At 36.4% G+C, this 72089-nt stretch overlaps 6 protein-coding genes across 6 annotated transcripts; 2 read left to right on the top strand and 4 right to left on the bottom strand.

Moving 5' to 3' along the window:
• Positions 1-2876: 2876 nt before the first annotated feature.
• On the bottom strand, positions 2877-11742 carry ATERDJ3A (DNAJ heat shock N-terminal domain-containing protein). The gene is made up of 7 exons (XM_082891238.1): positions 11445-11742; positions 6986-7041; positions 6166-6239; positions 5372-5880; positions 4942-5283; positions 4190-4543; positions 2877-3613 (listed from the first exon to the last, which is right to left on the bottom strand). The coding sequence occupies exons 1-7, from the start codon at positions 11529-11531 to the stop codon at positions 3326-3328; spliced, it is 1710 nt and encodes a 569-aa protein (XP_082747364.1). The 5' UTR covers positions 11532-11742; the 3' UTR covers positions 2877-3325.
• Positions 11743-14018: 2276 nt separating this feature from the next.
• On the top strand, positions 14019-17270 carry LOC145800299 (uncharacterized). The gene is made up of 6 exons (XM_082889954.1): positions 14019-14054; positions 15421-16186; positions 16400-16486; positions 16585-16888; positions 16984-17068; positions 17157-17270. The coding sequence occupies exons 1-6, from the start codon at positions 14019-14021 to the stop codon at positions 17268-17270; spliced, it is 1392 nt and encodes a 463-aa protein (XP_082746080.1).
• Positions 17271-19239: 1969 nt separating this feature from the next.
• LOC145801058 (uncharacterized) lies at positions 19240-21454 on the bottom strand. The gene is made up of 2 exons (XM_082891239.1): positions 20813-21454; positions 19240-20412 (listed from the first exon to the last, which is right to left on the bottom strand). The coding sequence occupies exons 1-2, from the start codon at positions 21330-21332 to the stop codon at positions 20291-20293; spliced, it is 642 nt and encodes a 213-aa protein (XP_082747365.1). The 5' UTR covers positions 21333-21454; the 3' UTR covers positions 19240-20290.
• A 4575-nt stretch (positions 21455-26029) lies between these two features.
• Positions 26030-33481, bottom strand: LOC114318529 (ERBB-3 BINDING PROTEIN 1). Its single transcript, XM_028265447.2, has 10 exons — positions 33247-33481; positions 32993-33110; positions 32709-32793; positions 32453-32602; positions 32157-32310; positions 27605-27820; positions 27380-27516; positions 27205-27296; positions 26498-26677; positions 26030-26337 (listed from the first exon to the last, which is right to left on the bottom strand). The coding sequence occupies exons 2-10, from the start codon at positions 33081-33083 to the stop codon at positions 26258-26260; spliced, it is 1185 nt and encodes a 394-aa protein (XP_028121248.1). The 5' UTR covers positions 33084-33110; positions 33247-33481; the 3' UTR covers positions 26030-26257.
• Positions 33482-45092: 11611 nt separating this feature from the next.
• Positions 45093-45830, top strand: LOC114317731 (protein FAR1-RELATED SEQUENCE 5-like). The gene has a single exon (XM_082889955.1). The coding sequence runs from the start codon at positions 45093-45095 to the stop codon at positions 45828-45830; it is 738 nt and encodes a 245-aa protein (XP_082746081.1).
• A 2765-nt stretch (positions 45831-48595) lies between these two features.
• On the bottom strand, positions 48596-53827 carry MSFC1 (Mitochondrial substrate carrier family protein). Its single transcript, XM_028265446.2, has 2 exons — positions 53283-53827; positions 48596-49389 (listed from the first exon to the last, which is right to left on the bottom strand). The coding sequence occupies exons 1-2, from the start codon at positions 53673-53675 to the stop codon at positions 48853-48855; spliced, it is 930 nt and encodes a 309-aa protein (XP_028121247.2). The 5' UTR covers positions 53676-53827; the 3' UTR covers positions 48596-48852.
• Between the last annotated feature and the right edge of the window lie 18262 nt (positions 53828-72089).

Consider the following 72089-nt stretch of genomic DNA (forward strand, 5'->3'; position numbering starts at 1 on the left):
TCATCCTCTCTTTCTGGTTTTGGCTTCTCCTATCAGTTTTCTCTCTCTCTCTCTCTCTCTCTCTATATATATATATATATATATATTTATGTGTGTGTGTGTGCGCGCGCACGCATGTGTATGTATCTCTGCATTTCATCTTTACATTGCTCAATAATTACTAATAAAGTCAGTTTGCATCTCTACTCACTCAAAGTTGTTTGATTATGGACAATTGTAATTCAATTAGTTATCCATCATCAAGATATAACCTTCAACAATTTGGACAGGCTCCTAAGCACAATTTTTTATTTATTTTTTACTTTAGCGAGGGCAGAGATTGCACACCGACGCCGACGCGGGCAGAATGTCCGCTCCTCCGAAGAAGGCGAACTCTTGGTCGATGTTGAGGATCGTTGCCGGTTCCACACTGCGGAGCACGATCGTGTCATCGTCTTGGAGATCGAGTGTCACTTCAACAAACTCCTCCTTCGCCGGCGACGGCGTCGCTGCAGATCCAGAGTCAGTTCCTGGCGAAGATCTCCGGTGCCGGACTGTGACAACAACGACTGTTCCTACGTAATCGATCACCTTCGACTCTCTCTATTCAAATCAAGCTTACTCACCGCCTCTGTATGTATGTATGTACATGTATGTCTGTGTGTGTGCGTGAGAGTAGGCAAAAGGAAGGGGGCTAAATTTCTCTGTGATAGATGGGAGGACTTTAGACATCAAAAAATAATTTTGTAGATCTCTTCCATTATGAAAAGTGGGAGAGGGACCCTAGACCAATTTTCCCAAATTTAAAAACTCAAAACTCAAAATATAACTCAAAACTTTTTTCAAAATTCAAGAATTATTTTCAAAACACTTTTCAAAACTCATAACCAAACAAATTTTCTCTTTTCAAAACTCAACTCACAATTCCACACTTAAATCACAACTCCACACTCAAATTATAATTCCAAAACTAAACCAAACAATGTTCCTATTTTTTTTCTTTTTATCCCTTACTTTTTTGAATTCCTATCATCAAAATTGCTTGCTTTCTTATTTTTCTTTGGACCTTTTTTGTAATTCCAAATATATCCTTTGAACTCTCATCTCATCTCAATACTTTTCAACCGGCAATCTCTCCCCGCTTCCGGCAATCCCTTTTCTTTGCCGACAACCCTCCTGCAACCCTTCTCCTCCACTAGAGACAATCATTCAACCCCTTTCTCTCACCGGTTACTTTTCTTTTTCGACGGCTCACCTCTTCAGCTTTATCTTCCTTTCCCTTCTTTCACTGGCAATTCTCTACTTCGTTTCTTTCACCCAAATCTCGCATTCCACGAATCTTAGTCATTTGTCATCGATGCCACCCATATAACTACCTTAGAGCCCTCTCTTATATACCCGTGTTCGATTTTTCTTCATTTGAAATCATCTCGCTTGGTTCGAAAAACCAGTACCGAACAAACGGTGGAAGTTCGATGTAAACTATTGAACAAATGGTGGTAGTTCAGTTGACCACCGAACAAATAATGGTGATTCAACCCTGAACTACCGAGCGAAATCTAGAAAAATTGCAAACAGACAATCGTGACAATCATGCAAAAAATGTAGATTTGCCACTATCACTGATCTTCTATGATCGCGATTACGATCTGCCGAAAGATAGATAGATAGAGATAAAAGAAAGAGAAAGAGAGTCTATGAGTGGTGTGGGTAGTGGCATTGTTGGTGGTTGGTGAGTAAAGGTGGGGGTGTTAATGGCTAGAGGTGATGTCGGTGAGATGGTTGGTGGATTAGAGTTAGGTTTGAAAAATTAGGGTTAGAAAGTTAGGGATGGGAATACAAATGGAATTTTATGTTTGGCAAAATTGAAATTAAAAAAAATAAATAAAGGATGCGGGAGTCTTAAGAAAAAGGCTAAAGGTAAATAGCACTACTCATTTATGATACTGAGCATAATTTGCTCAAATTTAAAAGATTGTTCTACTAATTTTATGTGTTTCAATCTTACAATGATAAATTGCAGACCCATATATAGACGAAGATAAAAATTCATTCTATCAACACTGCGTGCTTCAACTATGTAATGATAAGTTGTGGACTCACACATAAATAGGAATTTGAACCCACACTCCCATATAATGTCAAGTCATAAATTCACACATAGGTGGAGATTTAAACTCACACTTTTAACATTAGATATAATTGTCCAAACTTAAAAAAATATGTCTTATCAATCTTGCAAGTTGAACACGAAAATTTGAGTGTAACACCTAGTATCTTTTTACTCAACCAAACTCCTTGGATTTGTAAATGCTAGGCGCCTAAAAAACAATTACATAATACTATTGCTCATCTAATTAGAATATGTTTCGAGAATGTGAATATATATAGTTGAAATTAAATTAATATATTGTAAAATTCATGAATATAATAGATCTTGAACCAATATTGATGATATGCATTTTTTCGTTTTGTGTTTGAGATTTGAGGTTTGTCTTTTATGGATCCCATTGATGTGCTCCCTCCCCAAAGGAGCTCAAAGTTCAAACCTTCTATGTTAGAATAATGTTATATAAGCTAACAAAATTTTAGAATTTTTTTCCTGATATAGGACAGGTATTATTGTTATGCAACACACATTTACTAGTAAATTTTTTTATAAAATTTGTTAACTTATATAAGCATTTTCATTTGTTGTCTACCAGTGAATCACAACACACACAAAAATGCTTATACAAAAAAAAAAAAAAAAAACTGGTGTGCTTCATAATTGTTAAAGAAATATATATATATATATATATATATTAGTTACAAAATAGACTTGTACATTTTTATCTCAGACAAAATAGAAAATAATATGGACAATAAGATACAAGAAAAAAGAAAAAGAAAAGCAATGATGAAATTAAAGACTACATAAATGCTGATAATTACTGTTAAATTACACTAACAAGTTCTTAATCCATTTGAATTACAGAGTCAATTAACTGATTATGAGTTCGGATATACTATTGTTATAAAAAGCTCTTTATAAAAGCTCTTTATAAAAAGCTCTTTATGAGTTCGGATATACTATTGTTCAGAGGCAACAAAAAGCTCTTCCAACAGGGTCAAGCATCTTTAACCCACCCCCTATTGTTGCAAAAATCTCATCAAAATGCTTTTCTTGAAGATAGAAGGCACTCCCATCCATTCTGTGCAGATTAACCGATGAAACATGTCGGCTCATCTCTCACTGGATACCAATAAGCGATAACCAAATTAAACAATCATCGACTCTTTTCATTATTTGCAGTAAATTCAGAACCTGAACAGTCTGATTTCAGTACAATTAGCTCTCTCTTTCTCATTTGAGTGTGGGTTTTTGCCTTGTCTTGGCAAACTTTACATCCCCATTAAGGACTGAACCAATAAACCACTCCACTTCCTCTGTTGAGAACTCCCCAACAAAGGCTGTAAACTTCCCCTTTCGGGGTTTGTAGGCCACCACGAGCTTGTCTAGTGATTTGAATCCAGATTTGTCTAATGAATTCAAAAATGATGGATGCTTGGAAGCATCTAAAAGAGCAAAGCCGATGGCATCCCCAGAACTGGAGGCCAAACTCCGTCGTCTTAATAATGATTTCTGTGAGACCTAGAAGCACAAATCATGCAGCAAAGAAGAAATTAATCAAATGTAATATACAGTTTTCTTCCAAGTTGATGAAGATATTTTGTTTTTTGAAAGGTGAAAACATATCGTTGTAATTACTTGAGAGTATTTGCGTTCATAGCACGATATCATTTCTAAGACTTCCTAAAATTATAATCCTTTAAATAACTACCTTTATAATTTAAATGCTGACTGATTTTTAGAGATCAAATTGGCTCCTTTTCCAGACTGAGGTTAGTGGGAACTAATTGATTTAGTATTTTTATTACTGGTTTATGAAAGCATAATATCACGACAATTACACTTTCATATGATTGGGAAACTAGTGCTGATGCATTTTTCTCTACAAATTTTCTACTTCAATGAGTTGTATTGCTCTCGCAACTACCCTATGTTTTTTCATTAGATACTTTCTTTCATTTGTAATAAACATACAATACATAGTCGCAATATCCAATTTCAAGGAATATTTGCTAAATGCAAAGATTCAGCACAGCCTACTTTAAGACGTTCTATCAAAACAAAATAAGGTATCTAAATTTGTGAAATGTTACTAACCGAAGATAGAATGGTTTCCAGTTTGCCTCTAGCTTTGGATGACCTGAAAGCACCAATAATGCAAACGGGAGTGGTATCTCCACAAAGAGCATCAAAATTAAATGGAGTAAGTAGAGGTATCTGTTTATCCCCTGTTTCACTGTGTGGTTTTTTAGCCTGACTTGAAGCTACCTTCTTATTTCTTTTCTCAAAACCATCAAGTAAAGCACTAAGATCTTCAACTGCTGATTTTATATCTTTCACAGAAATTCGTGTTTTCAAAGTATGCTTCTCCCCATTAGAAAGCCAACCAACAACAGCTGGAAGTGCATCAACTCCCAACTTTCTCACTGCTGGATCTGAAACATCACGAACCTAGATAGACGTGGAAATAGAAGTCAATAAACCATTTGACACAAACAATAAAAGAAGGGACGATCGAATTCACTACAGATATGAAAATGAACTTAGCAAGAAAAATCAATTATTCCAATGAAGTTTGATTAATCCTTATTATAGAGCTTAATGATAAAATAATTTGGGGAAATTGCAAATCAGTTGTAAAACCAAAAAAACCTGCAAAGTCATGGAAAAGTTTATCACTTCAATTATTAAAATCGGTAAACTTTACCACTGATTTGAAATTTTTTTTGGAAACATGCACTGAAATGCAATTTCCCCAAATAATTTCATGGGCATGCCAGACCACAAGAAGCATTTGATTAACATATGTATGAAAAAATAAAATTGGCCCATGAGCAGATATGGCTTACCTCTGCATCATAGAAAACAAAACGTTTGCGATACAAGCCACTAAGAACACGCCAAATAACAGGGGTATCTTTCTTTGTTGAGAGAAGCAACACTTTAGGTAATGTCTCTCCAGTCCCAGAAGAGAACTCAAAATGATTCAAGTCAACACGTTTTGAAAACCTTGGGAGATGTTCTTGGCAAAATGTTTTCAAACTTTTCACCGCCAGATCACCATTATACTCTACCAAGGAACCACTGACACTTACTCTGTATGAATAAACAAACACCCTCGGTGTTCTGCGAGGATATACACCCAGATCCTTACAAAAAGACGACTCGGTTTCACAATTTATGCTTCCAACCTATAAGAGGAAAGGCATAACAATAAATGATTATATACTATATTCAGTAGATACATAATGAAAAGACCATATAAAGGATGCACCATACCTTTAATGCTCCTTCCAATGAGTTAGCTACCTCCTGTATAACAGATTCATAAGACTGAGCCCCCTTCGATGAAGTACAAGATAACAGAAGCCAAGTCATTCCTTTATCAGTTATTTCTTTCTTATAAGTCTGGACATTTACAGCACGGATGCTCTTAGGGGCACTCCTAGACTTGGATTCAGACCTGGTCGAACCACTGAAACTTTCAGACTGACCCCCACCACCCCCAAAGAAGTTGGAAAAAATATCATCTAAACCGAAACCAAATGAGCTATGGCCACCAGAGCCACCAAAAGAAAATGAGAATGATTTTGAACTTCCATGTCCACCACCCATATTTTGCCATTCATTTGGCCTGAAGTTAAACCCATTTTGTCCTGGTCCACTTGTGAAGTATGTATATCCACCCTGGTCACCAGCATTGCCAGCTTCAAACCCAGGATTACCTTTCTCATCCCCATATAGATCATAATTTTTTCTCTTTTCTTCATCAGATAAAATATCATATGCTGAAAAAGGCAAACAAAGGGATACAATTCATCACTAAAAGCAAGAAATAAAAGAGCAAACAGAAAATATCCTCAGGAAGAGAAGTATGCACTGAAGTCCTAATCATCTATTCTCAAATTTTCAAAAATCAAGTCAATTAAACATTTAACTACTCTTAAAACAAAACCTAGGGAAGAAAGGTGACAATAAAACCAGAAGTCTTTTCCACATCCAACAATTTCAAATGCAGCCATGATAGTATTAATACACATAGCGTTCAAGAAAATACAAATAATGCACCATACCATTATTAATCTCAGCAAACTTCTCTTGAGCACCCTTATTTTTGTTCTTGTCGGGATGATATTGGAGAGAGAGCCTACGAAAGAAAAAGGCACAAAGCATGAATTTATGAAATATTATAAATGCAAAGAAACCGAGAGCTATCAAAACAGCATCTGAGGAGCAAAGTTCCTACTATTACAAAGTGGAAAAAGAAAGAAAGAGGAAAAAAAAGGCAAACATATCATCTCACATCAGAAATAGGATTAAAATGATAGGATTAGGCAATCTTGCTGACTGATAATAGGATCAGGCCTGAAAAAATTTTCTTATCTATATTTCAAGCCAGTGCTAATACTGAAAATTAAAATACTTCCTCACAACGCTTGCTACTATTAGTGTAAAATCAAATCTAAATAATTTCTCCATTTACAATATATGTCTAGATAGTAACATACATTTCTGGGTTTAAATATGATCTATTTGACCAGTGTCGAGTTTGCTACAACTTGGGTAGAGCATATTTTCAAAGCTGAACCCAGCCATCGCACTGACCATTGTGCTCAAAGCTAGACCTTCGAGATTAAGACTAAGGATAGACCAGCATGAGGTTGAACAATCCAATGTCAAGTTGACCACAGCACAGCCATCCAAGCCAACATTTTTACTTATATGTTTAAAAAAAATCAGTTCCAAAACATGAGACAATAAATTGATGATTTTGCTTAAAAAGAATGTCAATCAATGTGAAGAAGAAAATGAGAAACGATGTTACAAAACCATAATATGATTAAAGGCTAAGTATTATAGGATAACAGGAATAATCTTATAGAGAAAACATACTTGTGAAAAGCTTTTTGAATTTCACGTTGACTTGCATTCCGTTCAACCCCAAGAACCTGAAACAACATAGTCAATAGAAATTAATGAAGAAGCCAACAAAATTAGCCCCCCAAAAAAGACACTGAGGGAAAGAACCTAATTTTATCAACCATTTTAACGAAACACTCAATATTAAATCCCTACTTAGACAATGTAGATTATTCATTATAAAACAAAGATTTCACTTCAACTTTTGAGCAATCAATTCAAGTATGAGATAGAGATGATTTCATCCACCACACTGACATTCCCAGCACCACAGTAAAGATTACTAAACAAAATCTAAGATACCCATTCTGGGACAACTTGGCTGAATACAATCCAAAGGTTTACTTCAGGTTTTTGCATTTTAGTGTTAGGATCAAACACACCCAGAAATATATCTCACACACACAGGAAACACAATATTTACGTGGTTCGGCCCAATGCCTACATCCACGGACAGAAATGAGAAGTTTTCACTAAAATGGAGCAAAATACAAAATACAGAGGAGGAGATGAAACTCACTCAACTCACAGCTCTCACTCTCTAATTTCTGATCTGTATCTCATCCTCTCCCTCCCGTCTCTATTTATACACAAAGGAGTAGGTGGGAGAGCCTTCATTCTTGACTTTTGACATGGTTGGTGGCCACCAAGCTTGACTTGGTTGGTTGTCTTCCTTTGTTGACATGAGGATCACCCCTTTCACATGGGGTGACCTTCAACAATCACCCCCTCAGCCCATGTGAGGTGATCCACAACAAAACCTGCTGCCAAGGTATCAAGCACCCCCTGATTGGATGCCCTGCACCCCCTGCTCGGGATACCCTTGCATTACCGTGCAGCTTCTTGCATGATGAAACACGGGAGCAACTAGAAAACTTCAGAGTTTGACACATCAACATCTTCAATTTTCCTTGCTCGGAGCTTATTTCTGAACAACCAGCCTTTGCTTTCTGCACTTCAGAACAACTTCCCAGCGATCTCATACGCCCGTTGTCTGTGCTGCAATCCCTGATGTTCGGTTCTGTCTCACTTGTACGTCCGTTCTGATGTTTGACAGTTAGCCCTTCTGCCAAGACACCTTCCACCGGTCTGTACAAGTTACCACTATGCAACTCCGTGCATAGTGCTTGCACCCCCTTATTGGAGTGCATTGCAAAGCTCACTTTGCGACTTGAAATTGCATCCCTCCCTTGCATCTTTTGAGAGGTTGCAAAATGTCTTTAACACGGGGGCAAAAGAAACTCTCTTCTTCACTGGCATAGTTTCTACAGACTTGGTTTCTTTGCTCTGAACTTTCTTCAAGATTGGCTTCACTGGCTCAGATCTGTGCACCTTTGAACTGCCTCCTTGCGTTCCCGTGCACCGTTTTCGCCATTCCTGATGAAAGCCTTGCTCAATCATACGCTTTGGTTGCGTATGTTCTCTCTTTGTACCCTTTGACTGGCATTTGACAACACTCATCTTTGTCAAAGCTTCTCCTTCCAGTCTATACAGTTTGTTGCACAATTTGCCTTGCAACATTTCTCTATCACCTCTGCGTACATGAAGAACCCCGCCACTAGATGAGAAACAATTTCCTTTTAGATCTAGCATACTCAGGGAGATTAGATTCCTCCGTACTCCTGGCACATGTCGGACCTCAGATAAAATTACTTTTCTTCCATCCTTAGTAAGGAATCGCACTGTCCCTATGCCGACAACTCTATTCACTGTGTTGTTGGCCATCCGGATAGTGCTACCGCTGACTCTTCGATAAGTGGAGAAAAGCTTCTTATCCGCACATATGTGGAACGTACACCCTGAATCCAAAATCCAGCCGGGTGTCTCCAACTCTGACGAGATTGTAAGCAACACCTCTTCATCATCAGAGGAATGCACTGCAACTGCTGTAGTTGAGGGACCTCCGTGTCCCTTAGCCTTCTCTTTGGCTTGTCTGTCCGCCTTTTTCTCTGGGCAATCTCTTATTACGTAATCCTCTTGATCACAGTAAAAACACCTCCTCGTGTTGTCCTGTCTGAACTGTGAACGCCCTCTGCTTTTACTTCTTCCTCTACCTCTGCCCCTTTCTCTATCTCTGCCTCTACTTTCTGTGACAAGGGCATGGGACTGCTCTCCTTCCATCTCTTTCTTCCTTGCCTCCTCGTTGAATAAGGCGTCTGTGACCATTCCCATGGTCAGCTTCCCTTCGGGTGCAGAATTACTGAGAGAAACCACCAACGTCTCCCAGCTATCTGGTAAGGAACTGAGTAATAATAATGCTTGCATCTCATCCTCCAACTCCATTTTGATTGATGCAAGCTGGTTCACAAGGCTGTGGAATTCACTGGTGTGTTCAGCAACAGACACACCATTCTTCAGCTTCAAGTTTATAAGCCTTCTCATTATCAAGGCTTTGTTCCGTGCGGTCTTGGACTGGTACATGCCCTCCAATTTCATCCATAGGGCATAGGCGTCTGTCTCTTGGGCAACATGGTGGAACACACTGTGGTCAATCCACTGTCTGATTTGACCGACAGTCTTCCGGTTGGTTTTTATCCAGTCCACATCCTTGTCTCCATCTGGTTTGACCCCCTTTAGCGCTATAGGGTCAAACAAATCTCTACAATACAGGACGTTCTCCATCCGCGGCTTCCATATCGCATAATTAGAAGCGTTCAACCGAATCATCGGCCCTGAAGCTGATATGGATTCCTCCATCATCCAGAAAGTAATCTCTGTTTGAAAAACAGGCTTTGCTGTGAAGTCCGGACTGCTCAAATTAGCCGGAAAAACACTTCGGATTGCCAAAATAAAAACTGCGAATTTTTGAAAAATTTATTTGCAAAATCTGACCATACGGATGTGTCTGGAATACTCCAAATAGTCAGAAACCACTATTGGATCACCAAAAACGGACTCCAAATGGCTTAGATCAAGCCAAAACAATTTTCACGGTGCAGATCGGCAGAATCTGGTGCGCCTGCGAAGCACCAGATTACTCCTCCAGTTATGCTGACGTCAGGCTGGCGTCATCGGCTCAGTCAGCGGCTCGGTCAGCGGCTCCGGCCGGTCAACGCGGCTCCTGCTCGAGCGGCTTGATGCGCGCGCGTGCGGCGCGTGTCGCGCGTCAACTCACGCGTCGTCTACCTTCGTCCGCGCGTGTAGCGCGTGTCTGAGACTGTAACCACGCGCCGGGAGCCTGCACGGCGCGTGTAGGCGCGTGACGCGACTGGGATTCATGCGCCAACTTCCAGAGGCGCGTGAGGGCGCGTCCTGCCTCCGTTGGGTGTCTGCTTTATATTTCTGGACTCCTCTCGTCAAGTCCTTGCTCCTGGTATGCTCAAAATCTGATTTCGAGCAATACGATTTCTGGGCAGTTTCGGAACAACACTCTGTTTTTCCGCAAAACGCACAACACCGGCTCTGATACCACTTGTTAGGATCAAACACACCCAGAAATATATCTCACACACACAGGAAACACAATATTTACGTGGTTCGGCCCAATGCCTACATCCACGGACAGAAATGAGAAGTTTTCACTAAAATGGAGCAAAATACAAAATACAGAGGAGGAGATGAAACTCACTCAACTCACAGCTCTCACTCTCTAATTTCTGATCTGTATCTCATCCTCTCTCTCCCGTCTCTATTTATACACAAAGGAGTAGGTGGGAGAGCCTTCATTCTTGACTTTTGACATGGTTGGTGGCCACCAAGCTTGACTTGGTTGGTTGTCTTCCTTTGTTGACATGAGGATCACCCCTTTCACATGGGGTGACCTTCAACATTTAGGCTATCTGAAAATCTCAAGAATCATGACACACATGCAAAGCTAAAAGTCATCTTCTTCTTTTTTGGTAACAGGGGTACCTACGGTTTTTCCCCGACCAATCTCCGGGTACATGCTTCCCATCCCACACATATGTACTAATTACCGGAAACAGATGCTGGAGAGGCACAAACAGGTTCATGGGATTCAAAATCATTGTGACTTATGCTTTCTCGGGCTCTTATCATGGCTCAATTTGCCAATTGGCTAATCCCCTGTGTTTAAAGTCAACCTTCTATTCGTCTATTTACCCACTACATGTAAACAATCTGATAATTCTTTTCTCGTTAATTGATATCCATTTCAAATTGTCTTCACTACAATCTTTTTTCTTTCACAAGAACTAGCCAGAATTTGTGAATTATGAACAACTTTCTCGATCAATCCCACAATAAGCTTATCATCCAACACCAACATATAAAAAATAAAAAAATTAAACCGTTCTTCGGAAACAAAATACTGAATTATAAAACAATTGTCATATATAGCTGGACCAGTCACAAAAATTTTTTACATCACAAAATCATTCGTCAATTCAATTAGAAGAACAGATTAGATGAAGCGAAACACACACACATACACGTAAATATACAAAAACACGAAATATATATATAGGCGTACCTTGTAGGGGTCGAGGGTTTTTGCTTGTAGGGTTAAAATCAAGAGCGAAGCGAAGAAGATGACAGAGAAAGTTGAAGGAATCTTCATTTTGTGAGCTGAATCGTGAGAATAGAGAGGTTTCGATGTGTGATTTGTCTGTGTAATAGTATGTGAGAGTGTGATCGTTTGAGAAGCAGCGAAGAGGGAAGAGAATTGAAAGGGGATGTTGAGGTTAATAGATTTCGCGGGGTCGACAAAACTCCAGAAGCTTCGGCTCTAAGGTAAGCCGTACACGTGGCGATTCGAGACGCTTCCACGAGGATTAACCAATAGGATTTTAGAATTCTTGTTATAATAGTAGGAACTTTTTTTTTTAAATAAATAAAAATAAATAATTTTTGACAAGATAAAATTATGAGAGATTTTTTTTAAGGTCCCTAATAATAACAATTTAGAGGATGAAGGACACCCAAAAAGATAGTGTTGTATCACGTCCCTGAAACAACTTGGCGCGCGTTTTTAATTATTTTCTGGACCAAAATACCCTTGCCAAAATCAACACAGAAACAAACTCATTCCGACGTCTCAGTTACATTCCAAACATCCAGCATCTTCACGAATAGGAAAACAGCAGAATTAGGGTTTCAACATCATCTGCACCATCGACATTAGAGCTTCGTTATCTTCTCCAAAAATCATTCCCATTCCTTCCTCACAAATTTCTCTGACCTAGGTTAAAGCTTCGTTTTCACTGCTCACCATCATCTCAGTCCATCTTCGTCACGTCGCATCTTCATCTCGGGCCATATCAGCTCGTCATTCAAGTATCATCCTAACTCTGGTCAGTTTTTCTACAATACAACTAGATTTTCTCTGGAAACACAGTTAATAGCATTTTATAATAACCTTCCATAAATTAGGGTTTCAATTTCGTAATAAAAAGCTACCTGAATTTGGAAAAAGTTATTTCTGTGTATTTTGAACTTATTCTTCAACATGTTTGTGTGATTTTATCTGTAAATTTCTCTGGCATTTGAATTTCTCTAATTTTTGATTAATGTACGTTTCTTCTTTCAATTTTCTCTGGCATGTTTATTTTGTGTTTCTGTAATATGTATTCTTGAATATGTATTTTTAATTGGAATTTTTTGGTTCCAATGTCTTAAGTTTCTCTGGTATTTTTAATTAGGGTTCCAATGTCTATTGCTTTCTTGCCTCTGTCACAGGGTGGTATTTATAATTTTCTCTGACCACATCACATCACTTTCCTCCCTTGTGTCTTTGTCATTTTTAATTTTCTCTGGAAGTTTAATATTGTGGACTGGAATGAATGTTTCTTCTTTGAATTTTCTCTGCCATGTGTACTTCGAGAAAAAGTTATTTCTCTGAATTTTGATATTATTCCTGAACATGTTTCTGTCATTTTGTCTATGAATTTCTCTGCTTTGTAAATTTCTCTGGAATATGTATCTTTCTCTGCAATGTCTATTACACTCTTGTCCCTGTCTAAGTTTCTCTGGTATTTATAATTTTCTCTGACCACATCGCACCACTTTCCTCCCTTGAGTGTCTCTATCATGGTTAATTTTCTCTGGTTGTGTATGTAAATTTCTCTTGCATTTTAATATTATGAATTGAAATTTTCTCTAGAATGGAAATTTTCTCAAGAATGTGTAATTTTCTCCAGAATGTGCATTTTTCTCTGGTATGTTTATTTTGTTCAATTCTTGATTTCAATATGGTGTAATTCTCAGTGGCATGTTTACATTACTTTGTTTATTTTATCTTTGCTAATTGTGGAATGGAAATTTTCTTTCACTTGCCATGTTTACTTTTTTCTATCATTCATTTTCTCTGGTATGTTTACTTCTATATGTAATTTAAACAATTATTGAAAATTTCTCTCCCATGTTTATGATGCTGTGTTGATTTTCTCTGACATTTAATTTTTAATGTCCAATTTTCTCTGGCATGTCAAATTTTCTCTGGCATGTCCAATTTTCTGTAATTTCCCCTTATCTGTAATTTTCTCTGGCATCTCCAATTTTCTCTTTTTTGTAATTTTCTCCCTTATCTGTAATTTTCTCTGACATGCCCATTTTTCTCTGGGATTTAATGTTGACATCTCTATGTTTTAATCATTGTCTAGAAATTGCAAAACGTAAAAGCAGCGAAACACCGGAAACACCAAGCAAAAAACAGAAACTCTCTCAGTCTTCTTATGGACTAGGATCAAAAACCAGCAGCAAAACACTAGAAACACCAAGCAAGAAACAACAACTCTCTCAGTTCTCTTATCATCTAAGATCAAAAACCAGCACTAAAACACTACAAACTCCTTCCCAAAACACACAAGTCCAAGCTGATGAAGCAACTAGCATCCAGATGAGTACCCCAACTTCAAAAGACTCAAGCTCAAGGGGGAAAAAACCTGTTAAACTCCACAGAAAGAGAGCTCACTACAGGATTCAATTCCGATCCAACCTCTCATCTGTCGTCTCCTTCTTTCAAACACTTAAATTCAGTTCAAAACATCTTCTAGAGCTTCAAAAGACCCCATTCTGGTATTTGATCCAAGCTCTAACCACTGGAAGGATGGATCCAAAGAAATCTAGGAAATCTGATGATGACGTAGTTGCCATAATCCAATGTTACAATGAAAAAACAAAAGCATTCACAGTTAGGAAGAAGAACCTGACCTTTACAACAAATGACATGACCTTGATTTTTGGTTTGGAAGGAGGTAAAGGAGCCATGTCATTAAGATACTCTAAAAAGCCAAAATCTGCATTCCTCAGGAGAAGATTCCAAAAGGACACAAGGCTCACTGGTCCTGTTCTTAAAAATGCCTTGGTCAAAGCAATGAAAGGTAAGCAACCAACTGACTTCAAAGATGTAGCAATCATTGTTACATTGTACTTGTGTCTCACCCTATTTTTTGCAACAAGTGGGAATTCAATAGGTTGGGTTTTTATAAAGTATGTGGAACCTCTTGAATCAATGAAACAGTATGATTGGCCGGAAGCAATCACATCAACATTGATTGATTCTATCATGGCATTGCACAAAACTCCAGAAAAAGTTACGGGGTGTGTCATTGCATTGCTGGTAAGTATAATATCCATTCAAATTTGCAGTTATCATACTTACAAATTTGTGCGTTTACAAAATTTTATGTACTTTCATTTTCATCACAGTATTGGCTATGTGAACTTGCAACTATCATTGACTCGGAAGACAGTAACACAACTGGCTTCCCAAGATGTGCCAAGTGGAACCTGCAAACCTTGACGAAACAGCTGCAGAAGACACCAGTCCACTCTCTTGCACCTCGACAGGTTAGATTCCTATTGCTACTGAAATCTCAGTGAAATTCCAAAATTTCTCTGACCACTGCTTTGTTTCCCTCCTTGTGCATTGATTGATTAAGATTAATTTTCTCTGAAATATCAATTTATGTTTTCTTCTTTGCTTACCACTGGTCTATTTCTGCCATTGTAATCAATTTTCTCAGCCATCCAAATTTCTCTAACCACAATTGTAACACATTAACTTATATGCCCTGATTGATTTTCTCTAATATCTGAATTATATTGGTTGTTTCATAATTTTCTCTGGCCCATCAAATTTTATCTCCTTGTGTGTAATTTTCTCTGCCCATAACTTATGTGCCTTGCATCTTTGATAAACACTGTTTATTTCTACCCTTCTAATGAATTTTCACTGGAATTCAAATTTCTCTGACACAATTATAGTAAAACATGAACTTATGTGCCTTGATTGATTTTCTCTGATATCTAAATTATGTTGCTTGTTTCATAATTTTCTCTGCCCCATAAAATTAACTCCATGTCTCTAATTTTGTCTGGCCCATACAATTTTCTCTGAAGTTTGTTTCCCATTAGTATCATTTAGATGAATTTTATTTTCCTTATTTGAATTTTTTCCCTCAGTGAATTTTGTAACATTTCTGTAATAAAAGAGTATCCTGTTACAGATTGATAACAAGCAGCTAGTCAAAAACCTATCAGAGGAGTTCTGTCTTGGAAAAAAGACGAAGAAAGAATTAAAAAAGGCAATTGTCATATTCAACGAGACATTACAATATCCATCTGAAGATGGAGGGAATGAACAAGCAGAAGGCAACACAGAAGAATATGAAGCCAGCAATGCACAAGAACATCAAGCAAGCAGCACAGAAGAACAAACCAGTGAAGAAAGTGAAGATATAGAACCAGAAGACAAAGAACAAAAAGAACAAAAAGAAGAAGACAGTGAACAAGAAGATGAAGAAGAAGATGAACAACAAGAAGAGAACAAGGATGAAAGTGATGAAGAAGAAAATAATGAGCCGATGGACCAACAACATGATGGCATTTGTGGCTCAACAATGCATCAGCCTGAAGAATTTGAGGAATCAAAGGATGCCCAAATTGCTGATCTACGTGAAAGACTGAAGGCACTGTCTCAATCTAGAAAAGAAGAAGACAGAAATTGGATTGAATTACTTGCTGAAAAGGATATTTCAATAAGAATCCTGACATCACATAACTCAGAACTTCAAGAAAAAGAAAGCACACTCCGAATGCAACTAAGGATGTTGGAGGTTGAAAAAGCAGATGATACAAAAACAATTCAACAGTTGAGGTGTTCAAATTCGGAGCTTGAAACTGAAAATGCTAAATTGCATGAACAAGTTCAAGAACTATCCGTCCAACTAGCAACACAACCATACCGAACACCAACACAACTTCAACCACAAGGTCAATGAAAATCTTGAGCCACAAAAAGTTATGTCCTTGTGCCAACATAACTCAGAGAAATTTCTATTTATTATAATTTTCTCTGTCATTGGTAATTTTCTCTGGAAGTTACATCTCTCTGAACACATTAGTTATATTTCTACTGCTCATTTCATCTCTCTGTATATTTTCTTATTCCATTTTTGGGGCTTGTTTGATTTTCCCTGTGTATAGTTGAAATGCAAGTGGAACAACAACCAACAACCCAACAACAACAAATGCCACACAAACAACAACCGAAACAAAAGAAGAAACTCTATGGTAACTGCAAAATATTGAATTAAATAAATTTACATATTGAAATATCATCTGTTGCTTCAGAGAAATTTCACTTTTCCTAATATTTTCACTGTCTACAGTCAAAAAAGATCCGACATCAATGATAAAAAATTTAAAGGCAAAAGAAAGGAAGGAAAAGCAGCATGATCCAGAATTCCAATATCCCAAAGTTGCGAAAGTGACTAGAGCTTCAAAACAAGCTGCAAAGCAAGTTGAGCAAAGCACGAAGGACAAAGAAGTGCTTGATGCTGATGCGTACATCTTGCCTCAACCTATAAACATCAGAAAATCTTGGGTCTTTCCACAAACTCTTCCAATTTCAAGATTGATAAAAGATCATATAAAAGACATCTTGCAGCACATATCAAATGTGTCTGGGCTTGAGTAAGTACAACAAACAAAATAGAACATAACAAACAACAAATTACAAACTTATGTTGCATTAACAACAATTCAATCCCTTCTTTGTCATCTTGTAGAGCTTTAATTTGGACAAGTGAGTTGAATCTCATTACCTTTGAAGACATTGGAAACCTAATAAAGCAAAAAGAAATTGCCAACAATGTAAGTATTTCCCTTTCATCAAAATTTCTCTGCAATGTTCCATCAGCCTTTATAAAACAATATTACAATTATAAATCATATTTTTTAGGTCATTGATGGCTATGGAGAGATCCTTTTGGCTGACCAAATGAGAGAGAGACAACAACCAACCTCATTTTCTTTCACATCCATGTGCTTAGTATGTTACTACTATTTTATTTGATTTTCTCTAGAATGTACTTTCTACTTTCTCTTCTTAATATACTTCTTGAAGTCAGTTGTGTGACTAGTCATAACAAAACCATTTTTTGATTTTCTCTGAGCACAGAATTTCATCAAGATGACAGAAAATCAAACTTTTCGAGTATCCTTATTTGACAAGCACATTGAAACAGCATGGAGGAACTATAGGTTCCTCCATTTCCCAATAAATACTGGAGGTAATGAGAAGTCCACACATGGAAATCACTGGACCTTGCTTGTCCTGGACAAACAAGACAATTTATGGAGGTTCTACAACTCACTGAGGCCAAGGAGGGATGATGCAGAAGACAAATATTTCAAAGATGCAAAACAATTGGTAACGAGTGCAAATTTCTCTGATCCATCATCATCTTTATGTGATGATAATTTTCATAGAAAACCATTGACTTGTCCGTAAATTTCTCTGTTATATAAAAATTATTTTTTTGCAGCAAGATTACGTGGAGAATTTTTTGAAAGCTTGCCTTGAAAGAGACGCTCAATCACAACCCTCTTTCAAATTAATAAACTCACAAAACACAAGTTACGACTTTGAGTATGTCAACAATGCTCCACAACAAAAAAGCGATTCGTAAGTTTCATACATCTATAAATCAGATAATTTGAATTGCATGTTACTTAAAACTAGCCATACCTATAATTTGTATGCAGTCTGGATTGTGGCCTCTTTGTCTGCTATATAATGAAACAATATAGCAAGCATGAACCAATCAGCTCCAAATTGTCCACACAAGAGATAAGGTTGCTGAGGGCAGAACTCATAGAGAGATTTGTGACCAAAGTTGGCCAGTCATGGACTGAACCAATTGAAATACCTCCAGAAGAACCACAAATGTAATAGTGAAACTAGTGAAAGGAAGACAATGTACATATCCACACAGAGAAAATTGTCTCACATATATGTATATATCCTTTCTTGTTGATACATTGAACGAATGATGATCCTTGACATATATGTATATATCCTTTCTTGACTAATCTAAATTTCATTTTTTTTTTATTTCAACTAATGTAAATTTCATACCTATCGATGGTTAAATATATATATATATATATATATTTTTTTTTTATTGTCATTCACAGAGAAAATTGTCTGCTAGAGAAAATTGTCTGCAGAAATTTCTCTGGTATGAACTACCAGAAATTCACAGAGAAATCTAACTTGTATCGTCCCAAGGGGATGCCTATATGATCATGTAATCTGTAATACTTTGTGTTGGTACAAAACAATCATCAAACTCAACAAAACACAAAGCACACAGTAATTTTATCTGCCACTGGAAAATTTCATTGCATGAATTTCAAATTTCAGAACACAATGCCCAGATAGTTTTCTCTGATGGTGGAAAATTTCTCTGGATGAATTTGACAGAAGATGGAATTTCTAAGTTATGAATTTCTCTGGGTTGAGTGATTTGGAGAGGAGGAATTTCTCCGAGTTGGTGAGGAAAATTTCTCTAGCTTTGACACAAATTTCTGAGTTGAAGTGAGTCCAGAGAAATTCTTCCCTGGTCCAGAGAAATTCTCAACTCAGAGAAATTCCAAAAGAGCTTAATTTTGTTTCTTGGTTGTACAATAATTTTTTGTATGCTCTGTCTGGTCTGCACATTTCTTGAAATGACTGATATGAAGCTACCGAAAATTTACAGATAAATTTAACTCATATCTCGCCAAAGAAGGTGCCTATATGATCATTCAATCTCTAATGCACTGTGTTAGTACAAAACAATTATCAAATTCAAAAAATACAATCCACACAGTACTATAGTCTGCCATTGTCAAATTTATGTGGATGAATATGAAGCTTCAAAACACAACACACAGAATTTTCTCTGCCATAGGAAAATTTCTCTGGATGAATTTGACAGGTACTACAAACCCACTGCCTATAGTATATATCAACAAACACACTTTAACTGATATTGGAAAATTTCTCTGGATGAATTTGATTGATATTATTATATACACTGTCTAAAAAATACATTTCACAAAACAAAATAAACAAAGTAATCATCAAATGTATTATTCAATCAATAAAATGTATAATCCTCAACTATTTAACAAAGGTTCCTTGCATGTCCTCTTATTATGGTGACCAATACTCTCACAACGACTACACTTAATCACCCTTTTAAACTCTCCAGTAGAAGCAATTCTGTTCTTCTTCGGCCTCCCAGCAGGTCTCTTGCTCAATGGAGGTAAAATCATAACATCTTCAATGCTACACACAGGTTTTTCAACAGTTGGAACTGGGCCAATCGAAAATGAGTATGCTTGACGATACATATCAGCATGAAAAAATGGTTCAACAAATGAATTCAAATTCTTTCCACTCCTAAAAATTGCAGCAACAGCATGTTGACATGGATACCCATTTATTTTCCATTTTCGACATGAACAAGTTCTCAACCCAAGATCAACCATAATCGAAGGAAAACAATGCACTTCAAAGACATTATCAGATGATAAACTCACATTCCATGTCCTCCCGTCAAAAAAAGACTTCTCCAACACACTATCCATACGAGGACACAAAATTTTATTCCATTTACTAGAGAGCAGCCTCCTATCAGACCTCATATTCATGATTTGCAACCGTATCATGTCCACCAAATTTGTTATTGGCAAGTGCCGAGCTTCTCGTATCCATGAATTGAATGACTCAGCAACATTTGAATACATCTCACCATAACGTTTTCCCGCAAAATATGCATCACGCCAATTTTCATATGGTAAACTTCTCAAGAAAACACTCACAATGTCTCCTCCCTCACTTTTTAATTCATTTAACTTGAAATGAAATGATGCCTTTGTTGGAGCATATGCACATTCTGAAAACTTGGACACAATTGTCTCCCTAACCAAATTTGTGTTTCCACATGACAACTTATCCCTCAAATTTCTCTTTAGATGTTCCAGACAAAATCCATGAAAGCAGTTAGGGAAAAACCTAGCAATTCCCTCCACAATTCCACAATGTCAATCTGATATGAAACTTATCACCCTTTCTGATCCTAATACTCCATATAAATGTTCAAGAAACCAACACCAATTGTCTTTATTCTCAGCATCAACAATAGCAAAAGCTACAGGAAAAAAACCTACAAAACAAATAGGAACAAGCATATTAGATATACACATGCAGAGAAAAATAGAACAATAAACAACCAGAGAAGTTTGACACTGCCAACATCCAAAGAAAATTCACACATTGGCAACATCCAGAGAAAATTGACTTAGTGACCAGCTACAGAGAAAATTCACACAATCATAATATACAGAGAAAATTCACTTAGTGACCACCTACAGATACAATTCACACAATGACAACATCCAGAGAAAATTCATACACTGACCAAAATCCAGTGAAAATTCTCACAGTGGCCACAACAATAGAAAATCCACACAGTGGCCAAAACCAGAGAAAATTAACATTCACTCAATTCCTACATGTATAGAAAATTCACCTACGTAGATAAAATTAGATATATTTACAATTACCTTCATTCCCATCTTTCCCCGTTGCAGCAAGCATAACTCCTTTGTATCGTCCTTTCAAAAATGTTCCATCAAGAAAAAGCAATGACCGACAATATTTGAAACCAGCAATGCATGCATGAAAAGCCACAAACACTCTTTTGAAACGCTTGTTATCTTCAAAATCTAACTCAAAACGACTCCCTGGATTGTTCTTCAATGTCTCATCAAAATACCACCGTAATTGATCAAATGACAAACAAGAATCCCCATATGTACTACATTTTGCTTTTTCAACACCCAACCAACCACAGTTATAACTGATTGAGACCCCATACTTGTCTTTCATTTCTTTCACAACATCCACTGGACGAGTTAAAGGTTTTGCACTTACCTCTTCAAGTATCAGCCCAGAAACTAAACTGGAAGTCATCCTCGAATGTTTACTCGTACGAACCGCCACACCACACGTATGTTCATTGTTCAAAGTCCTTATGTAGAAGAACCCATTTGTTTTTTCAACAGAAGCATGTACACGCCACATACATCCCCTTGATTCCTTATATGCACATTCTGCCGTAACCCTCACCTTGTCATTTTTAACATACGTAAACTGAAAACCAACCTCAATAGCATACTTGCATAAAAAAGTACGGAACTCAACCACACCACCTTCAAACTTTTTGTTCAACACTCGTAATATTATTCCGCCAACTAGCCGACAATAACACCTTTTCTTGGTGAGAACAAAACTTAGAGAGTGAATTCCTTTCAACATCCACCAGCCTATCACACTCGCCATCCACAACATCTGCCCAATTAGACCCCACTTCATCCTCTTCATCAGAAGTACTACATCTACTAACTGAAACATCAACTATATCAACACCGCGTGCACAAACAACCCTCAACATATTCACAAAATCAATATTATTTCGAACCATACAATTCGGATGGCCCAAAATAGAATATGAAATATACATAGTCTCAGGTTTCAAATTCTCCCATGTTTTACACAAAATGCCAACCAAGTCCTCAAAATTCAATTCCCATGAAACATTAATGACAATAGTATCATTCCCATATTTGCACAGCAACAACACTGCACTGTCCATTGAAACTGAAACAAAAAACAACAAAAATAATTTGTTTAACATAAAAACACTTCACAAGAACAACATAAAAGTCCAGAGAAATTTCTAAAAATTATAATTTTCTCTGAACTTAAAATAAAAGTCCAAACACATCTACAAACTGATATTCACCTTCAAGATGATAAAAAACAAAATCACAGAAACTTAATAAATCACAGAGAAATTTACTGCTAACTATTAAATACAATTATAGAAAAAAAATCACATAGAATACAAGTCCAGAGAAATACTTTTCCCTGAACTACAAACTGAAAGTGAGTAACAAACTTATAATTTTCTCTGAACTACAAATGCAAGTCCAGAGAAATTTATGAACTTACATTCACTTTCTCATATTCTATCTCCATTACAAACTTCTAATAATATGTCCATATGCACTTATAATTTCCTCTGGACTGCACAAACAAAAGTGCAGAAAATGAAATTTCTCTGGTTTGAAAAAATATAGAACAAAACTTATCATTGATCAGCATGTTGATAAAAAACAGAGCTCCAAAAATGAACTCTAAACATCAAAATCACCTACACTGTCAACACTATTTGAAATTGATCAAAAAATAAAGAATGAAAAATTAATTCCAAAAAATAAAAATCAACTATATCAAGCTGGCCTCTCTCTAAACAAAAATCAAAATCCATGTGGAATCTAAATCGAAAACAAACCTAATTCAACTCCACTCAAAAACCTACGCGATCAAAACACTGTCAACACTCTTTGAAATTGATTAAAAAACAAATAATAAAAAATCAATTCAAAAAATAAAAATCAACTCTATCAAGCTGCACTCTCTCTAAACAAAAATTCAAAACAAAAATCAAAATGCATGTGGTATCTCCATCGAAAACAAACCTGATTCAACTCCACTGAAAATCTACGCGATCAACACACTGTAACACCATTGAAATCTCCGACGAAATCTCCAACGAAATCTACACGATCGTAGCAATCTTTCTCGTCAACTCCACTGAAATCTCCGACGAAATCTCCACCATAAAATCTCCGACGAAAACTCCGACAAAATCTCCAATTCAAATTCGGATTCCAGAATCTATCAGTTAAGTCAACAATATAATATTCAAACAAATTTATGTTATAAAGGAAGGGTAATTTAGGTACTTTATAACCTAAAATAAATTTGAGGGATCTTAGCCATCAAAACATATTATAAAGGACCTCTCCTCCTGTCAAAAGTAAAGGAGGGACCTTAGGCCAATTTTTCCTAAAACTATACTATGAAAGTAATAAGGATTTTTTTATTTTTTTATAAAATTAATTTCTTTTAAAATAATTTTTTCAAAACCAATTCAAACATGCCTTCATCAACGCCAATCTCTGTTTGCTCTTCCAAACATTAAAAATTAAAAATATTCATTTTTATATGATGATGAATTCTTTTGGGGGCAAAAATAAATTTTGAAAATTTTAAAATATCATTTTTATGTTTTTTTCTTTTTGTTAAAAAATAAATCAAAAACAAATACTAAAAACGAAACCAAAACACTTTTTGTCATTTGGTCCTTGAATTGTCATCTCTATTTACTCCTTGTGCCTAATAAGGTGGCTAATTTAAATGTGTGACGACTTTCTAATGAGGACACTTCACCCATCAAAAGCACCTATACGATTGACAACCCAAAAAAAAGTATTTATGTTAAAAATTAAAAGATATCAAAATATATATATATATTTTTTATACATTTCTTCACATTAACAAATATCAAAAGATATTTGGAGAACAAATATCATTTCTTGTAACAAATTCTTCACACATCACTGAAGTGTAGAAAATAAGTCTAAAAAGTAAGTTTTTATATCATTTTCTTATATTATTTAATTTTGTTAATACTGCAATGTAATTAAGTTTAGTTGTTCTTAGAATGCGAAATATACTGTATATATCTAACACATTTCTAAATTCTAAAGAGACAGTTATTTAAAAGTTAATAGTAAATTTAGTGAACATATGTGACCTCTGACAAAATTGTAACATTTATCAGACTTTTTTATGAAAATTGTAAATTAACACTTTGCTTGGTTACACTTTTTCAAAAATACTTTTCAGAAAATTTTACTTTCTTTTTTTGTTTTTACTGAATTTTTTTAATATTTTAAGTAATTTTTTTTACTTTTTAAGTATATTTATCTAAAAAGTAAAAAATTTGTGAAAAAACCTTTTAAAAATTCACTAAATACCAAAAATACAAAAAAAATTACGAGAATTCAGTACATTTTTTGTATTTTCATATATTTATTAATTTTTTAAAATATTTTTTCACAAAATTTTTATTTTTTAGATGCATCTAAGAGATGCATCTAAAAAAGTAAAAAAAAAATATTTAAAATTTTAAAAATATTCACTAAAAACAAAAAAAAATACAAAAACAAAAAAAATCAATTTTCAAAAAACTTAATCCAAAAAACTCAAACCAAACTTAATCTAAAAAACTCAAACCAAACACACTGAATGTTACTTTTATAAAATATTTACAAATTCATGAAAAAAAAACTTATAACCTAATTATTAAAATTGATAAAATTTTCGATTTGCAATATTTTTTAAAAACATGCATTGAAGTGCTATTTTCTCAATTTTTAATAGGCACACTTAATTGCTTTTCTTGTTGTGTGCCTCCTCTTTCCTTTCTCTCTACAAATCTTCACTTTGCCCGTTTTCCTTCTTTACCTAGTTACTAACAACCAACCATTGTCCACTGTCAAAAACAACCACATTCCACCCATTGACCACCGCCCCCCCCCCTTCCTACTTTTACCACCAGTCTCTCACCAACATCTAATATCTTTTACCACCAGTCTCTCACCAACATCTAATATCGTGACCTTCTTTCTCTTTCCCTCTCGTGTTTTTATCTTTCTTCTCATTCTTCTCTGTATTCCTAATCCAACCACAGTTTCTATTACATTCTACTTCCTTCGAGTGGCTTAACCTCTAATGTGAATCTCAATCTCAATGCCTCTCTTATAGCCGCTCTCCTCAACCTACTTGACTATGTAGAAATTTTATCCGTTAAGCTCACTCTCTCCCACCCCCCACTTCAAAATCCCTCTTCACAAGAACCAAATCAAGAAATTCTACGGAGCAAATCACCTAAAATAAGACATTACCCACTTTGTATCAAATCTATGAAATCTCTTAATATTCACAAGTCACTTGTTACAAAAATTAAACCCAAAAATCAAAGACAGATACATCAGACAAGGATTCGGCATGGGTTGAGAATGGTAACTAGAGAGGGAGGGATTGGGTAGAGGCTCAGACGGCCTTTGGGCAGTGAGGGAAGGAAAGGAAGGGAATAACAACAATCATGACAAACATGGAGGGTTCGCCGTGGATGAAGGAAGTTCGGATTTGACAAAGAAAAGAGTGACAGAGGAAACAAATGGAGGGTCGAAGAATCAGATGTTGTAGAGTGCGAAGTTTTTTTGGTGAGATCTACAATTTTGGTGTGGTGTCATTTAGTCATTGGTTGTCCCGCAAACTGAGGTTCGCAGGACAGCCATGTATAAATTTGAATACTTCCTAAAAGCACCACACAATTACCCCTATAAACTTCTCACATTTCTAAGAAGACTTCCCACTTAATTCTAAAAGGAGTAGGGAGAGGCAATGATAAGATTATCCGATCGAATTAATGAACTTTCTTAATATAGGCTCTATAAAGAGAAATTAGCAATGAGGAAAAAATGCATTTAAGACGAACTCATGAGAGAATTAGGTTATGAAAAAAATATTGTCTGTAATCATCTTAGTAATCTATGATACACTTGACAATTAGCATAGTACATATGTAATTTTGTATAGCAAGTTCCAATTCTACTTTCGAAAAGTAAATAAATAAATAAAAAATAAAAAATAAAAAGAAAGAGAGATAAATGCACCGAAGCCTTTGAACGTTTTTCTTAAATTGTGTTTCAATTTTGAATTAGTACAATGATTTATTTTCTCCAAAAAAAAAGTATAATGATTTTATATAAGATAGATATAGGGAGAACTTTTTTTCATTTTCTTTTTCCTCCGCAAATTTTCCACAAATCCAAAATCCAAATATACCTTTAATATGATCACACTGCAAGAAGAAACAGTTTGTTTCACATTATGCAAACATGTTCACTTTCAGGTTTTCAATTGTCAATAGAAAATTTTTCCATTTAGGGAAAAAAAAGAAAAAAAAAAAAAGAAAAGTAAAACCTGTGTACACAATTGACCTTGAGAATGAACTCATATAAGCAAACAGATACAAATAAGTACCCAAAATTGGAAAGCAAAAAGGGAAATACAAATCAAACGTTTAATTCTCATTCTTGAGTTGCTCCATCTGGGGTTGCATCCATAGGCTCGGCGTCTGCTGACTCCTCAGCTTTGTCACCCTTCTTACCTGCAAAATTCAGACGATTAGGGTTATATAAGAAACCAATATATAATTCCATTTTGCTTGAAATGTCGTTTCCAAACAAAAAGGAAATAATCAACACTGGATGATTTGGATTGTGAAGGTAATGATTTGCCAATACTGGATAACTACAACTGCAACATACCTTTCTTCTTCTTTCCACCACCTTTCTTCTTTGACTTTGTGCCCAAAGCTAACCAGGCTTTGATTTCAGGATCATCTATGGTTTTAGTAGGTTGAAGCTCCTGCAGAGGATGGGATGTTATGCGATCCGACCCATTTGGCATTAGCAGAACAGTGAATTTGATATGAGCAACATAATCCCCTGCCCAACAAACCAATTATTCAACATAATTAGAACAAAATATACACAAGATTGAAAACCTAATTTAGAAAAAAAATATACACACAAGATTGATAACCCAACTGAACACTACACAAGCATAAAAACTATGATACATGGTACAAGCATAGGGTGCAAGTTCATATCTAGAGATTGGGCCCATCAAACCTCAAATTTTAGCATATGTGAACTAGGCAAAAAATTGCCATATATATATTTATTAGTATATTATGTGAGGTAAAATGATAATACATGTAACATATCAAAAACATTTAACTCATTTTATAGCAATTATACAACAATATATATGATAGTGTTAAATACAAACATATAAGAAGTGTCCGATGAAAAGTATCAAACATATTCCACACCCTTATTCAAGTGTAGATTATCCGACACGGGTATTTGATTTTATTTTGTAGAGTCCATGAATATAGCATCGAAGCTCACTAGCAATGTGCAAATCAGCTAAAATTCAGCAGATTTCAGTCCTGTCAGACATTTCTTACCAGGCTTCTCATGAAGAACAGGATATGGTTGCAACAGATCATGATTGACGCATTCTACCAATCCGAACCGAGCACGCTTCTCTTCCAAAGCCCTGCCATTTATAAAATTTGAACACATTATTAGGTCATAGCGCAAAAGACAAATGACCAAAAAACAAACATGTATTTAACAAACCTTGCTGTAAATGGCATGATGGGAAATTTCTGGCTTATTTCACTGAATATGAACCTAGAAGCTTTCATTTTCAAGTGATAGTTCTTATCAACAGCTCTTTTGTAAATAGTTGTCTGTCTCTCGTCTAAGAGCTTAGGCTGCAAATTCAACACCAACATACTAAGGACCAGGAGCAAGAGAACAATTACAATAATATGCAACACTATACAGAGTTGCCATAATTACCTTGCCTTCGCCTGTGCTTGTGACTATATCAATTGCATAAACTTCATTCTCCTCAAACTCAGCATCATCAACTCTTGTCTCGGGATTCGAGACACTCAGTACAACCTTGTTTCCATCAATCACAAACTGTTTCAGTTGGTGACTGAGGACACCTTCAACAATTTTGCAGTCATAGGCAGCAGCAACCTTCTGGATTGCTTCTGTCACATCTTTGTTCTGTCACAAACAAAGAGATTTAATTAGTGAACAAGTTAAAGGGTATCATAAAAGCATATCAGAATTAAGTCTAACCAAAAATGAGCTGAATGATAAGAACTTGGCATAGAAACCCACATGAACCCACAGTTTAGTCAATTAATGGTGATTTCAAATTAATTTGCCCTATCAGAGTAACTATGACAAAAGCCTCATTTGGAAGGTCCTTCCATAGCTTCTGAAAAGTATTCATCATATAGAGGCATCAGACTGTCCTGTTCAGATGTGTACGGAAATATTCAACCTTAGTTGCACGAAGCGGGAGTGGGAGCGGGAGCGGGGTCGGAATCGGAGAATCGTAGGCATTCCAAGAAGCATTGGTAGGGAGCATTTGTATATATATATATTAAATAATATAATATATAAAAATATATTGTAAGATTATATATTTTTTTCCTCTAATGATAATGAAAATATATGTTATAATTTTTTTTAAAAAAAGTACTATAAAAAATCATATGTTAAAATATTATAATTATTTACTTTTATTCTATTTTTTTCATTTATTATAAAATATTTATATTAATTTTTTTATCTATTTATTTAAAATGTTTTTGTTAAAAATTATTTGTTTTATTTATTTTCTTACAAAAATCAAATAAAAGGAGAGAGAGGGAGAGGAGAAGAAAAACAATCCCAAGCCCAACTCTCCTATTTATGATGCAAACAAATCATCTAGTAACCCAAACAATAAATAAAACAGGTCACAAGCCCAAACAAATGTTTGTATGGGTCCAAAAACAATCCCAAGCCCAATAAAAATTCCCAAGCCCAACTTTTATGTTTATAGCTTACAAGCCCATACAAATGTTTGTATGAGTCTAAAAAAAAATCCCAAGCCCAATAAAAGTCCCAAGCCCAACTCTTATGTTTATAATTCCTAACCCTAGCAGCTGCTGCTTCTTCTTCACATGCTTCTTCGCAGCCTGGTATGTTTCTTCTTCGCAGCATAACCCTAGCAGTGGTAGCTGCTTCTTCGCAGCCTGGTTTCTCTCTCTCTCTCCCCCCTTCTGTGTCGCCATCGCTCCCATCTAGTTAGATCCGCGATTCTATCTTGACGGAGACGCGATTCTATCACGAATCTTGCGACGAATCGTTGAATCGCGATTCTAGACGAGAATCGTCTCCCATTTCGACGATTCCTGCTACTAAGTATTCAACAATGCAAGGTGACATCATAATGGCATTCCTAATGGTCATCATATGATAAATTCACTCTTCATACAGGTCAACCACAGCATGTCACAAAAGCCTTGATAAGCCAAGTGTCTTCACAATTAACACGAGTGGCTACAATGAAATGTTTTTGGTAAAAAATAAGGATCAATCAACTCTAACTCGGCAATATATATGGCAAGGATTGAAGTTCACATCTGACTACATGTAAAAGGAAAAGGTCACAAATAATAAAACTGTGCAACAAATACAATTATTTTCTACCTAAAACAATTCCACATCAACCAATTGAACCTGTGTTGCATTAATATTTTTACTAACATTAAACAGCAAAAAGCCACATAAATGAAGATTTCTTTCCACATACACACAGAAGGCTAACAATGCAGAGAGTGACAAAGTAAACACGATTCTCTATCAGTGTAACTATGACTGAAAAAAGCTTCACAGGAGACAAATCCATAGCCTTTGACTATCCTCTTCATATAGAGAAATCATGTCTACCCTTCAAAAAAAAGAATCTCAAACAGAATTAAAAAGGAATACAATTCACTATCATGTCCACGGTTCAATAAATAAGAATAACAAACAAACAAATTTAAAGGAAAAAAAATTCAACTTCACCATTTGAAGAACTGAAAAGAAGATCCAAGATTGTCTGTGACTTAACCAAATAAAACAACCTGGTGGGATTAGCAACAAAAATAAATATCTTCAAGAAAGAAAAAGCACTTCCTGAACCCATTGAAGTGAGCAGGCCGTCAAACCTACAAACAGCCCTATCTAAGCTTTTCTCAATAATGTACAAGATTTTGGCTCACCTGGGAATTTAGGCATCAGCAATATAGAATAAAGATCAACCTAAAGTAACCCAAGTATGGCCGAGCAGAATATAGGCAACAGGGAAAAAGAGGAAATCAACGAATGATCGATTACCTCGGCAAAGTTGCCTCCTTTACAGGTTTCATGCAAGAATCTATCAATAGTACATTATATACACAGGTAAATTTCACAATTTGGAGAGCCAAAAAGCAAATCCAAGAGATAGTCTGTGACTTAACAAATAAACCAACTTGGTGAAATTATCAATAAAAATAAATACCTTCAAGATAAAAAAAAGGACTTCCTGAACCCATCCATTGATGTGAGCAGGCCATCAAACCTCCGAACAGCTCTATATAAATTTTTCTCATTGATTACAGGTTTGACGCGAGAATCTATCACTATTACATTATATACTCAGGTAAATTTCACAATTTGGAGAGACAAAAAGCAAATCCAAGAGATAGTCTGTGACTTAACCAAATAAACCAACTTGGTGAAATTAACAATAAAAATAAATACCTTCAAGAAAAAAAAAAAAAAGGACTTCCTGAACCCATCCATTGATGTGAGCAGGCCATCAAACCTCCAAACAGCTCTATATAAATTTTTCTCATTGATTTAAAAGAATTTGGCTCATGTGGGAATTTAGGCATCAGCAATATAGAATAAAGATCAGCCTAGAGTAACCCGAGTATGGCCATGCACAATTTAGGCAACAGGGAAAAGAGGGAATCAACAAGTGATCGATCACCTCGGCAAAGTCGCCTCTTTTACAGGTTTCATGCAAGATTCTATCACTATTACATTGTCCACAGGTAGTTATCTGATTTCAAAATATTCTTACCATGTTACAGTTGAGCACTTCTTACATTTTCTACCTTTACAAGATCTGATAGCTTATCCAATATACCTTTGATACAATGAGTTATTACGTATGCTGATAGGTTACAATAACAAAATGAGAATGAACTCGTCATTTGTGGTGCCTTTATGCATGAAATAATATCATAGACAACATCAAGAAAAATAAACATAAAACGAAGTAAAGAAAACCTGAAACTTGAAAGATTAAAAGGAAAAAGTGCAAAGTCTTGGACACCAAAAGCAACTTCAAAGACACTCTTGAAGAAAATTCAATGAAACATGTTTCACTCATTATTTGAACTTTTGAAGATGGAAAGTGGGCCAAAGGTACGCATTTTACTATGATCAGCATTTTTAGTAAATGACTAGATCTATATTTAGGGTGACCAACTATAGACGACGTGGATATCAGTTCACTTGGTGAATCTTTAGACAATAACATGATGACAATGCTACATTCACCCAGTATAGATCATGTCATTCACGGTGCACGAGTCGCAACACAAAACAAATTACAAAAACCATTCAAGTTCTGCTAAGTAGAGATAAGTCATCAAAGAATTTTATTCTAAGTAGTTTAAAAATTTTGTCCCCTATCGGAGTAACTATGACAAACAGCTTCATTTGGATGTTAGCCCATAGCTTGTTCAGATTATTCATCATTTAGGGGAAGACAGTAAATATATAAGCATAATAAGACACGCACACACCAACACACAAACATCTCAATTTTACAATCCAAATTGAGTAACAAATCCCCAACACCGATACAACTCTATCTTGTGAAGTGAAACCAACTAACAAAATCATCATTCAAATCTAAAATTCTTTCATGACAAGAGGCTCATGTTATGTTGCATTTTCAACACAATATGTCATACGTGCCACCTTGATGCCTGAGAAAGCCAGTCATGAATAATGAATCGATGACAATTGCAACTGTCATAACACATCCACATATACAGTTTTACACATTTATCTATCAGTATAACTATGGCCAAAGATTCACTTGGATCTTGCTCCACAGTTCTTATCTAGGAAGCACAAATATGAACATGGACGCGGATAAGGACACAGGACATAGGGATTTAAAATAATATAAAAAACGACAGACACAAGCATATGGCAAAAAAATTATTTTTATGAAAGGCATTGGATCATAGCTTAATTGCAAAGCCATCCATATATGAAAGGCATAACAATGTTCACCCCCAAAAAGACAAAATATCTACAATACAAAGCTATGATCCAATAAAAAACACACATTCTATGAAAACAAAACCACACAGTTACTTGAAAATTCATTTATCCAAACAGATTTCATTGATATATAAAATGAGGAACCACCAACTCCCATCATTCAAAATTATGCTTGCATCTGCATCGTGTCAGGTTAAAGCGAAAACAAAAGTTAGGACTGCAAAAAAATTACCTTTTTTCCTGGCCTTACAAGCCTCAAAGCAACCTCAGCAGCAGTATTTGCAGCAGCAATAACATCTGCTTGCCTACCGGTCACTGGTCCTTGCTGAATGACATAGGTGTGTGCAACTTCAGCAATGAAACCATCTATGTGGCACCCCATGGCACTGCATCCAAACAAGAGCACATCAATATTCACTCACAGCAGGAACTACACAACCAATAAATATATACATTTTTTGGGTACATTGGAAGAGAAAAAAAAAAACTGTTTGTGTGCGAGCTTAATGCTGCTTCGAGGTAACTTACATCTTTAAGATATCACCTTCTTCCAACACAGTCTCATCGCTCGCAAGTGGAGAGAAATGGCAAACAGTGTTGTTTACAGAGATACATGTTGGGAATGCAACACCCCTTTCAATCTTCTTCTTCACATTCTTGTACATATTGCCAGTTTGTCTTTACACATCATACACAATTGCAACAAATTTAGTATATCAACAGAGCCCAAAAACTTGAATCTAATACATATCTATATAATTACATATATAGATAAAGAACTTACTCTCTGATGAATGAATCGCCTTTCTCACAGATATCAACAATCTTAGCCTTTGGTTTGCATTCTGATATTAACAACTGCAAAGCCTCTGCACATTTTAAAAAATTCAATAAATTTGTCAAACTGGGCCATCAACAAAAGATGCAAACTTTTAACTACAGATATGAACAAGTCCTCGAAATCTACATTTTTCCATGCCCTTTTTTTTCAAAAGATGCAAATTTTAAACTACATACATAACACACAAATATATATATATATATATAGAGAGAGAGAGAGAGAGTAACTGTTAACGATCTCGGCGGCACTCTTGTACTTGGTGACGACTTCAGGAGAGGAGAGATCCAGCTCCTTCTCTTCCCTTTCATCGTCCGACATCGCTTCGAGCTCGAGAAATCCCTGAAACTGCGATGATAAAAACAAAAACAAAAAACCCAGAAACAGTAGCTCAAATAAAAAACTTGAGTTTATTAGAGACCTAAACACGATTCAAAACGTAAACATAACCATAAACACAAACACAAACACAAACAAAACTCACCAGAAAATTGGCAGGCGATGGATTAGAGACAGAGATAGAGAGAGAGAGAGAGAGAGAGAGAGAGAGTGAGCGAGCGAGCGAGCTAGGGTTTTAGCCAGAAAAGGGTTTCAACAACCTAGCAAGCAAGGTAGGTTGGGCGGTGGCTCTTGCTCAGGCACTGCTGTGTTTATATACAGAGAGGATTTGCGTTACAGGCTTTGGGTTAGGGTTTTGCTTTATTTTATTTATTCTCTCCTTTTTTGCCTTTTTTTATTATTTTTTTTTTAGGGGGGGGGGGGGGGATTTTATTTTTTATTTTATTTTTTTAACCCGTGTATTGGGATAGATACCAAATAAATGAAAATTGTGCTGTTGTGATAAGGGATGACAATTTAAACTCGGTTTAAAGAGGACTTGACCTCTTAATTTGAGTGATTTTTTTAAAAAAAAAATATCTTCAACGAGACAGAAATGGTATTTAAAAATTAATCTCTAATCAATTTTGAGTTGGAGATAGGAATAAGTGTTCTAGCCCCATACCTGGTTCGTCTCCGTCCCTGTCCCTGTTAATCCCCGAAGTGATATTACCATTTTACCCCTCTATATATATACATAAAAACCAAACCTTCCTCACACAGACTCACACTCACTGCATCTCTCATCTCCCTGACTCCCTCCCTCCCTCCCTCCCTCCCTCCCTCCCTCTATCTCTTCTTCTCCCTCCTTCACTCAGATTTCTCTCTCACTTCTCATCATCATCATCGTCATCATTATCATCCAGATCCACCATCGTAAAGTCACCGATCTAAACTATAAAGCCACCAATCTAACAGATTGTGGTCCGTGAACCGTCAAGCCACCGATTTGAACAACTCTCTCTCTATATATATATATGTGTGTGTACCTATTGTTGTTGATGAACAAATATTTTTTTTTTCTAAGTTAATGATTGTTGTTGATGAACAAATCTGCCCAAATCTGTTGTTAATGAACAAATCTATTGTTCTAGATTTGTTGTTGATGAACAAATCTGTCCATAAACAGATTAAATTTTTTTTTTTTTGGTTGCTCTTGTGTGTGTGTTGAACAGATCTGTCAAGGATTTTACGGGGTCGAGGAAACCCGATCGCCGTTAGGGCGGCGGGGACGGGAGAGGTGATGCATTACTCGCCGGGAATTGAGACCGGTGACGGGGATTTTTTTATCTTCAGGGATCGAGGACGAAGAGTGTCATCCCCGACCTTGCCCCACCCCATCCCGTTGCCATTCCTAGCTGTGACATGTTTTTATTTTTATTTGCTTGATTTTTCTTGTACATTTATTCAAAGTCGCTAGAGTACAAAATATTTTTTTTCTTTTTTTTCCGTCATTTATAAATTCAAGATACAAATACATTTTCACAAAATCTATAAGATTATAATAATAAATTTTTTATACCTATATGTGATTTTAGTAATATAGAAGTTATTACCGTTTAAATTAGATTTGTTTCCGATCGTCTATAAAGACAATCTAGTTTTGGATTTATTATATATTTATTGTGCGAACATGGATTTTGCATGTTAGAATAAGTTGGAGCTCTGCAATCGAACTGGTTGTCTATAAACTGAGATTTGTAAGGACAATAAACAGTATAAGTTGCTTGGCTGAGATTGGTCAAAAAATCCCTCCAATAATAAAAGTCAACAACTTAGAGAGAAGGAATAAAGTGAAGGAGAGAGAATTTGATTAGCATACAGGCCCATTTCTTCTTTTGTATGAGTCGATCTCAAAGCCATGACATTCTTTACAAAACAATGCTCTTCCAAGAGCTTTCTTTGATATTCAGTTGAGCTACTCCAGCTTGGTCAAGCTATGACCTGAGCCTAAGTCAACACATTAGTCTAAACAAGTCGCCTCATTTCTGAATGTGTTCGGTCTACGTGTACCTTAACCCAACTTGTCTTCGATACACAATAATGTTCTTCCGAGAAGAGTTTCCTTTGATGTCTAGCCGAGCTATCTCTGTTAAGATGAGGTAATTGTTCCTGAGGAACAAACTCTACAACCTCAACCTTAAGAATCTGTGCCATTAAGGCGATCCTCCAGAGAAAGGAGATTTACATTTTCAGATGATTATATTGTATATCTCCAGGAACATGAGGTACAAAATGGAATGTCGAAAGATGATCCAATCAACTTTCGTCAAGCCATGGAAAGTTCCAACTCTCATAAGTGGATAGAAGCCATGAATGAAGAATATAAGCACTGCAAGACCACTTAAGTTATATTGTGACAATAAGTCTGCAGTTTTATATTCCAATAACAACAGGAGCTCGACAAAATCAAAGCATATTGATATCAAGTTCCTAGTTGTAAAAGAAAGAGTGCAGAGTGGACAGATTTCCATAGAGCACATTGGGACAAACTCCATGATAGCGGATTCACTTACGAAGGGACTACCACCCAAGGTCTTTCATGAGCACACTGCTCAGATGGGTGTTGTTCTATTTGAGAACATTCTGGTTTAGTGGGAGTTTGTATTTATATTACTGCTTTATGTCAGCCTTGAGTTTTATCTATGTAATTAGATTAATTTCTGCAGAAATGAAATGTTCAGTTTATTACGCTCTGTTACGTATTGTGAAGTATTGATCTCAATAAAGTTAAGTAGGACCAGTTGGAAATAGGCATGTATGGATCACATCACATGTAATTTCCATGCTACGCATCCATGATTGATCTATGTCATTTAGCTGTATTAGTATACGTGACCATTGGTGGGTCGAGTTACGATTGATGTAACGAAGACCGCTTTGATCATATATTAATATAGTTAATGGACAAGATTGTTTGGATACCCTCAAGTTATGATAACAAATTTCTGAGCTCACTAAAGTTAAGCACATTTTTCAAGATACATATGTGGTCCAGTGGGAGATTGTTAGATAATGTCTCAATGGGACCACATAATTAAATGTGGTGTTATCATTTATAAGAAGCCTACAATTTAAGTGATTCAATTTAGTTAATAGGCTTAAGGGTATATGTGTTATGGACCTAATGTGTAGATACTAGTTGTATAATTTCTATTTCTATGAGGGGCAGAAATAGAAATTAAAACATATTGGTTAAAGTTGGTTTTCATTACCTTTCAGTTTTAAAACCAATAATGGTTAATTTATTGGTTTTCATTACCTTTCAGTTTTAAAACCAATAATGGTTAATTTATTGGTTTTCATTACCTTTCAGTTATGAAAACCAATTACAACCTTTAAAAGGTTATGGTCCCTATTCCTTCCCAAGGTGAAAAAATAAGAATACTGTTTTGTTTTTCTAAATCCTCTCAAGGAGAACATAAGGCACCAAAGGGGAAATGATTAGAAGGCAATAACATAGTCAATATCAAGGTTTTATTGACAATCAGACGCTTCCGTTTAACCGTTCATCGATGGATTCAGGTATGTCATTTTGTCTTGATTTCTTGATGATATACATGGTAGATGATCCGAAACATCCCCAAAAACTTCTGGAATCCCACGCTTCATGATCATAAGACTTAGCCTGTTAGAACGATCCCACTTTTCAAAGTACACAGTTTCCTCAGGAGTACTTTGTGTAGTGAGAGCATTCGGTTTTGGCATCCTTAATGCCAAGTCTATGTCCATGCAGCCGAGAACAATCAATATGTTCTCTTTCCAGTCCTTAAAGTTTGTTCCATTTAACATTGGAGCATTGTTCATGTTGGCAGAGATTGAAGTAGTCGACATTAAAGCTGAATCGAAAAGAAAATAAAAGGAATAAACAATTATACTCACATTAAGTTACCAAACAGATAGTCTCTAAATAAATTAATTTAATGACAACATCTCAAGATACCTAGCACAGCATTAATACCAAACCTTTGGGTAGTGATATTAACTGTAAGTGGTATTCTTGTTGTAATGATCAAACATTGACAATAAGTTATGTCAAATAACAAATCTATCTTTTGATGGATTTATTATTCACATTAGGTTTCCTTGACAATTGGCACATGTTTATCACCACAAAATGTATGTGTAATTCTGCCAAGTCTTAATCATGTCTTTGGACCGATAAATACCCGCATGAGATATACAGACATGAATTTCAAAACTTTCCATATAAAACAATCTAGACAAGAGAGATCACTTTTGTGACATCTTGTTTGAATTGACTTATATTTAGAACATTAGAAAATTAAATTTCCGTAGACGTTGTATGAAATTACATTAAATTTAAAGATTTCTACATTTGTTACCCCGTATATGTTATATAATTCGCAGCAATCCCAATTATATACATATATATAAATACATGATGTTCACCATTTGAAAAATGAACCGCCCATCCGAATTATGTTCCATTTCCAGAAAACAAAACAGAATTTGCAGCAGAGGGAAAAACAGAAATACAAAAAACAGAATCTGATTCCAAGAAACTAAATAGGATGAATAAAAGCATATCTATTCTCATAATACACATGATATAACTGCTCTGATACCACTTGTTAACATAAATTTCAGAACATGAAACTTCATGTTTCGGATCATCTACCATGTATATCATCAAGAAAACAAGACAAAATGACATACCTGAATCCATCGATGAACGGTTAAACGGAAGCGTCTGATTGTCAATAAAACCTTGATATTGACTATGTTATTGCCTTCTAATCCTTTTCCCTTTGGTGCCTTATGTTTCTCCTTGAGAGGACTTAGAAAAACAAAACAATGTTCTTATTTTTTCTTCACCTTAGGAAGGAATAGGGACCATAACCTTTTAAAGGTTGTAATTGGTTTTCATAACTGAAAGGTAATGAAAACCAATAAATTAACCATTATTGGTTTTAAAACTGAAAGGTAATGAAAACCAATAAATTAACCATTATTGGTTTTAAAACTGAAAGGTAATGAAATCCAACTTTAACCAATATGTTTTAATTTCTATTTCTGCCCCTCATAGAAATAGAAATTATACAACTAGTATCTACACATTAGGTCCATAACACATATACCCTTAAGCCTATTAACTAAATTGAATCACTTAAATTGTAGGTTTCTTATAAATGATAACACCACATTTAATTATGTGGTCCCATTGAGACATTATCTAACAACCTCTTCTAGTTCGGCCAAGCTACGCCTTGAGCCTTAACCAATGAGTTTATCTAAGTAGACCACTCTAGATTGAGTGTGTTCGACCTTGTCTCTAAATATAGTCACTCAAGTGAGGATGAAGCAAAAGACTTACCGCGTTAATCTATACATTTTTGTGGTAAAGTTAAGCAAACTACCTAAATATACTTAATGTCTTTCTTGTTGGAGATGTTATTACGTTCACATAACTCCTTATTATTTAGAAATAAATACTTAATTCCTTTGATTTATGGCTTAAAATGAACCATCATAATTTTTTATTCAAATAAATAAAAAATGCATTACATGTGCCTATATTTCTAAAATAGTTTATGATTATTTGTACACAACTTATTCCAAGCGATAAAATAAAAGATTCAGTTCAAGAGAGCTGAAAAACACTAAGGTATTCATGTCAATTTACTTATTTGTTTATAATCCTATTTTAAAATGGCCCTCCAAAGTTTGAGTAATTAACACTCCATTTATTAACTTTTTCCAATTTAAGTAAACATTTTCTATGTTTGGTGGTTGTGATGAAACAAAGATGGATGTGGTGGCATGGTGGTGGGGCAACGGTGGCAAGGGTAATAGCAACGGTGATGATGGCAGTGGTTGTGTGGTGGAGGTGAGAGTAGCGGTAATAGTGTGATGACATTGGTGAAATTTTAATTTGGAAAACGTTTTCTGCATTTTAAAAGTAGAAAACATTTTATATTCATATGGGCTTGTTTTCTGTTAATTATGGAAAATATTTTCTATTGATTTTCGTTTTCTTTTGTACCAAATATCAAAAAATATTTGTGTCCAAACAAACGGAACGTTACTTTTACAAAACTTTCTTATAGTGCTCTCAACTTTTACAAGTGGGTAAACATTAATTTGTTATTAAGCCTCCAACAAATTCTCCTATGAGCATTCTCAGTGGACATGTTAGCTCCAAATTAGCGTAAGTTGTTAGCAGTTAGTGAATATCTATTACATTTATCTATGGAACTGTTAACGAAGTCAAGTGTTAAGTTAGATGTTATTTACAACCAGCCATTTAGTCCACCTTTATCGGCCTAAGAGGTAAAAATATTCATTTTTTAAAAAGCAATCCAAACTATATTTCAAATTTTACCGTTGTTTGTTCACAAATTAGTCTTGTTTCAATCTTGTTTGCTCTGCAACTTTGGAAAGATTTGTTATTACCTTTGTTGTTAATCCTCTTCCATAATAGAAATCAACTAAAAGTTTGTTTGACATTCCTTAAATAAGTGACCTTATTTAGATAAGTACATTTATTTAGGTTACATCACTTTTCTATTTTTTTGTATATCTTTTCTGTACTTATTTAGATTATCCCAAGTATTAATTTCTTAACTATTTAGGTGCTCATTCCTCTTTATAAAAAAAACAACTCAACTAAATTTATCCACCATATCTTACCCAAAAAAACAAAAAAAAAGACCAACGACGCTGATTTTTGATAAACTTTGTTAGTATCAACACTAAACTTTTTTATAAATTTTAAATTTTACTAGTGTCAATGTTAATTTTTGATAAGCTTTGCTAATATTGACACTAATTCTTGATAATTTTTGCTAGTGTTGACACTAACATTAGCATCGACACTAATTTTTTATAAGCTTTGTTAGTGTTGCCACTAATTCTTCATAAGCTTTGCTTCTTCTTTTTTTTCTTTTTATTTATTTATTATAATTTTGAACAACTTCGTAAGCTTTGCTAATGTTGACACTAGTGTCAACACTAATTTTTGATAAGTTTGCTAATGTTGACACTAAATTTTGGTAAGCTGCTTTCCTAGTGTAGACACTAATTTTGCTAATGCCAACACTAGTGTATCGACACTAAGTTTTGCTAGTGTCCACACATTTTGATAAGTTTTACTAATGTTACTAAATTTTGATAAACTAATTAATGAATTGTTTAATAGGTTGGTGGGGGGTATAGTAGTTTCCTTGATGAGTAGTTAATTTGCCCATTGTAGAATGCAGACACTCAAGTTGAATTAAAAAAAAAAGAATGCACACACTCACTAAATTTAGCCACACATTTACAAGCTAAATGGGATCCACTTTTGATTTGCGTACACTTTAACCCACTCTTTTAGGTATCCCATCGAAAATTCTTATGTTTGGATCTATGATTTTTCAAAAGAATGTGGGAAAAAGATAAAAATAAATTTCTTGTACTTGTTCATTTTTTATGGATAACCAAACAAAAATATTATTTTTTTTTTTATAAAAAATTTATTCATTTTCTTAGCCCAACAAAACAAAATTTAAATAATTTAATTTTCCTACCCATTTTCATTTATAGTTTCCTCAAAATTATTGAATCTAACAAAGCGTGAGCGGCCCAAGGACAAGGGGCAAATATGTGCTTGCAAGAAGTTATTGAAAATAATTACTTCACAGTTAGTTTAAAAAATTATTATCCATAAACAAAATTAAAACAAATCTAAACAGAGAATAAAAATGTGATTTCAGATTCACATAATTGAAGTGTTTGCAACGGGTTGAAATATAAAAAAATTCCCTCACATTATCAAGCTAAGTAGAAATCCGATTCCCTCATTTTCTTGTAGAAATCTCATATTCTTAGAAAAATGTTAGCTATTTGAGAATAAAAAATAATAATTAAGCTCATAGTATTTAACTTTTATCATTTCTCATTTAGAATTTCTAACGAAACAAATGCTTGAATAGTATTAACATATGAATTTTATTATTAGTAATCTCATTACTAATAATGACATTCTCATAGCCTTATATTTGTTTGAAATCTCATATGATTTATATTGTATAGTCATGCTATGTAGCTCGAATCTTTCCTTCCCCGAATCCCCCCGAAATCAAAACGACGTCGTTTCGTCGTTTTGATTCCCCCCCCCCCAATAACTGGCAGAAGAAGAAAATCAAAAAAGAAGAAAGAAGAAGGAAAAGGGAAGAGGAAAAAGAAGAAGAAAGTAGCAGAGAGAGAGAGAGAGACCAACATCTACCATTCATCTTCATCATCAACAACATCATCAGATCCAGAAAAAAAAAAAAAAAAAAATTCAACCATTCATCTTCATCAACATCACCATCATCATCATCAACACCAGCCAACAGTTTTATTTTTATTTTTTTCCCTTCATTTCAGATCCAGAAAAAAATAAAATAAAAATCAGGCTGGGCTGCGACAATCGGAGGCAGAGGCGAAGGCGGAGGGGCTGGGCTATGACGATCAGAGGCGGAGGCGATCGACGATGACCCTCTCTCTCTCTCTCTCCCCATTTTCTCTTTCTGTCTTTCTCTTTCTCTCCCTCTTCCTCTTCTTCTCTCTGCGTTTCAGACATAAAGGAGGGAAGAAATAAAGAAAAAAAAAAGAAAAAAAAAAGAAAACTGCCCAAAATGACGTCGTTTTGGGCAGTCCGGGGATTCGGGGAAGGGAAATTCGAGCTACAAACCATTTTCCTATATTGTATTTGTCAATTCACTATATTTCATTATATTCTGAAACATTGTAATCTGGAAAAAAAGGGGGCCTACTTTCATGCACCCAAATTTCAGTTGCAAGAGCGTTTCAACATGTACCTATGCCGAGCTCCCCCAAAAAATAAAAATAATAATATATCACAACCCAACCACTTTGAGAAGAATCCTAAAGCATAAAAAGTTGCATACATGAAAAAATACACACAAAATTTATGTACGATCCAAAATTCCTTCTAGTATGATCTTTACTATAATTAGAATGAATTTAGACCACATTTATTTTTTTGCGCACATAACGTTGTTGTTTTCAAAACCAAGAGGGTGAAAATTGTGTGCAAAAAAGAGTTGGCAAGCTCACAATTAATTTGGAAACCTCTCTACTTCATTCTTTCCAAAGGCTAGCAAAGTGCTTGTTGAGACTTGGGAGGGTTTAAGACGAGGCCAACAAGGTTGTTATTTATCCAAATGCTTTTGGAGGAACCAACGAACTAGTCCAAAAGTGTTAGTGTTGGATAAACCTCATCCAAAACAATTTAACATTAGGGCAATCAATCAATCTCCTTAAAGTCTTCCCTTAAATAGTATCACCATAGGCAACAACTAGTCCGGATTCTCTGTCATGATTTTCTGTCATTGTTCTTACTGTGTTTCAAAACGACGTGATTTCGAGTGTGAAAAAAAAAAGAAGCCTGAGAAGAACCTTTGCTTCCATCCCAAACCCTTCTTCTTCCTCCAGTGTCACCAGCCCCTTCTCTCTCTTTCTCTCTCTCTCGCAATCTCGGTTTTGCCACCAACTCCCAACCACATCATCACTCACATTTCATCACCACCCAGTCGCCGCCACCACAAGACTCTTCTCTGTCGATTCCTCTTCGCCGCTGCATACACACACACACACACAAAAACCCTCATTGTTGAAATAATGCACCTTTGTCTTAACGAAGCCAATCCCCATAGCAAAGTGAAGTCGTCGTCCCTCTCAGAAGTCGACACCGGTGACTTTGAATGTAGCTCCGGCATCATTGATTTCTCATCTTTTCGTCACCGATGCAATACACGGACAACACATACAGAGATTCACAAGAATACAAAGGCAGAAAGTGTTGGCAAGAAGCCCACAACTTAAAGTTAATTGTTCATATATGATGAAGTCGCCAAGATTAAACAGCATCTCCAAATTCGATTTGTAAAGGGTTAGTATTATCACAAAAGTCTAGAATTTTAAAACAAATGGATTCATTGAAATTAAATAGGAACAATACAAGTAGCAGAACTTCATATTTTTTTAGGGTATTCTACCGTTTTACAAATTTCAAACAAATTCAAATTCAAATTTTTGGGGCTTTACACCATAAACAATTAAAACCTAATAACAAAACAATGGAAGCTAATATTATGACCCAATTTTTGCAACGAACACTACAACTACATGTAGTGATCTTTTTCTATCATAGTTGAGATGCCGACAATGATGATATGTTGGTGACAACAAGTTGAAAACAATGACTAGCTGTAGGCAATGAAGCTTTCCATGGCTCTGTGGTATGTTTTCTTCGCCGATCTCTCTTTGAAAACCCTAGATCTAGGGTTTGCGTGCTCCTCCTCCCTGGCCATGCCTCATCTCACTGCCGACTCGCCGCCGTTTCGCCTCGCCGACTCTACTCCTTCAGCTTCGTCTCTCTTATTTCCTCTGTTTTGGTTCTGTTTGTTAGTATCAGGATCCTCTAAAGTATTGCCCCTGAAGTGCTCCCTGAAGTGTGTTGATTCAATGGCTGAAAATGTAACTAACCAAAACGATGTCGTTTTTATTAGTAATTTCAAAAAAAATAAAAAAAAAATTGCTTTCATTCAAAATGTAAATCATTCCCTCCAGTATAGCAGAGCTGTGTGGCGGGAGTGGGAGAAAGAGAGAAGAAGACGGAGAGAGAAAAGAGGCGGGAGTGTCGTTGCCGCCGTCTAGTTGTCGTCGCCGCCGTCGTCCAGTCGTCGCCGCCATCGCTGAGGTGTGGGAACATTTCATTCATCCCTTTTAACATTGTATAAATCTATATATTTATACCCCAATCTCTGCACTTTTATTTTATTTTTATGTACTTTATAATCCCCAGAATTTTTTTGACTCAAATTTTTATGTACTTTTGAGGTTTTTGTGTGGTTGCCATTGTGTTACTTGATAGAAGATTGAATTTATTATGATTTCTGTTGTAGTTTCTCAGATGATGGATCGAGCTACTTAATTTCCAAATTTCGTATGAAAATCTTGTTAATTTTACAATATAAAGATTTATTGATTAGCTCCAAACTTGTAGAGTTGATTGTTTTTGGTACCTCATTCTGTTATTAAATTTGAAATTCAATTTTTTTTTTGTTTTTTTTGCATTGTTCTGGCTTAGCAAGAGGACTTGCCCTTACTCAGATTGAGAAAGATGAGCTTGACGATTACTTTGTCAAGAAAATGAAGATCATTTTTTGAGTTAATCATGGTTGTCATGAATTCAGTATATGTATTGTTTAACTATAAGTTTATAACCCTTCTATGCTTTTTGCACATCATTTATAGAATGTGCTTTTGGGCAAACCTTATTTATTTTTTTATTTCATAGTAGTAATTTAGATATTATCTTGATCAATATTGTGCAATTGTAGGTTATAGCCATTTGGTTGATTTTCTTACCCCTTTCTTTTTGCTTGCTGTGGAGGTGTGAAAACTTGTAGGCATTTTCTTTAATAGGGATGGTTAAAAATAAATGAAAACAAAAAATCAGCTTTAACTGACCTAGATTAAAAATTATCATCATGGTTTATTGTTATGGTTATCACTTTAACTGATAAGTGATGTTTGTTTTTTAAACATTTGGTGCAGTCAAAGATAATGTATATAAATAGAAGTATCTTACATTTCATTCATCCCTTTATTTTGTTTGTTTTTGTTGTTTAATTTTAATTTTGATTTTGTATGTTCACATGTTAATTATAAGAAAATTAAGGAATTTGTGTTAAATATGGATCATTTAAAACATAATTTACCATTGAAGGGATTTGTGCCCCTTTGTTTATATAATCTAATATGATTCAATTCTTGTAGTGTTTTTATTTAGTTTGTATTATTTTGCAAACATAATTTATAGTTTTTATGCTAATATTGAGCACTTTTTTTTTTTTAAAGTGACTTGGCACATTGATATGGAACCTAACAATGTTGAGAATGACAGGGGGTGATTGTGATTAGAAGCCTAGAGTTCACATGACATTTGATACAGAACAAGAAGCATATAATTTCTATAATGCTTATGGAGGAAGGATAGAGTTTAGTATTAGAAGGGGTTATGTAAACAAGAACAAGGAGGGGCAAATCACTTCAAGGCTATTTGTTTGTAATAATGAGGGGTTTCGGGGTGTAGACAAACGAGATCCATTAACAAAAAATCCTAGGCAGGAAGTGAGGACTGGTTGTCAAGCCCGACTTATCATTAAGTGGGATAGGAATATTCATAAATTTTTTGTTGGTGAGTTTGTTGAACAATATAATCATATTTTTGTACCAACAGAATGTACGCTTATGTTACCATCCCAAAGGAAGATATCTGCATCACAGGCAACCGAAATAGATTTAGCCAAAAAATATGGAATCCGGCTTAATGTTGCATTTGAGCTCATGGGTAATGAAGCTGGTGGAAGGGAGTCGCTTGGGTTCACAAAAGTGGACCAAAAAATTTTTTTGAGAACGAAGAGGCAAAAGAGTTTAGCATGTGGGGAGGCATGTAGCATTTTGCAATATTTTCGTGAGAAGACATTGGAGAATCCATCTTTTTTTTACTCGATCCAATTAGATAGTGAGGAGCAGATTACAAACATATTTTGGGCCGATGCTCAGATGATCATGGATTATGGGCAATTTGGTGATGTTGTGACTTTTGACACTACTTACAAGTTAACTAGTGCACATAGACCATTTGCGTCTTCGTTGGATTTAACAACATAAACTAAAAGCACAAAAAACAGTAACATACCATACCAACAATCCTTCCTAATATATCCAAACAAACAAACAAAGTCAACAACCAACTTAATTTACACATAATATTTAGTTCACAAAAGGCGAAGTCCAAATCTGAATTTAAATTACACTTAATTTTTAAACAACAGAAGAAGTCCAAATCCAAATAATATTATTACAATGGCGTAGTGCAACTTTTTCCGAAGTTGTCTAATCTCTACAACCATTTGTTTACTTTCTTTCGTAAACTTTGTAACCATCTCTTTCAGCTCATCATTGGATACTATCACTTCGTTGACCAAAGGTTGATATTACAATTGTCGTCGCTTTGACCATAGATGCATTTGATGTTGACATTTTTTTACCTGACATAACAACAATGGAACAAAAATGAGTAGGACTCAAATTCTAAATCACATGAAATGGGTAATGGGAGTGAATCCTGCCATCTATAAAGGTAAATAAGTACATGAAATAGGTAATGGGAGTAGGGAATTTATAAATATTTAGTCATGCTTTGTGTGGCATTGTGATCCAATGATTTGTCCATAAGTTGAAGTCTCATCTATAAAATAGTTTTGCCCATAACCTGCAAAACTAATATCGAGCATTAAGTAATCAGTTTTGGGGGGGGGGGGAAATCAAAGTCTACAACCAACTTTGATCAGTGGATTTTGATATATATTTCTTATTGGTATGAAATGTTTAGATATGGTAATATGTTGTTTTGATTTATGAAAGACATTATCAGAATAAGTATGCATGAACCCTTTAATTGCTAGTGTTGCATTTTCGAGTATTGTCAATTTATTCTTATCCTTCTCTGAGTCATAAAAATATACAGTTAGAAATAACAAGGGCCATTGGATGAAAGGAATTAAGGCACCGTTTGGATGGATGGTTTTCAAACTAGTGGATTCAGGATTACACTTTTCTAAAAATGTAGGAGAGTTGATTTGTTAAACTAGTGAATGAAAGGAATAAAATATACCCAATTCACCAAAAACACCAAAAATAAGGCTTTCAATTTCTAATTCACACATAAGTTTGTTAAATTTCTCATCAAATTGTTCTATTCTAGTATTTTCCATTAGGATTTTTGTACTACAATTGAAAATTTTGACCTACCAAAACATTTCCCTTCCCTCAATGTGAGATCCTATATGAAATTCAATTTTTTTTTAACCATATCTCAAAAAACAAAATTCCAAAAGCCAAGTAAAATTAAACTAAAAGCAAACAGAGAACAGAAATTAAAATAAAATAAAATAAAATAAAAAATTGTATGACAATGGAAGAACATGAAGAACTAAGATTCGTAAATATTCATTAGATTTGAAACGCCATTGATTTCAAACGCATGGAGGGTTAGTGTAGAGAGAGAATGATCGTTGAAAGAGGTCAAAGGCCGCACTTTTCTAATTGACAATATAACATCAACAAGAGCGCAATTAACCAAATGGGTCACCATAGATTCAACTTTGGATTAACAAAACACTACATACACAAAGATTCTTGTATAAACATCATGATCACATTTAGAATGACATAGTGTACCAAGTTCAGATTTTCCCTAATTTTTGGATTCAAAGCCCTAATATTTTAAGTTTAGAGGATGAATGAACCTGTGCTCTTTTCCTTCAATCTGTTGGAGTATGGCGGGGTAGCAGCATGGCAGTGGCGAGTCGAGGGTGGATCGGAAGCTCCTCCTTTCAGCCCTTTTCGTTCTCTCTCTCTCTCTCTCTCTCTCTCTCTCTCTTCTGTAATGCTTCACGTATCACAGATCTGAGGGAATTTTGAATGAAAGCAATTTTTTATTTTATTTTATTTTTTTTTGAAATTACTAACCAAAACGACGTCGTTTTGGTTAGTTACATTTTCACCCATTGGATCAACACACTTCAGAGATCACTTCAAGGGCAATACTTCAAAGGATCCTGATACTTCTGTTGGGTTTAGGTTCCAATGGATGAGAGAGAGAGCACCAAAAAAAAAAAAAAAACACTTTAACAAAACGACGTCGTTTTAAATAACACTACAGGAACCACCCCAGGCTACCACGGCAGAGTATCTGAACTCAGGCAACAACACCCTTCTTCACTTATTCTCAACTTCTTACTAGTTAGTAGTAGTTTATCATGTAGATAGAACCACCAGAAAAAGTTTTCCATTTATATTGTTTAGTTTTACCTTATGTTTGAATTTTGAGTTTATCCAAAAAAATAGAAAAATAGAAATGAAACAAGAAGGGAAAAAGAATTCGGTAATTTCATTTCTCTCTCTTTCTCTTTCACTTTCTTATTTTTCTTTCTTTTGAGAAATTCAAGATTCAAACATAATGTTAATTGCTAAATCCCGAAATAAACCACTAGTTAAGGGGATAAACAAAATTAGTGGTGTATGATGCCGGAAACTTAAGTTAGCATGCTTTCCAAGTGAGAAAGTAGATATACATAGAGTAGTGAAGCGAAACCATGTAAAGGGCAACACATATGCTGTAGGTCAGATCCATTTTAAAACTTGTAATGCCACCTGTGATTTGTCGCAGGTTTGTTTTATCCAATCCAACTTGAAATGTTGACCATAACAGAGTTACTTGCAGTTACGAAATCAATCACTGAACAAGTGTGGTACGGAAGGAATACAAATGATTTAGTCCTTAACAACAGGTTTAAGATTCTGAAAAACCTAGAACTTTTATCATAGCACAAAATCAACAAAAATGGCATCGCAGCCCAAAGAAATGAAAGTGATTTAGTCCCTAACAACATGTTAGGGTACTGAAAAACCTAATTAAAAAAAAAGCACGATCACTACAAAATCAACAAAAATGGCATTGCTGGCGGGTGACACATGATTTTTCGCCAGTAAAACCAGACTGGTCGGCACAAGAATGTATTGTACTGGGAATTTTGGCTCAAAATATTTCCCATTCAAATAGAATCATATGTGACTTCACGTTCAATGAAACTAGGATCTAACATAAGCAAAACATTGTGAATGGTACTTATAAGGGTGCATTATGTATGTATTTCCTCTCATACAAGCCAGTTACTTGGTCAGCCACGGCCCACATGATGGCCTGTCCAGGCGGGATCCTCATAAGCCGAGGCAGCAGTCCCTTCCACAACGCACGCAACCCTTCTTCTCTATATATTGTCGGGATAGCGTGGACCATCCCTTTATACTTCAACTCGCCTCCAGATCGGCTCTGGGCCATCAACCTAGTTTTCACAACATCAAAAGGGCCGGTGCAGATGGGACCGGCTGTTCCTGCAAGAAATCCCGATATCATAGACTGCCACGGTTGGAGGACTTTCCCATCACCTTCGTGTTTCTTCCACAAGAGCCGGTCAAAAGCATTCTTGGCTGAAAACATTGCGGCTTGGTTTGTTCCGTTGCGCATGACAGTTGGGGCAGCTCCAGCCCAGAGCCCAAGGATGCCTTCTTCACGGATGATCAAACGAGCACAGTGTACAGGGCCTTTGTACTTTAATAGCTCGTGACTCAATCCTCTCTGCTGTTGCAGTCTTATTTTCACCACCTGGACAAATCAAAATTGGCCAAATCTTAAGCTATCACAATTTTATAAAGTCTCACAACTGACAAGGGTTACATGTGGTAGGGTTGTGAATGTCAAAGAAGAAAAAGCTCCAGAGAGCTCTAATCAAAACACTTGAGTCATTTGAGTGCTGCAAGATATCGTTACAGTTTATTATACAAATCAATACAATGGCGACAAATTAGGAACAATACTATCCCAGACACAAACTAGTTGAAGCATAGTTTACTTGTAGTGTCAAATTATTCCATTATATTGTCTTTAACAAGTGAACAAGGTACCAAACCAATAGCTCTAGTTCAGAACAAAAACCCTAAGAGGTTTTTAAAGCAACTAATCCATGCAAATTGATCTTAATGAAGATTTTATGCACCCAAACAAAACTGTGGTTTAATTATTTAACTGGCACAAAATAAGAGCATACGGGAAAAACCACTTGAAACACGTAGCAGGATTTTTTTTCACGGAAATGAGCAGATATATTTGCAACAACCAGATAAACTACATTGAACATGATGGTCTCATGTAATAATGCAACCAACGTCGTTTTTCATTAGGCAGCAAGTTGAATTGAGATTGAGACAAACATGAAAAAATAACCAAAAAAAACAACGAATTCTTTCAAATTTCCATGCATTTTGTTAAGCAGACAAAAATACTTCCAATTTCTGTAGGTATGAAGTTTGAAAATTTGGTATACTATATGAAGAAAGAATTTTTGTAACCCAAAAATTTTAGCAAAAAATTTTGTTAGCTTTGACGGTTATTCGGAAAAAAAGTCATTTCAACACAAGAAGCTACTTGCTGGCAAAGTCTCCGTGGGCCATGCCATAGACCCAGAATCAGTTACCAATTTGAAATTACCATGAACCCAAACAGGTAGATTGGATTTTGCCTATTTAAACAGTATACCTTGCAGCAAAGAACAAACAAATTTACAAAGAAAATTACTCCTTCAAACCGACGTGGTTAGAGATCCATTCAAAATTATGCTCCACAACTTTCTTGTGACAAATTCTTAAGCATATCTCTCACCATGTTTTACTCTTGTTATTCTTCACCATACAAGGCCCAAATAGTACACAGAAGCAGCTTATTTTGGTTCTTACAACATCTCTTGTTATGGAAACCACTCCTAGGACTTTGGGAAAAGTGCAATACTGAGTAGCATAGCCGAAAATCCAACACAAGACGATTTACATGTTTCTCCAAACATGAAACGCTTCATGCAAGACCAAAAAGAAGGTTTCCTTCTAAATCTTGAAATTTTGCATTGCAAAAATACTATCCAATCATGAAATTGAAATAGTTCAAAGCAAGAGAAAAATAAATTAGAATATGACATATCCAAGACAAATGCTACAAAGTAATACACACAAAGAAATTGACTAACAAGTATTAACAAAAGAAAAAGATCATGCTTCTAATATGAAGAGGGGGGGAAAAAAACACAAATGAACTAATATTGGTCAAAGAAGTTCACAATTCTTATCATAATGTGAATGCATAAACCAAAGCCCAAATACCTCCTCTCATAAAATCACATAAACGATTGAAGTTGTATTGGGGTTCAGTCATGGCAGTGCCTAATATATGGAGAAGAATAAGTAACCAAATCGTAGCCCAATGGAGGACACAAAGGGATTACCATATAAGTAGCAAGTTTGTTGTAACGCCCCAACCCTTCACACGTCATCGATACTATCCGCTTTGGGGCACGCCCGCACAGATTTATTCTTCTCAGTGGGTCAACCATCCCAGAACTACTCTAACCTAAGCACGCTTAACTAGGAAGTTCTTTTAGGGATTTCACCACCCAAGAAAAGGCCTCGATGATATATAAGGGTCTAGCTTTTTACTTTTATAGCCCAGGAACTCCCTCTCCATTCCCGATGTGGGACTCCTGGACCTTACATTTGTACATAAATGCTTTTCTCTCTCTATTTTATTTTTCTTTATTTAGTTTAATTCTTTTTTATCTTTTATTTTTGGGAGGGAGTGGGCAAATTATATACTATAGTTTCTTCAATTGTGAAAGACCCAAAAGGAAAGAAAGTCCAAATAACTCTGTAATGGAACATTTCATTTCAATCACAAAACAATTAATAATAAGACAGGAAGAGAATAGTATAAGAGTGCCCACTTCGATAATAAGATGACTACTTGATAACATAATTCCAATACCAACATCAGTAGAAATTAGACTCCTACCTTTTGGTTTAAATACAATCCCTCGTTAAGAGGGGTGAAAAATAAGAAATATCAATACTACCATAGAAAGCCAGAAACATAAAGCCCACTCAAATATTTGCCCACAAATATCCATGCTACTTAAAAAAGTAGGGAGAGATGTTTAAGTAATCTGTATGAACGGTATCTAGGAACTTAAGTAATATCATAGCTACTTAAGGTAAGGCAGCTCCTTGGCCAAACCAGTTCGATACACCATTTACATGTCTTTCCTTCGTTAATCCTTAAGCCTTTTTAAAAATAATATAGAGTGGTTATTCAATGCATTTGAGTTCACTATAAGGTAGGGTTCAAAGGCAAAAATCAAACAACACAAAGCTACCAATAATATTAAAATGTCTTTGTGGTTTAAGCATCCGGTGAGAGATCTCAGACTGTGAAATCAAAACACAAAATCCCGAACAAAACATTCATTACCTCAACGTCCTCACCAAATTAATTCCTCTCGTACTTGAGTATAGAGGACAGATGTTAGCCTACATTTTCAATTTTTAATAGAACATTCTTTGACATTAAACCAACTTTTTTCTTTTTTCTTTTCCATTTTCTTCTAGCTCTCCACTCTCAACTTTCTCGAGGAGGCTATCAAGCGGAAGAAGAGTGATGAATTTTGGGGGTGGAAGAACTATTCTTTTCATAAGCTCAACCCACTTTTAACTTTATACTTTCTCTCAGATACAAATTTGATATTAAGATTCACCTAGTAGTGACACGCTATTATTATAAAAAAAAAAAAGAAGCAGCAATTGACCCATAAAGTCATATTGAGAATATGAGTCATCCAACAAATTATTTAAATCTTAATTTCTTCAATTAACAATAATTTCTTATAGCAACAGAAACACTTGTAATAATTTAAACAAAATACAATTATCATCAGCTTCTAGGAACCATTCAAATTAAACAGAAAAATCTCAACAGGTTGACTTGAACTTCACATTTATCACCACTAATACCCATGAGTCAGCACTAATGACCAAATGACTTAACTGACAAATTGACCATAGGCCTGTTTGGTGCATGTTATTGTAAGCTAAAAAGTTGATAATTAGAAAGTAAAAGCCAAAAACACCCATCACCAGCTTCATAATCAGCTTTTCTTTTTCTTTTTTACTTTTTTCTTTAATTTTATTTAACTATTTCTGTCTAATAAAATAAAAAAGTCCGACATATACTCTCACAATAAAATAAAATAAATCTATACGCAGCACATACCAACTTGATTATGCACAGGGAAATTAGGTTTAAAAAAAATAAGGCGATATTACAATTCAGTGTAATTTTTTTTAAATAATTACAAATCAGTTATAAACATTAATAATTAAAATTATAAACTTTTTCATATATGTGTAATTATTTTATGAATGTATCACTGAATTGTAAATTCCCCAAAAAATAGGCACAAAAACGAGTTAGTATGGTCCAAATTGAAATATAAGATCATCCAACGAATGATAGTATAAAAATGCTAAAGACCCATACATTTATATTCATAAATTCACGCATCATTTGTGGTATAGGAATTGGGCTCACCATACATTGTGGATACATTTTGCGGGTCTCAAACATTTTCCAATCTTGATTCTATTGGAATCAAACTTTAAATTCATAACCAAATGACTAACCTCAAACGGAGTGACAATGACGAGAGCTTCAAGAACCCCAGCACCGAACCCAGCAAAAAACCTCCCTTGGTTGCTGAGATTCCCTGAATTCGAGTCCTTGAAAGCGCTCTGTAGCACCGCATTCGAACCCATCCGAAGCGCATACTTCAGAGTCAAGTGAGTCGCAAACGGAGTCAATCCCTTCCACAGAGCTCGCACGCCCTCCGTACGGACTATGGTGGTGCCGCAGTGGACTATACCCTTGTAAGCTCCGGACCGATCGAGCTGCAAGCGGGTCTTGATAACGTCGATGGGCTGTAAACAACAGGCCTCCATGACCCCTCCGATCGAGCCCGCCACGGCTTTCACGTACGGTGGGATTGATTTCTGTGATTTCTCAGTTTGGTCCGCCATTGAAGAAGAAGAAGAAGGAGGTGAAACGGTGACGTTTTGGGGGGGTCTGGGTTTGGTTCTCCTTCTTCTTCTTCTTCTGGTTGTGGTGAATTTGGGAGTACACTATGAGAGCATTTTATAGAGAGAAAGAGCTTTGGATCTCAGAAATGGAGGTTTGAGTGTGGAGGTGTCAAAATGGGAATCTTATTCGAGGGGTGGGATTGTCTAGTATTGGAAACTTTTGTGTTTATTGCAATTAGGGAGATTTGCGAACGTGGCGAATGGATACTGGTTAACGCGGGGTCCATTGCAGGTTTATGGTGTGGTTAGTGTGTATCTGATGATTTTACTGTTAAAATAAATGTGTACTATTTTCGGCAGTTTTCAAAAATGACACGTGGACCCGGGGGGGAATTTTATTATTATTATTTTTTTAATTTGGACTTATTCTTAAGAAATCTATATACATGCTTGCTTTGGGTGAATTATATCGAAAAATATAACAAGTCAATGTTAAAGGTTTAGTTATATAACACTTTATTTTTTTTTATTAGAAATTTGTTAATTATAGAAATGAAAAAAATAATATTTAGCTTATTTGATTTCACTTTTTAGAAAATTAAAAATTTTTATTTTCCATATTTCTTTTGTTTTCTCTAAATTTTTTTTAATATTTTAAGTAATTTTTACGTACACTTAACATAAATACACTTAAAAAATATAATCTTTATGAAAAAAATTTAAAAAAATTCACTAAATACTAAAAATATAAAAAAATAGTAAATTTTCATATTTTTGTGTATTTATTGATTTTTTAAAATATTTTTTTATGAATAAGATGCATTTAAAAAAATATAAAAAATTTGCTTAAAATTTTAAAAATATTTACTAAAAATAAAAAATATGAAAAATAAAAAACTCAATTTCTAAAAAATTAAATTTAAAAAATTAAAACCAAACATAATGATCATCATTTTTTTACATTAAAATCAAACGGTGACGTTTTGGGAGGTCTGGGTTTGATTCTCCTCCTCCTCCTCCTGATTCTGGTGAATTTAGGAGCATGTTATGAGAGCATTTCACAGGAAGAGAGCGCTTTGATATCAAAAATGGAGGTTGGAGTGTGGAGGTGTCGAAGAGCAATTATTGAGATTTTTATTTTTCAAGATTTTCATAAATATAAATTATTCATGATATAAATTTCACACATATATGAGTGGGTCCCACATATACATGGAGGGGTAAGATCGCTTTGGGTGTGTGGGGGTTATCCCCAAAAAGAGGATTTGGAGATACTGCTATGCGGGCTGTGCAACAGCGAAGTAACCTATTTCGGGACCTATTTTCATAATTCGAACCGTCCACATTTTAAAATACATCAAGTAGAACATACCTATAAAAAATCAAGTTAATCAAATATCGTTTATCTATTCATCCACTCATATAAATAATAATTGTGATTTAAAGTATTAAAATAAATACAAATGTGAGTGGATAAATAGGTAAACGATATCCGATTAACTTGATTTTTTTAAAATATTTTTTACTTGATGTATTCTAAAATATAAATGATTTAAATTATCAAAACGAATCTCAAAATGAATCCATTTTGCCACACAAAAAGTGCTGTTGTGTGAATTGCACAGTAACATCTCCAAATTTCAAAAAAATGTCCCAAACATTTTCCGGGTCCAAATGGGAATCTTCTTCGAGGGGAGGGATTGTCAGTATTGGTAAGTTTTGTGTTTGATATAATTGGGGATATAACTTGGGATCTGTCGAGGGCTTGTTTGATATAGTAGAATTTCTCTTTAAAAAATGAGATGTGAAACTAGTGGATAAATAAATAAAAATAAAAATAACAATATAAAAGTTGGTCTTATTAAGAAATTTATGTATGTTTGTTTGGGTAAGATAGATTACATCCAAAAATGTAACAAATCAACATTAAAGGTTTGGTTCATATAATATTTTGTCCTTGTGTATTATAAAGTCGTTAAGTGCATAAATAAAAAAATATTATCTTATTTGTATTGAAATATATATTTTTATACTATTTGTATTAAGTTTTATCTCTTTAATTTTATTAAATGAGAATACAGTGTAATTATATTAAAATTGTGAAATTTTTAATATTTTCAACAAATCTTAAAAAAAGTTAATATACTTTTTTATTTTTTTATTACATGTATTTTTGTGTAGAATATAAATTTTTTTAAAATTTCATAACATGTGCATGTTAATAAAATTTAAAAAATAGAAGAACATGGTTAAAGTGGTTGTTAGGGTATAATTTATTTTTTAATAAAATTTGAAAAATAGAAGAACACGGGTAAAGTGGTTGTTAGGATATAATTTATTTTTTTAATAAAATTTGAAAAATAGAAGAACACGGGTAAAGTGGTTGTTAGGATACAATTTATTTGTTAATAAAATTTAAAAAATAGAAGAAGAGCGTGGGTAAAGTGGTTGTTAGGACATAATTTATTTGTTAATAAAGTTTAAAAAATAAACGAAGAACGTGGGTAAAGTGGTTGTTAGGATATGATTTATTTGTTAATAAAATTTAAAATATAGAAGAACAAGGGTAAAGTGGTTGTTAGGATATAATTTATTTGTTAATAAAATTTTAAAAAATAGAAGAAGAACGTGGTTGTTGCGAAATAATTTATCAATTCCGTGTTGAAGGGTTGTTTTAGAAGAAATCACACACAAAAAAAAAAGTTTTAGAAATTGTTGGCTTTTTGGCTTTTCGAAGGGTATTTTTGTGAATGTGAGCGTGCCAGCAAGGATCAATCAGTCCTTACAGAAATTGTGATTGCCAACCAATTACCAGACGATTGTGTTTTAATTCTTTCAGCCTCAATGAAGAGGACTTTTACTGGTGGCTCGACTTAGGAGAAATTAAGAGAAATAACAATTAATATGAAGAACAATGGAAGTATTTCATCAAAATGAAAAACTTACAATAGTCCAAACTCAGCCTCGAAGAGGTTTACAGCAACAGTCCACTTGAATCTACTTGAGACTACTCCTATGAATTGAAGTGCAGTGCAGATATGTAAAGTGCAGGTATTGAAAGTACAGGAATGTAAAACTGGAAAGTAAAAATATGAAATAAAGACTGGTATCTATGATCTGATTTCCGTCCCTTTTCCTGGGGGTCTCTCTGCTATTTATACTTGTCAAAGATGACCTTCGAACTGCTCTTCGAACCGTCGAACTGCCCCTCCATGATCGCTGATCATGTTGCCTTAGAAGTAGCTCCATTATGCCACCATTTGCAGTTAGGCTTCCCTCCTGTATTTGAATTTGAATATGAGTAACCGTTGAAGCCACGTCACCTTGCATTTCTTTACTGATCCAATGTTGCTCAGACCATGCGAGAACCAATTATCATCACCACGTGTACGATCAGGATTGGAGACTTAAATTATTTTCCAATAATACCCTTATTCTGCCACGTGTCAGACTGTAACTGGCTTTTACAAAATATATAGCTAACATTACCCCCCGCACTAATATACCCAATACTTGGTGATATTAGTGGACCAAGAAGCTTTTCCTGCGCTTTTGGATCGTGTATGGAATTCATCTCCAGGAAACATAACCGTCACCTATTTGATGATTATTTGCATTAATTCCCTTTTGATTCTGTTGAATATCCCAACACCTTAGTATTCGAACAGACCATGGCTAAACCAACTCTCTTTTCTACTGATCAAGCATACGAAGAGTCATTGGGTAATGCTGATCCCCCTCGAAAGAACCTCCACGCATTCATTAGCCACCTTTATCCACCTTTCTATATTCAGGTTATGGATGCCTTTGCAAATTATCATCCTTTGGACCACGAATATATTGCCCTTAAGACTTCGATTCGACAAACTACAGCCATAGATACAAGAAATTCTTCCTCTGATTCTTCCTTGCATTTCGAACAAACTGTTTTCGATCCCTCGATTCAGCAATTTGCAGCCATGGATTTAGGAAAAAGTTCTGCATGGGATGAGGCTACAACTTCTTCATCTCCTGGGGTCTCTGGCTGGACCAACTGGTCAACACCTAAGACTTGTGATTTGAGGGAGCGAATCAATCACCATTTCGTTGAATTCACTGACCCTTTGGAATTTCCTTCCTACGCTCGAAGCTCAGTGGTCTATCCTTATGTGCCCATTGACCAACGACGTAGCTTGGAGGAGAACTTGCTTGTGGCTTGGTATACATCTTCTATACCTACGAAGATAATGCCTGCTATCCGGCGCTTAGAAGAAGCACAAGGGTACACCCCATCATTCTTAGCCAAGAAGGCGAAGATCTGCTCTTCGGACTGGCTTGCTTATATTAATGCCTTTGTTCTTTCCGCTCCCGCGCCATCTCCTATAATGGAAGCATCCACACCTTCTTCTCCATCCTTTGAAGCTGAAGCATCTACATCTTCTTCTTTACTGTTTGAAGCAGAACCATCCACTCCGTCTCCTCCTCCTACTTTGTCCTGGATGGAGAAACTAAGGCTTGTCCTTCCAATGGACAAAGTTTTTCCACCTTACCAACCTCCGTCACCCCCTTCTCCAACCGAGCGAAAGTAAGCTCAACTTTTGCTCGCGGCTTTCTCCCACCTGCTCTTCAATGTTCTTGAGGATGACATTCCTCTTGAAAACTTTCGATGGGCTTGTGATGTCCTGACTAGGGGTTATGTCCTCAACCCTCTTGCCCAAGCAGAGCTTTATTTGTTTTTGGACCAACTTCCAGTGCTCCTTTATTGGCATCAGAATTCCATGGTCACTATGCAATCTTTAGACCAACTTTCGTCTCTGCGAATTCAGGCCCAGTATGAAGCAGAAAACTTCACTGAAGAATTCGACGACTTCAAGAATAAAGATTCTGCATATTGGGATGATTTGATCGTAGATGAATTGGAAAAAAGATTGAGGGAAGAGGCTTTTGAAATAAAGGCTGAAGAGCTCTATTATGAAGTGAGAGCACATCAGCTCATGCAGCCAACTCTTGAAGAAATAGAAGATATAATAAAGAAAGAGCAGAAATTCATTGACCATTGTTGGACTAAATTTCATGATCTTGTTATCTATTCTATTCCTTATTTTTATGAACTTGAGTTTGTACCCAAATGGGGTTATTCAATGTAATCTCTTTATCTTTAATACAAGCAAAGTTCTTTTGCACTCGTCATTGCTCGACTCTGCTTCCTTTTATATTTTAAAGCTAATTTAGAGCTTCGAATTGGACAACATCATCCTTCGAATTATATATTCAATCATTTTCTTTTAATAATGAAACACTAAAAGGAACCAATCATGTCTTTTTCCAATTCATGGAGTAAAATTGACAATTCTGGCAGATATTATCTTAATGCTTCGTTTTCAACAATTTTACTCTTCAACACTAACTGTAACCAATATATGGTCATGGTCGATATAGCCAATCAATTTTAAGCTGATTTCTTTGGCTTCGAAGGGCAACCTATGGCAATTCCTTCTTGTACATATAGAAACCAATGATTGGTTTTAGATGTTTCGAACAGTGTCCCTCTTCTTTAAAGAGTCCTAGGGTTTGCTTAGAATGTTGTCACTTTGAATGATAACCTTCAAACAGGTCTTTGGACTTTTTGAAGTAGACCAATACTTTGAGCATTCAAGCATTTTTAAGCATGTAGTATGCTTCGAAGTCGGCTTCTGCATTTCGAAGCCGTTGTTGTTTGAAATTTTAGCGCCAAAATTTGGCTTCGAAGCTGGCATCAATGTGCTTTTCCCTCCAGAAATTATCGATGTTGAAAGAGATTCCTTGTATTCGCACGTTTTAGTACTTAACGACTTACGAGATATATTCCCGAACACAAAAGTTATTTAAAACCTTTTTACTCTGTGCTCCGGACTTGCTTACGCATTCAAACCCCCTTTAGATTTCCATTTCTCTCTACTTCCTTCTATATTTTCCGAAAAAAACTCACTATCAATGGCTTCTTCCTCATCAAAAGTTCCGACCATAGAGCGCGTAAGCTCATCTGTGGCTTTGAAACGGCTTATTGATGCTGAATGTGAGAAATACAAGCGTGATGAGAAAAGTGTCATCGATGGGCGTATCTTTATCCCTCGTCGCCATGTGCAGCGAGAGTACGTGCTTGGGCCCATTTTCAAGGAGATCCCTTCTGAGCTTCCCGCCCTGTATCCTCGTTTGGAGAATCAATGTCTTCTGTATGAGGGTGGTTTCGACTGGAAAGGCTGGAAAGTCAATCGTCCTTACCGATGCTGGCCCACGATGAGACCAGAGTGGCAAGAATGGTACGACCGGGTTGTCCCTGCTAGGACACTGGACCTTCAAGAACTCTGCCTTCTCGATGCTCTTCGACTATCTAGGGTAACTATCTCAGAAGACCCTTTTCTAATTCCTGCTACTTTATGTTTTTGGAACCCTATTTTCAACTTCTTTCAGTTTAGGTGTGGGATGATGGCTCCCACTGTCCTTGACATTTGCCATCTTTTAGGAGTATCCCCTATTGGTACTCCCATTACCCCAGATTTCCCTGATTTAACGGTCCCTTTCCTTCTCCCTTCTTTTACTTCCTCTTATAGTGATTTTGTTAGAGCTGAGAATAAAAAAGAGGGCCCGGTAACTGATAGGGAATTCTTTTCCTTCTTGTTATACTGGCTTTGCAAATTTCTCTTCTGTACTTCTTCCCAAAGAATAATGTCAGAATTTGCTCCTCTTGCCAAAGCCTTCGTCTTGCGGAAACGAGTAGCCTTGGCCCCATATATCTTAGGCCATACATATAGAGCTTGCTCTCTCTTTTGTGAAAAACCCTTAGATGCTAACCAAGGGGGGCCATTCTGGATCCTTCAGCTTTGGCTTTTCGCCTACTTCACCGACTTGCAATCCAAATGCCTCAAATTTTCTGGGCCGTTTTCTTTTACTTATGGCATAAGATTGGCCAATGCTTCACTCTATCCCTCTACTTTTTCCTTTTATTTTTCTTTCTTTCATCAGTACCAGCCACCCCTCCTCTTCATTACTTCCGTCCATTCGAATCCAATATTGGCCCAACTTGGTTGAATAATTTCCTAAGTGACAGGCTCTGCACCTTACCTGTTCATAAGGAGATATGGGCTTCTCTTCTAATTCCTCGAGAGATATTCATCGGGACCACCAATCCTAGAGCTTATAAATGTATAGCTGAGCCCTATTGTCCTGCCCAATTTGCTAGACAATTTGGTCTCACACAAGGGGTTCCAATCCCTCTCTGTAGCAACACCAATCTGAGCCTTACTAAGAGGGATTTGAAGGTTCGAAAATCAAGGTTAGAAGAGGCAACCTTCAAGTTTATGGATGATTTGGCCAGTTTTGAGTTCACCCCTTTCTCTCCTCAAGGTTCTGAATTGAAGAGATATCAAAATTGGTGGGTGAGCAACATGGAGGTTTATTTGGCTATACCCCCTCAGAACCTATTGGAGGTGCTGGATGTGCCCAAGCCCAAGGGAGCTGAGACTGTCATTTCTTCCACTGTTTCAATTACAATACCTGCTACAACTCAGTTTACTTCGGCTGCTTCAATTCCTCCCAGAGTCACCCGAAGTATGTACCCCTTTTTCCTTTTCTCTAACCTCCCCACATAATGCTTGCTATCTTATCTCTAATCCTTCTTCTATGAAGGTGGTCAACAACAAAAGAAGAAGAGACTCCTTGAGCTAGAAAAGGAAAAAACTGAGCTTCCAGAGACAGAAGAAGAAGAAGAAGATCAAGAACAGGAGTCTCCCTTGAAAAGAAGCAAAAGAATACCCCAATTGGCTCAAGAGGAGACGACCGCTAAGAAGGTAGAGGAGGAGTTCATTTTTGAAGAGTCTGGATCCCAATCTAAAGAGGTCGAGAAGACAATGGAGGAGCGAATGATATCAATTCAAAGGAAAAGGAGAAGAAAAATTACTATTTCTCCTTCCGATTTTACTGAAGATTCTGATTCCGAGACAATTGCCCAAGTAATAGAAAAGAGGAGGAAGATTACTGCTTTAACTACCGGCTCGTTTGAAGACCCCAACCATAAGGCTGTAGAACAAGAATATTCCAAAGCCATAGTTGTCCTTGAAAGGGCTGAGGGGAGGCAGCAGCAACAATTCCTAAGAGAGAAGGTCGTTGCCGTTGATGCATTACCAAAGGAAATGGCAATAGAACAACAGACTATTGAACTATACACTGGAACAAGTAATTTTCTTCATGCCTTTATTCTTTCTTGTCGAATCTTCAAGACTGAGACTTGACATTACCTCACATTTTCTTCTTTTTGCAGCAACGACCACTGCATTCATCTTTCCAGCGAGACCTTCCCCAATTTCAGTTGAAGTTGACCAGATGCAACGCGTGAAAACCATTCAAATCATGCTCCCACTTCCTAAGCCTGTATTCAATACATCTTTTCTGAGTCCAAGTATCCCTGCATCTCTTTTCCTTGGCTTAGAACCATACCTCCCTTTCTTGACTCTTGATCTGCCTCAGTTTGCTTCTTCGATCCTCGCTCTTCCTCCTACTACTACTTCATCTCACATGGCAGTTGATTCTCCTTCAGAGGGTGCTGATAGTTCCCCAACTCTTGGTTCATCATCTTTACCCCCTTCCAGCCCCTCTTCACTTGATTCATTGGTGGTTAAGACCATAGAGGCTGCCAGAAATGCTCCACCTATTTCTCCTGTTCCCATGCAGTCCTCTGTGCTTTTCACCACAACACTTTCTGCACCCCTCATGTCTATGGATGAGGTAGACATTTTCGAAGCCAAACTGGCTAGTTTCTCCGACACACCCTCTACCTCTCCATCATTTAATGCCGAAGCTGAGCCATTAGTCTTGGCTGACTCCTTGCTGGAAATTTTTGAGAGTTCTTCCTCTAGCAGCAAGCCTTCTGCACCTTTGATAGATATGGGCACATGCCTAGAACTGCTAATTTCTTTCTCAAGAATTCCCTTCGAGGCTCTGCAAAGGCCAATAATCAGAGATGGGTTCCTTCAATGTTGCAAAATCGCTGAGCAGTCCGGTATGAAAGTTTCAAGTTATCTATCTCAAGCAGCAGCTACTGTTGACTTCTACCTCAACATTTGTCATGCTGCTAAGGCTGCAGACGAGAAACTGGCTAAGGATCAGAGTTTTGTTTCTCGAGTGCATACTGAAGTATTAGATCTCAAGGAACAGCACTCTTCTGCTTCTCAATTTCGAATTCAGCTGCTGGAGAAGAAAGCCCAACTTGAAGAGGAGCTAGCTGTAGTAAACCGGGCCTTGGTTCGAACCGATACCAAATTGCACATCACCAATCAAGAGTTGACTGATCGAAAAGGAGACATGGCTGCAGCTATCCAATTATTTCCGTTACTTAGCAATAGAAAGTCTACTGTACAAAAACAATTAAGACATTGTAATGATTTCTGGGCCAATCTGTGGCACAACGTATTTAATTCTTTATAAAAGAACAAATCTGGTGCATCATTCGAATAGCCTTGTGTTTTTGTATTATCATATTCCTTGTGTTTCCCAAATGGTTGGAAAATAAGGTTTCAGATACCTGCTATTAATATTTTTGGGATGTACATAACCATTTAAATTCCTTAAATGATATGCTCCAAAAGGCAAAACTCTATGAATTTGATATGGCCCTTCCCAGTTAGGTGACCATTTGCCAAACTTATGGCTTTTAATTCCTATTGGGAGTATTGTTTTCCATACCAAATCACTTTCATCAAAGCCAATATGTTTAACTTTCTTGTTGTAATTCTTGACTGCTTTCTTCTTTTGTAAAAGAATGCTATTCAAAGCCAGGATTCTGGCTTCATCTATGCTTTCTAACTCCAGGCACATGCTTTGATGGTATTGCTCAGGATCTAACTGATCTTGGCATTTTACCCTCAAAGATTTAATATTAATTTCCACAGGTAACACTGCATCATGCCCATATACTAAGGCGTAAGGAGTAATTCCTGTGCTTGATCTTGGAGAAGTTCTGTAAGCCCACAAAACATCCAACAGAAGGTTGTGCCAATCCCTAGGATTATCTTCCACAACCTTTTGTATACCTTTTTTTAAGGATTTATTGGATGATTCAGCTTGACCATTGGCTTGTGCATAATAAGGTGTGGAATTAACAAGACTAATTCCAAATTCTGCCACAAAAGATCTCACCATCTTCCCATCAAACACAGTCCCATTGTCTATAGTTATGGTTTGTGGGATGCCAAATCTATGGATCAAGTCTTTAATGAATCCAATGACCTCTGTTTGATCTACAGCCTTATATGGCTTGGCTTCAACCCACTTAGTGAAGTAATCAGTGGCCACCAAAATGAAACAATAATGTTTCGAAGAAGGTGGGTGTATTTTGCCAATCATATCCATGGCCCATCCTCTGAATGGCCAAGGCTTCACTACTGCATGTAAGTCAGTTATGGGCACATGCCTTATTGCGCCATGTTTTTGGCATGCCTGGCAACCTCTTGCATATTCGATGCAGTCCTTAAGAATGGTTGGCCAATAATAGGAATGCCTTCGAAGCAACCATCTCATCTTTACACCAGGCTGATGAGCGCCACAGATGCCTTTATGAACCTCAGCCATGGCTGTTAATGCTTCTTTTGGGCCCAAACACTCCAGCAATAAGCCATCTCCCACTCTTTTGTAAAGAGCATTACCATATATCATATATTGCATGGACTGCAATTTGACCTTCCTGCTGGCCTTCGAAGATGGACCAGCTAAATATTGCATTATTGGATGCCTCCAATCTTGTTCTTGTAAGTCATTATGGTTGGCTTCCAAGACCATATTCCTTTTATTCAAAGGTTGTATCAATTTCTGGTATGTTGTCTAACTTATTTCCCTTTGAGAATTATCCTTTCTCTTGAAGTTCGAAGCCTTTTGAGCCACATCATTAGCTCTAATGTTCAAGAATCTTGGAACATGGGTTACATTTGCTATTTGAAACTGAGAAAGCAAATGTAATGCAGCAACATAACATGGCAAAATACTTATGCTTTGACACTTGAAAATCCCTTTCACTTGATTAACCACCAATTGAGAGTCTCCAAATATGTCAACTGCATGTACTTGTAGCCCAATAAGGATTTCTAATCCTACTATTAAGGCTTCATACTCAGCCTGATTATTAGAACAAGTGGCTTCATCTACTCTGAAACCATGTGTGGTTTCTACCCCTTGTGGAGATCTTATTACAACACCAATTCCAATTAAACCATTGGCTTTCGACCCATCAAACCACATCTACCATGGCTCAACATTAGCCATACCAAGCTCCATTATCTCCTAGTTCTCTGTTTGAGATGGATGATCTGCCAAGAAATTGGTTAAAACCTGCCCTTTTACTGCCCTTTGAGGGACATACTCTAGATGAAATTCTGATAAGGCAAGTATCCACTTGCCAATTCTTCCCCTCAACATTGGTCTAGATAACATGTATTTAACCAAATCTGTGGTTGCAATTACCAAGACAGTTGTAGGCAAAAGATAATATCTTAATTTTATTGCAGCAAAATACAAAGCAAGACATAGCTTTTCAACAGCTGAATATTTACATTCACAAGAATTTAAAAACCTACTAAGGTAATAAATAGCTTGCTCCTTGCCTTCTTCGTTGTCTTGAGCCAAGAAAGCTCCCAATGAATCCTCTGCTGCAGCTATGTACAACTTCAAGGGCTTGTTCCCCTTTGGTGGCATCAGCACCGGAGGGTTAGCCAAGTAGGTTTTGATACCTTCGAAAGCAATTTGATGCTCTGCTGACCACACGAATTCTTCTTCAGCTTTCAGCCTTAACAAGGAAGAAAATACTTTAGTTTTCCCTACAGTGTTAGAAATAAACCTTCGAAGAAAGTTAACCTGTCCAAGGAACTTCTGCAATTCTTTCTTACTTGATGGAGGCCTGGCTGCAATGATGGCTTTGGCTTTGGCTTTGTTCTGGTCAATCTGTATTCCTTTCTTGTGTACCACATAACCCAAGAAGTTTCCAGATGATACGCCAAAGGCACATTTAAGAGGGTTGAGCTTTAATTTGAACCTTCTCATTCTTTCAAAGGCTGCTTCTAAGTGAAACAGGTGCTCTTCCATTGATTGGGATTTAACCACAATGTCATCAATATAACATTCTAAATACCCTCCAATGAGGTCATGAAAGATAGTGTTCATGGCTCTTTGATATGTAGCTCCAGCATTCTTTAGACCAAATGGCATTTTAACCCATTCAAAGGTGCCAATATTCCCAGGACATCTGAATGCTGTCTTGTGGATATCTTCCTCTGCAATCCAGATTTGGTTATAGCCGGAATGCCCATCCATCATTGACAAGACTTGGTGACCTGCTGAACTGTCTACCAGCAAGTCCACTATAGGCATAGGGTACTCATCTTTGGGAGTTGCCAGATTTAAGTTTCTGAAATCGATACATACCCTCATTTTGCCATTCTTCTTGACTACAGGCACAATATTAGATAGCCACTCGACATACCTGGCTGTTCTAATAAAACCTGCCTTGAGGAGTCTAAGGATCTCTTCATTGACCTTCTGAATTACTTCTGGACTCATCCTCCTTGGTTTCTGCTTGTAAGGCTTGAAATTAGGCTTCATGGGGAGCCTATGTTCCACTAATGACCTATCCAATCCTGGTAGTTCATTATAAGACCATGCAAAGCAATCTTTGTATTTCTTCAGAACAACCAATAGCTGGTTTCTGTCCAGAGCATTCAAACAAGCACTTATATAAGTGGGCTGTTGTACAGAACCTTCCCCTAGATTTACTTCTTCTAAAGGGTCTTGTGCCTGAGGACTTACCAAATCTTCTTCCTTGATTTCTTCAACCTTCGAAGTAGCCTTCTTGCTTTGTTCTGCTCCTAGGTTCTTTAGTTCAACATCCTTGCCCTCCTCCTCATAGACAAAATCTGTCCATAAGGCATCCTCCTCCTGTATCTCCTGGACTTTTGTCTCAATGTCCAATGCACAATATTTCTTAAGGGTCAAAATTCTGACCTGTTGCTGTTTCTGCTTGCAGCCGAGTATCATGGCCTCCCTTTCTTGCTCCTGTACTCTCTGGACTATAGCTTCTACATCCAATGTTGAGAATTTAATCAGAGCCAAGGATGTGGCTTCTTGCTTTTCACTTCTTTGCCTATAACCAGGCATCATTGTCATCCTTTAGAACGACCTCTTCACCAGCACTTTCTTGGACTAAGTGCTTCAAGTGTGTCACTTCCTCATCAGCCGTCACTTCAGCTGAACCGTCATCTTTCATCAGTATACTGAGCGGTGTCACTCCCTCAATATACAATTTAGCCTCCGCAAAGTCTGCACAGGCTATGAAGGGTTGAGGATCTGCATCGATTTCCTCTGTCTCTCCATTGCCTAAAGCCATCATGATTTTCTGATGCAGAGAAGAAGGCACACATTTGTTAGTGTGGATCCAATCCCTTCCAAGTAAAGCATTATATTTAGCATTACTGTCGATTACGAAGAATGCTGTCATGCAATCCCTGGTTCCCACACTTAAATTAATGGGTAGAATCCCCTGAGCCATTTGCTTATCTCCAGCAAAACCAGCGATGGTTGTGCTGGTTGGGATCAACCTGGGATTCCTTTTCCCTAGTTTCTTCAAAGAAGATTTTGGCAACAAGTTTACTGCTGCCCCATTGTCTATTAGGACTCGATTCAGTTGTATCCCATCGAAGAAAGCCTTGATGTACAAAGGCTTAACATGTTGTGTCATGGAATTCGAGGGATACTCGAATGGATACGATAGGTTGATGCTTACCACTTCTTCGCTCTCATATTCATCTTCCATCGGGGTAACCATTTCGAAATTATCTTGCACCATACTTGCTTGTGAGTCTTCACTAGAGATCTGAACTGGATCAACTTCCTGCCCCTCTTGATTCTCATCTCCAGCTTGGAATTCCTGTGGTAGTATGTGTACCATGTTCACTGATACTGGGGGAAACGAGCCAAACTGGATGGCTGGCTGTACCTGTTTCCCCTCTTGGTCACTTTGATCGACTTCCTCGGAAACATCCTGCATGATGCATTCTGGTATTTCATTGCTAACTGATCCCTTCGAAGGATCTTTCTCAACTGGCTCTTTAGTCAGAAACGTTTGTTCAGCCATGAAGGCTTCGAACATCTCTTCTTCCATCATTTCTTTCTTTTGGCTTGTGCCAATCTCTTCTTCTGTCTCACTATCACTCTCCATCAGAGCCTTCTCCAATCCAGCTAAACTAGCCTTCTCTCTGGCTGTTAGTTCGGCATGAACCTTAGCCAATTGTTCTCGGCTGCAAACCACTTTGCTCTGTGGAACCGGCTTTGGAGCATGGTCTGACTTTGGGTTCTTCCTTCCTTCCGTTTTGACTGGTGAAGAATTTTCTCCACTTTCCTTCAGATCTTTCTGGTACTGGGTGTACCTGCGCTGAATTTTTCTCCTCTGTGATCTTGAGATGACTGGGACCATGTCTGGTTCCCTCGTCTTTGGGTGTTTAAGCAGCACCTAGTTATTCGGAGCCACCATAGGAGGCTTGATCATCCTGCCTTGGTTTACAACATCTCCATAAGCAAGCACTTCTCTAGGTTTGTTTTGCATTACAAACCAGTCTGGGACTCCAGGCACCCACGAACCTACTGATCCAGATGTGGAACTGTTTCTTTCTACCTTCGAAACCGCCTTCGAAACTGGCTGTGAAGGTAGATGCTTGTTCCTGACTTCATGTCTCGAGTCTGTTTCTGGCCTTTGATGAAAGTGGCCATTTTCAGTTCTACGTGAGGTTAGTCTAGGAGGCCAATCCCTGGCTTTAATCCCGTAACCTGAACTCTTCCCCAATCTTCTCTCAGAATGGTTACTTTCTACTTTGTAGTAGTTAGGTGGTCTAGACTCATACAAGGACCTCTTGCCTTTAGCATGCATTCTGTCCACTGTAGGTTCAACCATTGATGGTCGCTGCCTATCACTACCCGGATACGGCCTTTTGTTGTAAGCATTGGTTGGCTTAGAATGTCTTTGAACATCTCTGTAGTATTGCTTTCCATCAATTGGAAGTCCCCTCAACCATTTATGACTCAGTCTGCACCTGGGACACATCCTCTGCATTACAGCTGTTTCCAAGGAATTGTCATCTAGTGCTTCTTCGTCAGATTGCTCCTTCTGATGTGAGAAACCTTGTCCAATAGCTGGTGGGTTTCTAGTCTCCTTCTTAGCAGTTGTCTGGTTGGCAGTATGCATTTGCACGTTGACCTCTTCCAACTCCTGCAGAGATAGATTCTGGAAGTTTGGTACAACCACATTAACTGTGCCTTCTCCAACTTCTGGAAACGGGTTACTATCAATCCCCATGATCTTTTCTGTTTTGGTTGGGAATTTCAGACTTCCTTTCCGAATCTGCTCCTGGATCCTGTCTCGAAAAACAATGCAGTTTTTAGTCGAGTGAGACCAAGAGTTATGCCATTTACAATATATTTTTCCTTCAAGTTCATCTGGAGATGGCAATTTTACTCCCTTTGGTAACTTAAGGAAATTGGCTGCAAGCAGATGGTCAAAAATGTCATCTGCTTTTGCCAGATCGAAAGAATACTTTCTGTGAAAATCTTTCTTTTTAAACTGCTGGTCGATGGTGGTGTCTTTATGAATCAATGCTTCACAAATTACGGGTTCTTTGCCCACAATCTCTGCTGCATCGATTTCATAATTGGGATCTCTATAATATGTCTTATACGAGGCATTATTTCGATCTTGTTCTTCTTCTAATAATGCTTCATATCTAGACACCTTATAGGTTAATTCGACCAAATCCCTGAACTCAGTTGAATCAAACTTTTTTCGAAGCCTGAACTCTAAACCGTTTTGAGCCAATCTTACAAACTCTGGCTCTGGGAGAATGACTCTACATTTATTCCGAGCCCTTTTAAATCTGGCAATAAACTGAGTAGCCTTTTCCTCAAGCCTTTGACTCAATCTAGCCAAGTCTGCCATGGAAACTTCTGGCTCCGATTGGAAGAATTGGGCATGGAATGCCTCTTCCATCTGTTGCCAATTTTGAATGGACCCAGGTGTAAGGTTGATGTACCATACGAATGCTCCTCCAGTTAGAGAATTTGGAAATAATCTCAGTTTCATATAATCATGATTAGTGAATTCACCGCATTGAGCAGCAAATCTAGCAATATGCTCTATAGTTGACTGATTTCCAGTTCCATAAAATAGAGTAAAATCTGGTATTCTGAATCCTCTTGGGTATTCATGTGCCCTATCTACCCATTCTGGGTATGGTTTTCTGTATATAGGAGTCTGGACCCCCCGAGCCATTGGTCCACATATCTCCCTAACAATATCAGCAATCTGGTCTCTAGGAACCAAATTTTGTGCTTGCTGAACCACTACTGGAGGGACAAACACAGGGTTTGGTGGGTAAACTTGTGCCTGTTGTCCTCTTGGTCCATAAGGTTGCATATTTGGGACTGGGTGCCCCTGTGGTGCAGGTTGCTGTTGGGGGTGTGGATAACCCCTTTGAGCCTGTCCTGTGAAAGGACCTGCAAAAGGTGTTGGAACAGCTGTTGTATCCCTTCCATTTGTGGGAAAACCTTCCAACCCCCCGGGTATGAATTCGAATAAAGGATTATTATACCCCCTAGTACCAGGTATGGCTTCGAACATGGGATTTGTAACCGTTCTTATGCCAGTTTCTTGTATTTGGCCAGGTCCACCAATTTGCGTGGCCTCATTGTTGAGTATTGAGGCACTTTGGCTCACTGTAGGCCTCGAAACAGGTTCATACCAAGACTGAGGTGATGGTTTTTCCAAGTTTTGGGTACTAGTTTGACCATTAGAATGTCCATTAACTTGCATAGGCTGTTTATCTCTAGCCAATCTTTGCTGAGGGACATTTAAAACCTCCTCCGTGTGTCTTGTGTTTGTTAGTTGGTGATTATTCATTCGATCCAAGAAGGATGTTGCTATGTTGCCCATTTTTCCATTGTGTTCATTAGTTGTTGTCCCATAGCATCTACTAAGCCATCCCATGGATTTGTTGGCTGAGTAGATGAAATGGTGGATGGCCCAATTCCTTGGTTTCGTCCAATACTACGAGCATATGGTTCTTGTCCAGAAGTACTGGTCTGTTCGACCAAAGGTTCTGATAACATGGGAGTTTCGACAGGATGTGTTACCACATTATCCTCTGGATTAGGTATTTCTACCTCTCCTTCTACGCCTTCCTCCAAGCGTTCATTTTCTCCTTGTCGTCTTCGTCTAGCCATGTTTTAATGGTCCCACCGGGCATGCCAAAAATATATGTTGGCTTTTTGGCTTTTCGAAGGGTATTTTTGTGAATGTGAGCGTGCCAGCAAGGATCAATCAGTCCTTACAGAAATTGTGATTGCCAACCAATTACCAGACGATTGTGTTTTAGTTCTTTCAGCCTCAATGAAGAGGACTTTTACTGGTGGCTCGACTTAGGAGAAATTAAGAGAAATAACAATTAATATGAAGAACAATGGAAGTATTTCATCAAAATGAAAAACTTACAATAGTCCAAACTCAGCCTCGAAGAGGTTTACAGCAATAGTCCACTTGAATCTACTTGAGACTACTCCTATGAATTGAAGTGCAGTGCAGATATGTAAAGTGCAGGTATTGAAAGTACAGGAATGTAAAACTGGAAAGTAAAAATATGAAATAAAGACTGGTATCTATGATCTGAGTTCCGTCCCTTTTCCTGGGGGTCTCTCTGCTATTTATACTTGTCAAAGATGACCTTCGAACTGCTCTTCGAACCGTCGAACTGCCCCTCCATGATCGCTGATCATGTTGCCTTAGAAGTAGCTCCATTATGCCACCATTTGCAGTTAGGCTTCCCTCCTGTATTTGAATTTGAATATGAGTAACCGTTGAAGCCACGTCACCTTGCATTTCTTTACTGATCCAATGTTGCTCAGACCATGCGAGAACCAATTATCATCACCACGTGTACGATCAGGATTGGAGACTTAAATTATTTTCCAATAATACCCTTATTCTGCCACGTGTCAGACTGTAACTGGCTTTTACAAAATATATAGCTAACAGAAATATGACTATTTTAATTATTTTTTTTGATTTTTTAATAAAAAAACATTAAAAAAAAATTAACTTTTTAACTAAAAAAGGCATATTCCCAAAATAATCTTAAGTTTATTTGTAATAGTTTAACAAATGCATGAATAAATAAAGAAAAAAAATTGTTTAACAAGTGCAATGAACCAAAGTAATATTAATTCCAAGGAGGAGATTTTTTTTAAGAATCGTGACATTATAAATTCAGGTGATAAAGGACACCCCAAAAAAACATAGTAGATCCAGCTCCTAAAAAAAAGGTGCTTTTTGTATTTAGTTTTTGGACCAAAATACCCTCCACTATCAACAGAGAAAAA

This window comes from Camellia sinensis, chromosome 10 (genome assembly GCF_055761805.1).
Source record: "Camellia sinensis isolate YWXY chromosome 10, ASM5576180v1, whole genome shotgun sequence".
In the NCBI taxonomy this organism is placed as follows: Eukaryota; Viridiplantae; Streptophyta; class Magnoliopsida; order Ericales; family Theaceae; genus Camellia; species Camellia sinensis.

Excerpts from the sequence above, each read along its gene's own strand:
- ATERDJ3A (XM_082891238.1), bottom strand. The coding sequence starts at position 11,531 with ATGAAGATTCCTTCAACTTTCTCTGTCATCTTCTTCGCTTCGCTCTTG. Across the intron at positions 7,042-11,444 it reads AAACCCTCGACCCCTACAAG|GTTCTTGGGGTTGAACGGAA; the intron begins GTACGCCTATAT and ends ATGTTGTTTCAG. Across the intron at positions 5,881-6,165 it reads GTTTGCTGAGATTAATAATG|CATATGATATTTTATCTGAT; the intron begins GTATGGTGCATT and ends TGCCTTTTTCAG.
- LOC145800299 (XM_082889954.1), top strand. The coding sequence starts at position 14,019 with ATGGATCCAAAGAAATCTAGGAAATCTGATGATGAC. Across the intron at positions 14,055-15,420 it reads CTAGGAAATCTGATGATGAC|ATTGATAACAAGCAGCTAGT; the intron begins GTAGTTGCCATA and ends ATCCTGTTACAG. Across the intron at positions 16,889-16,983 it reads TCAAATGTGTCTGGGCTTGA|AGCTTTAATTTGGACAAGTG; the intron begins GTAAGTACAACA and ends GTCATCTTGTAG.
- LOC145801058 (XM_082891239.1), bottom strand. The coding sequence starts at position 21,332 with ATGTGGCGTGTACATGCTTCTGTTGAAAAAACAAATGGGTTCTTCTAC. Across the intron at positions 20,413-20,812 it reads GGGGAAAGATGGGAATGAAG|GTTTTTTTCCTGTAGCTTTT; the intron begins GTAATTGTAAAT and ends TTTGTTTTGTAG.
- LOC114318529 (XM_028265447.2), bottom strand. The coding sequence starts at position 33,083 with ATGTCGGACGATGAAAGGGAAGAGAAGGAGCTGGATCTCTCCTCTCCT. Across the intron at positions 27,517-27,604 it reads CAAGCACAGGCGAAGGCAAG|CCTAAGCTCTTAGACGAGAG; the intron begins GTAATTATGGCA and ends TTGAATTTGCAG. Across the intron at positions 26,678-27,204 it reads TGTTCTTCATGAGAAGCCTG|GGGATTATGTTGCTCATATC; the intron begins GTAAGAAATGTC and ends TTTGTTGGGCAG.
- LOC114317731 (XM_082889955.1), top strand. The coding sequence starts at position 45,093 with ATGACATTTGATACAGAACAAGAAGCATATAATTTCTATAATGCTTAT.
- MSFC1 (XM_028265446.2), bottom strand. The coding sequence starts at position 53,675 with ATGGCGGACCAAACTGAGAAATCACAGAAATCAATCCCACCGTACGTG. Across the intron at positions 49,390-53,282 it reads TCATTGTCACTCCGTTTGAG|GTGGTGAAAATAAGACTGCA; the intron begins GTTAGTCATTTG and ends TGATTTGTCCAG.